Source organism: Dendropsophus ebraccatus, chromosome 5, assembly GCF_027789765.1.
Source record: "Dendropsophus ebraccatus isolate aDenEbr1 chromosome 5, aDenEbr1.pat, whole genome shotgun sequence".
Lineage (NCBI taxonomy): Eukaryota > Metazoa > Chordata > Amphibia > Anura > Hylidae > Dendropsophus > Dendropsophus ebraccatus.
Window position 1 is genome coordinate 13,633,793 of NC_091458.1, and position 72,089 is coordinate 13,705,881.

General features: G+C 43.6%; 4 protein-coding genes across 4 annotated transcripts; all 4 read right to left on the bottom strand.

Annotated features, from left to right (window-relative positions):
• Window positions 1–14,057: 14,057 nt before the first annotated feature.
• On the bottom strand, window positions 14,058–14,966 carry LOC138794116 (odorant receptor 131-2-like). Its single transcript, XM_069972884.1, has one exon. The coding sequence runs from the start codon at window positions 14,964–14,966 to the stop codon at window positions 14,058–14,060; it is 909 nt and encodes a 302-aa protein (XP_069828985.1).
• A 6,372-nt stretch (window positions 14,967–21,338) lies between these two features.
• LOC138794117 (odorant receptor 131-2-like) lies at window positions 21,339–22,211 on the bottom strand. Its single transcript, XM_069972885.1, has one exon. It carries the CDS (start codon window positions 22,209–22,211, stop codon window positions 21,339–21,341), a length of 873 nt encoding a protein of 290 aa, XP_069828986.1.
• Window positions 22,212–46,347: 24,136 nt separating this feature from the next.
• Window positions 46,348–47,286, bottom strand: LOC138794118 (odorant receptor 131-2-like). Its single transcript, XM_069972886.1, has one exon. The coding sequence runs from the start codon at window positions 47,284–47,286 to the stop codon at window positions 46,348–46,350; it is 939 nt and encodes a 312-aa protein (XP_069828987.1).
• A 14,043-nt stretch (window positions 47,287–61,329) lies between these two features.
• Window positions 61,330–62,259, bottom strand: LOC138794119 (odorant receptor 131-2-like). Its single transcript, XM_069972888.1, has one exon. The coding sequence runs from the start codon at window positions 62,257–62,259 to the stop codon at window positions 61,330–61,332; it is 930 nt and encodes a 309-aa protein (XP_069828989.1).
• Between the last annotated feature and the right edge of the window lie 9,830 nt (window positions 62,260–72,089).

Consider the following 72,089-nt stretch of genomic DNA (forward strand, 5'->3'; position numbering starts at 1 on the left):
GCTAATAGTACTATGGTCTAGTAACACCATATACTCTACGGAAATACTTAGGGTTCCTTATGTATAAGAAAGCTAAAGGTCATATAACACGGCACAATATTGGGGGATAAGCGAGTGCAGAACTGTCAGGTTAGTGCTTGCTTCCCAATCCTACCCTGTTTGCTGCCTGTGCTATTACACACACAGACAATGAGTGGGGAGGAACGGGGGAGCACGGTGAGCTGCGGGAGGGGCTGCCCAGACAATCCTTAGGGGGATGGCCCATTAACGTCATCGTCGGTCTGCTGCCACTGCTCCTATTACGAGCACCAGACCATTGATCGTTTGCTGATCGATTGATCGTTCGCTGAGTTTACATGAGCTGATTATCACTCAAATGCGATTGTTATAGCGAAAATTCGAACGATCATCGTTCCATGTAAACGCACCATAACCAGAATAACTTTTACTTAAGGAGTCTTCAGTGCAATACAACAGGTGAACAATGTACAAGAGATAGGATATTATTTTTTGTGACTTTCTCTTGATGGACAACACAAAAGGATTAGCTTGAGTGCTAGTAAGGTAGATAGAGAAGTGTACAGTAGCTTGTCTAATAAGTGCAGAACTCTGCCGGGATAACTTGTAGTGTAACTTGTTTAGAAGAAGGAGAAGCTTTTACTCTCGGTTAACACTAAGAGAAAAAAAAGATCGCCTTATGCCAGAAGAGCCCACCAAGTGTCAGGTCTGGAACAAGTCCCAGGTTGGAACAAATGGGTATAGTTAACCCCTTTAAAGTTACCAGAGTAGGTTGAGCAGGTTCCAATGGAGTACTTCAGCTTATGCTCTTTGCTCCACTGCAAACTAATCCCTGTTTCTGGATTGTCCTGACTAGATCTGAGTTGGTTATCCCTGGCATAGGTAAAGTTTACCCAGGTGATGGTTACCCCACCTTTAGGTTTAGCAGGGTATACTTGTTTTTCCCAAACTCCAACAAAAACCTCTGTCTCTCCAAACTCCAACAAAATGAGCAGAAGCCCTCCCACCAGGAACCAACTATCCTAAAGAGGGTGACAGAGAATACATAGAATAGAGGACTTAGTGGCACACCTGTACTGTAGGGGGTACTGTACTGACACTGACTGACTGATCTATATATATATATATATATATATATATACACACACATATATATCCTAAGACAATAAGAAAATAAATAATATGAGGGCAGACTAGATGGACCAGGGGAGGGCTTTTTCTTCCGACAGTCTTCTATATTTCAAGCTGCAACTACAAATCTGCTAGGAAAAATATTATCAATTCTGTTCCATGTGGATTAACCCAAAGTGAGATTTTCTTTCTCCAGCCCACAGCATGTCAGCATCCTGTATTATACCCCAGAGCTGCACTCACTATTCTACTGATGGGGTCACTGTGTACATATATTACATTACTGATCCTGAATTACATCCTGTATTACACTCCAGAGCTGCACTCACTATTCTGCTGGTGAGGTCACTGTGTACATACATTACATTACTGATCCTGTACAGATCCTGAGTTACATCCTGTATTATACCCCAGAGCTGCACTCACTATTCTGCTGGTTGTAGACAGATACCCTGTAGCATCTAAGCTGATCTACTAATATTAGGTCAGTTTTTCCCTGGAACAGATGACTGGACAATGTCAGATTTTAACAATGCAAATACCTAGAGTTCTGGGCAGACTCTAAACAACATGACCTGCTGGCAATATGATCCATATGACAGCATTGTATACAGCCTGCAAGTATCATAAACTACTATGACGGCTCATATAACATCTCCCCCCTCTAGGCTCCGAAGTCCTGGTATAATTGCGGCCCCCACATTCATATCTTTGGTGTCTGAAGCTAAACATTACTATAACTTTCCTAAAACTTCTCCATGATTAGTTCTATAGGTGGAGGGTGACAGGTTCCTGGCAGCCGCCCCACACCCCATGCTCAGTCTCTGCTACTTACTGTATGAGGATTACACAAGTCTTCCCACTTCCAGCAATAGGTTACATAGCGCACATACAGAGAGCAGTATACAGGAGTGAGGGGGGGAGCGCTATATATCTGCTCCCCGCTCCCCGATGGATTCCACAGGATGAACAATGTCATAGATCGAATTTGACATCGAAATTTCTTCCATTTCATTTGCAGCGGTAATATCTCACAAGAGAATCCAGCCGCACAACATAGATGTGTCCTTATGGGAAAAGTGAGGAGAAGAGCAATATATACATAAAAGAATATAATATTTATAGAGAAAATATACATGAATAGATAGATAGACAGATAGATAGACAGCCAGATAGATAGATAGATAGATAGATAGAAGATAGATAGATACTGTAGATAGATAGATAGATAGATAGATAGATAGATAGATAGGAAATAGATGGATATGGGATAAGTGAGGAGAAGAGCAAGATATACATAAAAGAATATAATATTTATAGATAAAATATACACTCACCGGCCACTTTATTAGGTACACCTGTCCAACTGCACGTTACCACATAATTTCTAATCAGCCAATCACATGGCGGCAACTCAGTGCATTTAGGCATGTAGACATGGTCAAGACAATCTCCTGCAGTTCAAACCGAGCATCAGTATGGGGAAGAAAGGGGATCTGAGTGCCTTTGAACGTGGCATGGTTGTTGGTGCCAGAAGGGCTGGTCTGAGTATTTCAGAAACTGCTGATCTACTAGGATTTTCCCACACAACCATCTCTAGGGTTTACAGAGAATGGTCTGAAAAAGAAAAAACCTCCAGTGAGCGGCAGTTCTGTGGGCGGAAATGCCTTGTTGATGCCAGAGGTCAGAGGAGAATGGGCATGAGAATGGTTTGAGCTGATAGAAAGGCAACAGTGACTCAAATAGCCAACCGTTACAACCAAGGTAGGCAGAAGAGCATCTCTGAACGCACAGTACCTCCAACTTTGAGGCAGATGGGCTACAGCAGCAGAAGACCACACCGGGTGCCACTCCGCTCAGCTAAGAACAGGAAACTGAGGCTACAATTTGCACAAGCTCATCGAAATTGGACAGTAGAAGATTGGAAAAACGTTGCCCGGTCGGATGAGTCTCGATTTCTGCTTGAACATGACAATGAGTTCACTGTACTCCAATGGCCTCCACAGTCACCAGATCTCAATCCAATAGAGAATCTTTGGGATGTGGTGGAACGGGAGATTCGCATCATGGATGTGCAGCCGACAAATCTGCGGAAACTGTGTGATGCCATCATGTCAATATGGACCAAAATCTCTGAGGAAGCTTCCAGCACCTTGTTGTATCTATGCCACCAAGAATTGAGGCAGTTCTGAAGGCAAAAGGGGGTCCAACCCGTTACTAGCATGGTGTACCTAATAAAGTGGCTGGTGAGTGTACATGAATAGATAGATAGATAGATAGATAGATAGATAGATAGATCGATAGATAGATAGGAGATAGATAGATAGATAGATAGGATATAGATAGATAGTAGATAGATAGCAGATAGGAGAGTATGATGATGAAGGGGCAGGAGGATGAAGGGGTAGTAGTATGATAATGGATGAGCAGAAGGATGAAGGGGGTAGTAGTATGATGAAATGGGGTGCAGCTGCATCTTATGGGCACAAATTACCAGTATATACAGTCAGTCAGTCTGGGCCACAGCCTGTATGCTGCTCTGTAGTGGGGTGTGTAATATACTAGGGACCTGACACTAGGGTGGGTAATATACTTGAGACCTTATACTTTGGTGTGTAATATACTGGAGACCTGATACTGGGGTGTGTAATATACTGGAGACCTGATACTGGGGTGTGTAATATACTGGGCACCTGATACTGGGGTGTGCAGTATACTGAGCACCTGATACTGGGCCGTATAATATACTAGGGACCTGATACTGGGGTGTGTAATGCTCCTTTTGTGTTGTTCTGACTGTAAAAATCTAACCAAAGAATTCTGAGAAAAACCCCCCACTGATGAAAAGCCACACCCCGCAAACCATACCCATGATAGACCACGCCCACAATACGCCACACCCCTTGTGAACGCTAAAGTGTCCCCGGAAAAATTTTCACATTTTGGCAACTATGTAGGAGACAGATAGATCCTCACACCAGCCATACTAGGCAATCAGCTAGCTGTCTGCTATTGTAAGGTCCGCACCACTGCTAGTCATGCCATGCAACATTTTGTACTGCATAATGGAATTGCACTGCTGCCACAGCCGCTGGAGCGTGTGGATCGGAAATTCTAGTGTGTTGCCAAATCACAGATGAGACAGTTGACGGGGAGGCCCAGATCCCGTTGCAATGATGCCAGTCGTGCCGAAGCAGGGTGCGAATGTCGGAAGTGGGAACTAAGACCTCGAGCCTTCTTCAGGAGACCGTCAACACCAGGGTAGCACTTAAGAAATTTCTGCCAACCAGGTTCATGACATGTGCCAGACAAGGAACGTGCATGAGTCTGCTAATCTTAAAGGCAGCACGGAGATTGCTCCCGTTGTCACACACCACCTTACCTGATGCCAGGTTCTTAGCACCCAGCCAGTGGTCGGCCAGAGCCCTCCACAGTGTTGACGGTCTCCAAGACAAATTGATTTTAGAACCGCCTGGTTTCTCTTAGCACGTGATGCTACTTGTTAAGGTTGGGGATCCTGGCTGTGCACCATCCCAGCAGTTTTGGAGACTGTTGACAGAGACCCAGAGGCACCAGAGGCAGTGTCAGCCACCAAAGTCACCCAGTGAGCAGTCAGGAATATGTAACGACCTTGGCCGTGCTTAGTGGTCCATGTGTCTGCAGTCAGATGGACCTTGGTGGACACAGATGCAGCCAACGCACTTGAGATACTTTCTGCAAGGTGCTGGGCCAGGGCAGGGAAGCTTTTCTTGCAAAGAAATGCCTGTTAGGCATCTGATACTGGGGACATGCCAGAGCCAGAACGTGGCAAAAGCAATCTGTGTCCACCAGCCGGAAATGAAACATTTCCAAAGCCAACAGCCTGGCAATGCCGACATTAAGTTTTTTGGCTTTGGGATGGTTGGGGTGAAAGCATTTCTTATGCTCCCACACCTGGTACACAGAGGGTTGGCTGCCAGACTGGCAGCTGTACGGTGTGCAGGTCACACTGGTGGTAGGTGAAGGTGCCAGCCGTGTTAGTGGCGGTGGGGAGCGGCCGACAGGATCTTTGAGTGGAGATGATGCTTGGTCTTGCTGCATCGGCAGAAGAGGGCCGCTTTGGCTTGGAAGTGGAGGAGGAGGGGGTAGATGTGACGATAGTTGGAAGCCCAGGACCTGCGTGGTCTTTTCTCTCCGAGTGACTATTCCGCAGTAATTCATGCTTTCCCTGCATGTGCCTGTTCATGTTCGTGGTACCTCTCCCTTTCTTAGGTCGGACCCGCACTGTAACTACCTCCTCCTCCACTGATGATGCCCTCGGCAGCTGTCACTCCAAAGACCACGTTGGATCCGCAATGTCATCATCCTCATCGTCATGACAGGTGACTTTCTCTATCTGTCTACATCCTCAAACTGCGGGCTAGAAGCCACAGGCACTTTCAGGCATTGCTGACTGCTCGGTATTTCTGACGACAGACCAGCTTCCTGATCCTCCTCTTAGGGCATCAGCAATTGGGCGTCAGAGCAGACTAAATCATCCTCTTTGGCCTCTTGACCTTTTGAACCTCCTTCTGACCCTAATTGCATTGTGTGGTCAAAGAGCTCTTCAGAATCTGGATGATGTTCAGTGGCCTGTATATTGGGTAGGGACATTCTATCCATGTTTGCTTCTAGTTGCACTGACAATGATGATGATGATGATGACATTTGTGGCCGTGACTAAGAGGAAGAGGAGGTCAAAGTGCTTGATACAGGGTCCGATAACCACTGAAGAACAGATTGACGACGCTGTTCATTAATAAGGCGCACAGGAAACCTAGCAAAAGAGGACAGGCCTGACGGTCCTGCTACTGAAGTAGTTCACGCTTATATGTTGGCCGGAGCACTGGAAGTAGTGCCTTGTACACTACCTCTATCTCTTCTTCCTACACCTGATTGCCCGCCTACCACCTCTGGTTCTCACCATGTTCATAAGATAGATATAAAATCTTAGATACAAAAAAAAAAAAAATTAACAGATCTACCCACTCTCAATAAATCCACGTACACAAATCAGATGAACGATTAATTACTGGGTATGACAGATGTGAAGTGTTAAATACGATGTGTTTTACAATGAACAATATCTTGGTGTAATATAATGTAAGTCATATATACTACTGACCTCACCATAATAGCATAACACTATTGTAATACTGACGTGTATAAGTTGGAAATAGATATATAAGCACTACTCATGATTCCATGACGTATGTAGGGTGGTGATGCCAGTACACAGCACGATAACTATACATCCATAACTGGGAACAGGTTATGCTGATGCATAGAGAAAGAGTTCTATATTTGTTATGGTCATATATGTACAGGTACACAGACGCAATTATAATAAACACACCCACACATGACATTGACAGTGAGTCATGAACCTATATAAACGGTAGTCACCAAGATGGAGGTTGGGTTGGATCAGGGCTGTGAGCCCTATGTCACAAGAAGGATCCAGAGCCTTCAAGGAAAAGGTTGTGTCGTGTGAGGAATCCATGATGGAAGCGTGAAGGAAGGAATGTCCCCAGGATGCTTGAGTGAAGCAACAGCTGCCTGAAGCTCGTGACATTTTGTAAGACAAACCCTTCACTTCAAAGGACTCTGATATGAACTATGGACACTAAGGGCTGTAAGACGTTTCTCTGATATTCTTTTCTATTCAATCCTGTCACTTTCACTACTTTTAAAGAAGAAGCAATAAATCTCCATTTTATAAAGAAACCTCTCTGATGTCATCCTACTGCGGCGAGCCATAAACTACAGGTGCTAACGCCATTTTCTACATTTTGGCGAGTGCCAGCCATACCAAGCTCCTTCAGCTTGAACAGGGGGGAGGGAGTCGAAACCCCAGAGACATACGTTTCAAGCTTTCGGAACACGGAGAACCTAAGGACAGTAGGAAGGACAACGGGAATCCAGACACGTGAATGTGCTTATGATCAGGAACAAGGTTGTAAGTATGGAGACTTTATCTTCTATTACTGAGAAGAGTGCTGTAGAATGTACAGTAAAGTCTAGTGATAAGCCAGATTTAAGTATAGCATGGATGCATTTGTATTCACAATGTAGTGCTATGAATAGAAACTTAGATGAGAACTTAAAATTGAAAAATATTGCCCAGATGATCAGTCTTTTCCATGATTATATTGTACAGTGTATGGATCCTAGTGTAACGACTGTAACTGCTCCAACAATAGACACAGCTACGCAGTGTAGTATTTCTGAAGAGAATGTGTCAATGGGCCATGCTGAAGACAGTTCTTTTCAGAAGAAACTTTTAAATATAAAAGAAGCCAGCTTAAAACTGAAGGTGGGACAATACTTATTAAACTTAAGTAAGGAATTACCTGCATATGATGAAAAACTGCATGTATGCAGGAATTCTGAGATTTTTGAGAGTTTTGCTGAGAAATTTGATTTATCAAATGAGCAAAAGAACAGATTGTTTAAAATATGGCTACCAGTAAACTTAAGTAGATGCCTAGAATTAAAAAAGTGTTATGACAATGATGAATGGTTACATTCTGATGACGTAGGACGGTTACAGTTACTCTGCAATACTACAGAGGGAGTTCCTACATTGGACATTTTGAATAAATTAAGAATTGGCTGGAACGAATGTACTTTTACATTCATGTCCATTTACCAAAGAGCATATAAAGCAATTTGTTCAAACATGTTCAATGTAAAAAGTAACTTTATACAGAAGTTCAAATTCTTAGATCCCGTAACCAGAGTATTGGCATCTGACAAGGAATCTATTTTGGAAGCTGCCAAGGTAATCGATATCGCCAGACGGCAGGAGTCCCACAGAAAAGTCAGAAAGGGATTAAAAGAACAAAACAGCCATATACCTCTAAAACATATTTCAATGATGAGATATATTTAGAGAGACGTAAAAAGATTCATGTAAAACCCAAATCTTACTTTGAGACAATGTCACAAGTAAATGATTGTGGAGTGAGTGTGACAGCTGTTCAGACACCTAAAAGTAGGGAGAGACCAAGGATACGTGATCCTCGGCCTGTCACAGAGCTGTCAAGCAAAGACAGACTGGTACCAAATGGTTCCAAAGCTGACATGCTTGCACTCATAAATAACAAGATCAGGAAAATGCATAAATTAGGAGAACCTCAATATTTGAGAAATGCATTTCATATAGTCAATGATTTTCTAAATCATGAAGTGTTCAGACCTGGAATAGGGATTGGCTAGATGTTTCATATGATATGTGAAGGATATTAATTACTGGTAACGGACCCGGCTTTGTACTAAGGACTTGAGTTATTTAATTACGGAATAAAAAGTAGTTATTATGTATTATTAGTAATATATGAGATATTATTAATATGGATAATGCAATGCAAATTAATACATAATAATAAGGAAAATAATAAAAATAATATTTTTTAGTTTTATAGCGCCAGCAGATTCCGGAGCACTTATTATCATAGTTTAGATCCTGAGAACATAGAAAGGGAATTAATGACAGTTTTAAAAGTGTAACTGGTATAGATATATACAGTGTATATGGTTTAAGCTAATAACCTTTCTCCCCCTAGGAATTCTTTTTAAATGTCAAAGGCCATTAATAAGTGTATGGGTTACTCCTCAGAGGTCAGGATATGTATGTACAGGGATTCTGTATTGTATCTATTACTTTTCCATTTGTTATTAGATTTAGTAGTTAATTTCAGGAATCACTCCCAATGGCTAAATTCTTAAATGTATGATATGTGATTCTAATGATATTTTCTCTCATAGCGGGAAAAACACCCAGGACGTAAGGTTACGTCAGGGGTCGTCTGGGGACAGACTTCCATGACGTAACCCTATGTCCAGGGTCGTCTAGGGGTTAAACAATGTATTGCACTGTTGCATGTTATTCTCATTCAGTGCATGTATAGGCATGTGTTTGGATAAGTGATTGATGGGAACAGGAGGGCCTGGAATGTCCTTAGAGTTATAAGAGACTAATACAGATATATCTGTATACATGTTTCTTCTCTCTCTATCTCTCTCTTCTGTCTCATGTCTATATGTTTTTTCGTCTGTGATAAGACTATTTTAAAGAAAAGCCTATATTTTTCTTCAACATGGAAGAATCGGTATATTGAGGTACAACCAATACACCAAGACTTGTTGGATCCACTAAACATCTATTTTTTAGAAGTTTCCTAGGAAAATACTTAAGGTTTTTATGCGCATTATTTTTTAAGAAGAGACTAAATGTGAAAATCCTCTGAGATGAATGAATGTACACATGTCAAGAATAAGTGACGTGTGAGATGTGTTATAGCAGCTGCTCAGTAAGGGAATGTATGTGTATGCTACCGTGTGTGATGTATCATGTTACTAAGGGAAAGTGTCTTAGTTGTTATAATGTCTACATGAGGTAATATCGGAAGGAATATTAAGTGCACAATATTTTATCCTGAGTATCATCATAAGAATATTGATATATATTTGATGTTTATCCAAATAATATACAAAGACACATTTTCAGAGATACATAATGGTTTAGGGGTTATATTTAATCATGTCATTATAAATATGTCATTATCAGAAGTTTAAGTTCATTTTTTAACTAATGTTGTTTCAGTTTCCTACAGGACCGTTTGATGGTGTCATTTCAGTTCTTTCAGTTGAAAAGTCCAATACACAAACACAAATGTGTGAACACTCAGTGTGTGCCTATGTCTACAAGCATATAATTATTTAACAGTAGTATGAAATATATTCACCCATATATATATATATATATATATATATATATATATATATATATATATATATACATATGTTTCATTTGGGTAGATTTGTTTATTTTTAATGTGTTCTCATTGGAACTACGATACTACTGAAGAGAAGAAGACTGTCTGCCAAGAATAGCAAGACATATCACATAAAATATTTCATTCACTCATACAACTATGGTGGTTGTAGAAGGTGAATAATATTATATTGCGGGATTATTAATAAATATAGCAAATATATGTGGTGATAGTGTTCCAGTAAATAAAGGAAGTAGTATATAATATAATAACACGTGAAAGCACACTGACTTTTAAGAAAACAAGGTCTATAACAATAATATTGTTTCATTGATTAGGAATGGAGTTTTTCAAAGGTAAAAACATTCAAACTATTTTTTTGGGTAAATTGTGGTAATGCTTCTTCACTGAATATGGTTACAATAGTCTGGACTTTTGATGGTATTATCTTGGTGACATATTCATTGAATGAAACATTATGTTATTTATTCTATCCAAATAATGTTGAAAACATCTTTGGGTATAAGGACACTAAGTCATTTTAGAATTCATGCTTAAAGATAATTTAAAGTGATCTAACTATTGCAAGACCATATTCTATTCTTACTGAATACATACATGAATATTCTAGTAAATGAGGTTTTTGAGTAAAATAGATATGGGAATAGTTAAGGTAAAACAGAGTGATATGCTATGGTACACTGTGATTATCATAGGATAGTAATAATCACCAAGTTTTTGGTGTAGGATAGGGAAGAAAAAGTAGATCTTCAATCAAGACATCAAAGCCTAGAATTTTTGTATAGATTTTAGATTTTTTCCAGCATTGATGACCAGTAGCCAGAGAAAGAGACTGATATGTAATTCTTATCCAAGTAAAGCACTTGAAGGGAACAGATAAATCATGGACTGTTTTACTATTCTTTTCTTTGATCAACTGGCATGCTGAGACTTCTAGTACCACAAGCTTCTAGATGGCTATTGAACTTTCTTCAGGTGATCTATCCTGGGACTATGCTAAAGTATCTTCATGACTGACATTCTTTTGTTTGTTACATTTTTAACTATGTCAAGCCAACTACAGATGCCATGACCGGAAGGCGAGTGGGCAGAGTGTGAGGAAAGTTGGAAGTCTGCACAATCCTCTACTGCTAGCAGCAAGTCTACAAGTGAGTTTTAAAAGACTTTGCTCATTTCATTAAATCTCCTCCAGTGGTCATGATGGCAAAGGACAAAAGATGGCATATGTAAGTGATGGTTGCTGGACTATGCTTTTATCAAGTGTAAGTTATACAAGATTCTATCCACCTCATCGAGTTGTTGGAAAAGATTGCTCCTAAAGTCTGAGAACAATGGACTTTGTGCTATAAGCTAAATCTTTATCTCCACAATCTGGATGAGAAATGACTGTGTTATGTTACAAGATGTCTGCTCCAGGTACTGATGACCCTTGTAAAGATTACAGAAGTCACAGATGAAATAAGAAAGTCGTTTGCACAAACAAGGGGGGTCAAGAAGTGTTAACTCTTTGTTGTGTTTCTTCAGTAGCCTAGCAGGTGTCACCTGACAGCTTCAATTCCAGAGAGACAAAGACTCAAAGACTGTTAACCATGCGAAGGAAAAGAGATGTATTATTGCATGAGGGATAATATCAAGACATTGATTTTGTTGTTTACTTTTTCAGCGAAGGAATTATTTTTCAAAAGACTTTGCCAATCTTATTTTGATTAATTAACAACAAAGGAATGTATAACCTAAAGACTTTGCTACACCAAGAAGAATAAAGTCATCTGAACCATTCCAAGTTTACCATGGATCCAGATGAAGACAAGAAGATACATTTTTTAGACTAGGCCTAGCTAGAATTCTATCTTTTTATAAAATCAAATCACAGTTTCTCATAACATAATTTAAATGCTACAAATCTTTTATCTTTAAATCAATAATTTCCATAGACTTGTTATTAAAGTGATAGACGTTGTCCTGTGTGTTTATAAGAAGAATGAAGAAAGAAGATTCCGTGATCTCTAATGTATAAAAGGTATTCTTCATTGGAAAGTCTTGATACTTTGAGGAGTCAATACAATGTATTTCATCCTCAAGAGGGGGAAATGTTAAATGCGATGTGTTTTACAATGAACAATATCTTGGTATAATATAATGTAAGTCATATATATACTACTGACCTCACCATAATAGCATAACACTATTCACTGTATAAAGTGATTGTAATACTGACATAATATCATATTCTATACTAAGGAGACGTGTATACGTTGGAAATAGATATATAAGCACTACTCATGATTCCATGACGTATGTAGGGTGGTAATGCTGTACACAGCACGATAACTATACATCCATAACTGGAAGCAGGTTATGCTGATGCATAGAGAAAGAGTTCTATATTTGTTATGGTCATATATGTGCAGGTACACAGACTCAATTATAATAAACACACCCACACATGACATTGACAGTGAGTCATGAACCTATATAAACGGTAGTCACCAAGATGGAGGTGGGTTGGATCAGGGCTGTGAGCCCTATGTCACAAGAAGGATCCAGAGCCTTCAAGGAAAAGGTTGTGTCGCGTGAGGAATCCAGGATGCTTGAGTGAAGCAACAGCTGCCTGAAGCTCGTGACGTTTTGTAAGACAAACCCTTCACTTCAAAGGACTCTGATATGAACTATGGACACTAGACACTAAGGGCTGTAAGACGTTTCTCTAATATTCTTTTCTATTCAATTCTGTAACTTTCACTACTTTTAAAGAAGAAGCAATAAATCTCCATTTTATAAAGAAACCTCTCTGATGTCATCCTACTGCGCTACAGGTGCCAACGCCATTTTCTACATGAAGTATTCCGTATTTTTTTATGACGGACAAAGAACGTATGTCAGCTTCTAGGTATACCACTGTAATCACTGAACAAATGCACGTACACAAATCAGATGTATGTTTAATAACTGTATAACAGATGTCTACTATTTCCTATTTTTCCTGACGGACAGAGGACCTTTTTCAGCTTATAGCAATACAGCTGTAATAACTAAACAAATGCAGGTACACAAATCAGATGTACGTTTAATAACTGTATAACAGATGTCTACTATTTCATATTTTTCACCACGAATGGTATTAATCTTATTATGGCAAGATTATACTCCCCACTTTCTGTTTGGGTTCACTTCACATAATTGTTGGATGTTTTGTTTAGCCTAAGTAATTTAGTCCATTTCCACAATACATGGGCACTACCTTTTTACTATGTAAAAATTGGGGTCTACTAACTTAACATTGTGGAATTATGGTGCATTTACACAGAAAGATTATTGTTCGAATTTTCACTATAATGATCTCCTTTGAGTGATAATCAGCTCGTGTAAACACATCGAACGAACAAATGACGAGCGAGAAATCGTTTATTGAGATCGTTGGTCTTCGATAAAAATTTGCAGATCGCTTCGTGTAAACAGTCTTTCACAGATTCACCCTATGTGGGAGATGGGCTTAAGCGATCTTAAAAACGATCGCAATAGCGATTTTTCTATTGATTTATTCGTCTAAATGCTGATTGTTCTAAAAACCAAATTGTTGCTTTAAAATCGTTAAACAATCGATTGGGCAAATTATCGCTTCGTGTAAACAGGCCATTACACTGAACTATTAGTGGAATTACAGCATACGATAAGCGAGCAATGATTTTGGTGTCATCCCCAAACGAACTTTGAATGATTTCTCGTTGGTCGTTTGATTGATGCTGCATTTACATGAAACGATTATCTTTTTAAATTTGAACACTATAACAATAATTTGCAATATAAACATCCAGTGTAATAGGGCCCTAAGGGTAACTAGATGGAGTCCACATGGGTTATCTATTTCTTTCCTTAAATTGGAGGATCTAAAGATCTCCTGGACCAATGTTGGGGACTAATAAGATGGTCATGGAATTTCCGTCTTTGCCATGGGACTCAAGGTTCTTTTCAATCTACAAGGGTAATGTAAGAATTTTTTTTACTATGTTTAGTATTGTTTCATCACCACCCTCCCAAGTACATTGCTGGATCATGAAATGTGTAAATTCCCCCACCCTGCTTCTAGGTCTACGTACAGACTCTTTGACAGGATGGCGGCTTTCTCATAGCTTTTCCAAACACCTCATCTCTCATGCCATAGATTAAAGGGCTGACAAATCTGGGAAAACACATCATCATGAAGAAATTGGTATAGGGCAGGTATTGAAAATATGGGGTCAAATGCCTCTCGGTCATCGTAGTGGTAAAAGACAACATGGATAACAGAAGCTGAAATGCGTGGAGCAGGACCGTCTTCCCGGCCTTGGAGGCAAAATTTCCAGAGTCCATTCTCCGAGCAACCAGCATGACTTTGACATAGGTGAAGGCAATGGTCATCCCCACTATGGAGAAGCTGAAAATATCAGTCATTGTTCTCATAACTACTTGAAAGTCATTCATAACCAGTGTCCTCCAGTGACACATGACCTCTAAGTAAAAGAATACCGAGTTTGCAGAACAGCAATAGGCAATAACATTAGCAATTTGTGGAACCATCCCCACCGTCCACATACAAACAATGACGTGGCAGGATCTCTGGGGTGTGCACAACTCCACATATCGTAACGGGTGGCAAATGGCCATGTAACGTTCCAAGGACATGACTGCCAAGTTGTAAGGAGTAACACTGAACATACATGTGGAAAAACTAGTAATTACAAGACATAGTGGTATGGGCAAAAGTATACGGTAGATTGCACACAAGAAGATGAAGAATGCGAGGATTAAGTAGATGACATCACTAAGAAGCATGTGAATGAACAAGATGTAACGTGAGGTCTCCCGGACCTGGGCAGCAGTGAAGAAGACTTTCAGTATGATGGCCATAAAGTACACAAAGATACCAAAGCAAAGAGGCATCAAGACAACAATAGTGGTCTTCAAGATCTGTCCAGTTGTATAGACTTGGGTAGTTGTCTTATTATTGACATTTAGCATTTCCAAACCACTCCAGTTGCTCTTTTATAACCTGAAAAAGGGAATTCTGGTTTGTACCATGTTTATACATAACAGATATGTATAATTTACAGATTAATCCAGAGCACTCTAATATACATGAAAATCAAATACTGAATTTATTTCATCAAAAACATGCAACATTTCGGTCGCCTCTCGCGAAACGTTGCACGTTTTTGATGGAATGAATTCACTTTTTGATCTTCACGTATGGAGTGCTGCCGATTCATCTTTGGGTGTGGGAACATAATGAACAAAATATACTTGTTGTAGTTGAAGGACCCCTGAGCCCTGTACGTGACATATCTGGATGCCGACTGAAATTGACAGCTAACAGCCATCAGCGAGACCCCGGAGTGTCGCTTTGGGGGCATGGGGGGGCTATACTTTATTTATTACGTTCCTGCAACCCCCTGCCTTTCTTTCATTTTGGAGTTCCACTGGACTTGTCAAATAAACAAATAAAAGAAGCAATAATTGTAACAGAAAGAAGGATTGCCACAGAAAGTAAAACAAATCCCAAAATGTTCTTCACTTATATAAATAATAAAAAACTGAAAATGTTGGTCCTCTCAAAAATAATTTGGCTGTAATGGTTAAGGGGGATGAGGAAAAGACCAATCTACTAAATATATTCTCACAGGCGTACATTTACATCCCCGCAGCCTAGGCCTTGGCATTAATTTTATAATGGCAAATAAAATATTTGCAAATTGGCACTTTCCGCCGAAAAAATAAAATACGCCGCTTGATACATGTCCCCCTTAGTGTATACTCTCCGGCCGGGATTCCATAGAGGCCAGGTAACGTATATTTTTGTATTAGCCACGGCCTCGCATACACATACATAACTACATACATACATACACATACATATGCACACTGAGAGACACACTGTGGATTCACATACATACATACATACATACACATTAATATGCACACAGATAAGCGCTACAGATACACATACAGTGCATACACATCTATATGCACTCAGACACACTGCATATTCACATACATACATACACATTCATATGCACACTGACACACACTGCATATACACATACATACGTTCACATCAATATGCATATTAAGGAAGGCTAATATGCATCTGTACTAGACAACCATGTACAGACTGAAGTGCAGGCAGGATGCAAAGAAGATCAAGAAAGCAAAGTAGAACAAAAGCCCAAGCAGGGGAACGGCCCATCTGACATTTGCCCAAAATGCCAGAAAGCCAATCCAGCCCTACTGTGAGCCTTTAGCTGTGATGCATACAGAGTGCGGCTCTGCCTGTAACTGCACCAGGACCATCAATCACTATCATCCACGCAACAAGATAGCAGCATTATATACAGCCATCACATTATTGTGCATGTATCATGAAACAGCTCATATAACATCCACCCTCTCTAGGCTTCCAGGTCCGGGGGTAATTGCAGCCTGCACTTAAATTTCTGGGTGTCTGAAGCTTAAGTGTAATATTTCTAAAAAAATTTCCTAAAACTTCTCCATGATTAATTCCATAAATGAAGGGTGACAGGTTCCCGACGGCCGCTCCCCACCCCATGCTCAGTCTCTGCTACTTACTGTATGAGGATAACACAAGTCTCTCCATTTCCCACAATAGACTGCATGGTGCACATACAGAGAGCAGTATACAGAAATGAGGGGGGAGAGCTATATATCTGTAACCCGCTCCCCAATGTATTTCACAGGATGGGTAATACCATAAATCGGATTTGACATCGAAATTTCTTCTTTAATTTTAGCAGCAGTAATATCTCACAAGAGAATCCAGCCGCACAAAACAACATAGCTGTGTCCTTATGGGATAAGTCAGATAACAGCAATATAAACGTAAGATAAATTTTTTTTATGATAGATAGATAGATAGATAGATAAATAGGAGATAGATAGATAGATAGGTGCTGCCACCAGCCATGCTAGACATGCATGCCCTGCTCTCTCCGACTGTGATGGACGCTTCTTTGCTCCACAGTCTGGCAGCAAACTTCACACCGTCTTGTGGGCCCCTTCTACAACCTCATATAGTGGTTAGGCCCCTTTGTGTTCCCATATAGTAGTTAGGCTCCTCTGTCTCCCCACTTGCCCCCATATAGCCCCCATATGCCCCCATATAGCAGTAAAGACCCTTCTGTACACCATATAGTAGTAGTAAAGCCCCCTCTGTTACCCCATATAGTACTGAGGCCTACTGTGTCTCCACATAGTAGTTATGCCCAACTGTGCCCCCATACAGCAGTTAGACCCCTCTGTGCCCCTAAAGCTTTGGCTGTCCATGCATGATGGGAGTTGTAGTTTTGCAACAGCTGGAGAGCCAAGGTTCCCTACTCCTGCCCTACATGTGACCCATATAGTGGGTACACCCCTCTATGTCCTCATATAATAGTAATGCCCCTTCAATGCTCCACTATACTAGTAAAGCCACCTCTGTGTGCCCATGTAGGCCTCTTTTTGTCCCCATTTAGTAGTTAGGAGCTTCTTTGCCCAAAGGTCTCTTGTTACAGGACGGCAAAACTGTGAGAATAAATTGTGTAAATGTTATCCACATATAGGCTATGTTTACACTACGTAAGTTCTGCAGAAATCACGGCCATTGTTACAACGGCCGTGATTTCTGCGATACTTACGTACTGCTGCAGGCTGAGTGAATCCCGGCTGCAGTGTATACCTTGATCCCTAGCAGAGCCGTAGAAAACTGACATGTCAGTTTTCTGTGGCCACTATTCAGTGAATAACAGCCGCAGAAAACTCTGTCAGTTCACACAATGGAGCAAGCGGCTCCGGCCGCACGCTCCGTTGTGTGCTGTGGGGAGTTCTGATGCGGACGCGCAGTCTCTTTTATGAGAATGGCCGTTCTGTGACCTGGCCGGGTCATGGAACGGCCGGTCTCATATTACGTGTCACCATAGCCATAAACTGCATTTGGTGCTGGAAGAAGCAATTAAAAACCACTCAGTACCATGGAAAAAGTATAAGGGCTGCCGAAAGACTTTTGAAGAGATAATGGACAGGATTTGAGCAAGCATAGTGTTAGAAAGTCCACTGGTGGTGGCCTGATACTTGCCCTTGTCGGTGCTGTCTTTACACTTTCTCCGGTTTTTCCTTCTTTCCTGAGCATTGTTGCATTCCTGCATACATAGCAAAGGTGCCTCTTACGCAATTAAGCTGATTCTCAGTGTGAACCTGCATCTGTTTCACTGTTTACACCTTCTGCCTGATCCCTGTCTGTACCATCTGCCTTCCCTGTTGCTGCCCTGTTTAGGTTGCCATCTGTTCTCATCCTTCCCCTGTCTGACCACAATACTTGTTTCATCACTGGTACTGTCTCGGTGCGCTGTCTCTCTCTCTGATGACTTGGCCTGTTCTCTTGTGGTATCCCACCACGGGTGTTGCTATTGGTTACACCCTTCGTAAAAGCCTGTACTTTTTGTGTGTAAGTGGTGATGTAGTAGTACCAGAGTTTCACCATAAGATGTCGTTGTTGTAGGTGTGTATTCAGTTATTGCACAGCTGTAGTACTTAATAAGTTATTGTTTGTTTGTATGTCACATGGATCTGTAAGCCAATGAGAGTTCTTTCCTCTTCTCACCTATCATCTCTCTGTTTACTTCTCACATACGCACTCCTCACCCACTCACAGCACACCTTACAGGGGCTGTAGGTAGGAAGTCACATGGGTAGAGGAAGTGTAGCGGTCTTTTGCCTATAGACTCTGTAAAGGAGGGACACAAGACAGAATGCTCTCTACAGTGGTCCAGTTGGGCCCTCTAGACGTAGACCAGAGCACATGCAGCTATCTACAGTTTCTTCTCAAGTAACGCTATACAACAGTATGTAGTTTTAAACCTTCACTAGAGAGAACAAGTCAGGGATCATCTCAACCCACGCCATGAATCAGGAGAGACACAGGAACAGTAACCATAAAGAAAGTTAAGGAACTCATCCGGACAGAGCAAAGTTGCTAGAAGCCTATGAACTCTATGTCGCAGCATGTGTGTAAGCAGGGAAACCTCAGCATTCTGCTCATCCCAGGTAACAAGGTCTGGGGCTTGTGTCACCCTCTAGGACGGGTCACTTGAGACTTGAGTCAAAACACAGACACAAGTATTCTCTCTCTCTCTCTTCTCAAGTATTCTTCTGTTTCTACCTCTGAAATTCCACATGCTCCTCTCTACTCTTCTGATCCTCGATTTCACCTCTCAGCACGCAACTCAGTCAGCCCGACTGTACCACTCTTTCTACTCTCAATACAGATCTGGACCCTAAAGAGTTAAATGTCTTATCAAGTGTGAATTATTCTGTCAAGGCAAAGCTGTATGATCTACTGCCTACCTCAAGTATCTTCAGAGTAAACCAGATTTTATTTATGCTAAAGAGACTCTGTGATTCTTTGTTATGCACCAACACAGTACACACCCACTCCTTGGGTCATCTCCCCTTTCTGTGGGTGGCAGTGCCAATAGTCCGGGTGGGTCACTATTCTCACCCAGGGGCCTAATTACTATATGATGGCCTAGTACTATATCTGCTAGACCAAGGAACCTAAAATGTTCCTCTGACAGATTCTGCAACATTGTAACATTGTAAAAAAAAGTAAATGGATGTTTAAGAATAGTGGCAACATAAGGTAGGAACGTGGCAATTTGTCCAATTTATGTGACATGAATACCTTTTTAATAAAGGCAATTTAAAATATTAAAATTTTCAATATGCCACCAGCTCAGGGGAGCTCGTGACAGTGGCGGGGGGGCTTGGGGAGGGGAGCAGGCAGAGATCGTCGTAATGCTTTTCCTGTTATAACACTGAACACTATTGCCGTGATCTCTGCACAGTTCCTCCCCTCTCTCCACTGCCATCTTTCATAGCCTCAGTAAGGGCTCCGGTGTCCATATCTTCCATCAGAGCTCTAAGATCGTTTCGGAGAGAGTAATAATAATAATAATAATATATTTTTTTGTAGTAAACAGAGGGAGATTTCTCCCTCTGTAACCTTATAGATGCTGCGGTTGAGCTGACTGCAGCATCTATAGGGTTGTCAGCATCATTGCACGGTTTAGTGTTGACAGTTGCGGCAGGTGTCTGGCTATCACTGACACCCGGGACCCTCCGTGGATGACACGGGCACGGCTTATGCGCCCGAATTATCCCGGAAACTTAGTAACATCATTGCAGCCTTAGGCATAGGCTGCAGTAATGTTAATTTACTGTTTAGCAGCGGGAGGTGGGAACTTTCATAACCAATCACTAGATTGCGAATGGCTATAGCATTGCATGGATCAGTTAGATTGGTGCTCTGCAAGACTCTTTTAGCAGCTAGCAACCGACTGCTGAAGTAACCGATCAGCATCCCCCGTCACAAAAGTTATGAGTTTGGTGTGGTAAGAACTCAACCTGATAATGCAGATGGGATTGTGGGTATATTACGAGTGCACTACTTGGTTAACAACTGTGTACCGGATAAATGTGTGTGAAGTGGTAGGCTCTCTATTAATCACCCTTTGTGTAAAAAAAACTAAATTAAGTATGATTAATTTAACATTTATATCCTTTACTTTTGTAAAAAAAATGAATAAAGCAAAGTTATCTACGGCCATAGACTTCAAGAACAACACAGGACCGGTGAGAGGTGGACTTCCACCAACATACTTTTTCTCCACTTAATGTATCACAAACAGCCAAAATAACGGAGAATTATTTAATGAATTTTTTTATGAATTTTCAATAAACGATCAACTATCCAACATCCCATCTAATACGCAGTAGATGCTGAATACCCTGCGGCCAGCACAGTATTTAAACAATTGGCGGCTTGCAAGGGCCCTGCAAAGCCGCCAACGGACAACAATTATATCTATATTTATATATGCAGTATTCACCACAAGACTTTCTACATATAATATTTTATTTTTCATAATTTTTTATTTATCATGTTTTTAACAATTTATAATACTAAGTTTATTGCTATCTACTCCTTGTCAATGTGCAATGTGCATATAATCTATTTATAACTTTGTTTTATTCATTTTTTTTTTACAAAAGTAAAGGATATAAATGTTAAATTAATCATACTTAATTTAGTTCTTTTACACAAAGGGTGATTACTAGAGAGCCTACCACTTCCCACAAAAGTTATGAGTTGAAGATCTCCTTTAACGGTCGAAGTTGGTGGACTTGAGGTTCTTTTTAATCTACAAGGAACATTTCAGATATCTTTATTATGTTTAGTGTTTCGTTATCACAACCCTCCTATGTATATTGTTGAACCATACAATGTCGATAAATACAGAACAGTGATGATTTTCTTAATTTTCCTTACTCTAATTTTTAGGTCTACCTAGATAAGCTTTGATAGGATGGCAGCTTTCTCATAGCTTTACCAAAGACTTCATCTCGTATGCCATAGATTAAAGGACTGACAAATCTTGGAAGAGACATCACAAAAAAGAAATTGGTATAGGGCAGGTATTGAAAATATGTTGTCAAATACGTCTCGGTAATCAGAGTGGTAAAAGACATCATGGATAACAGAAGCTGAAATGCGTGGAGCAGGACCGTCTTACCAGCCTTGAAGGCAAAATTTCCAGAGTCCATTCTCCGAGCAACCAGCATGACTTTGACATATGTGTAGGCGATGATCATCCCCACTATGAAAAAGCTGAGAATGTCAATAATTGTTCTCATGACTACTTGAGCGTCATTCAAGGTAGTGTACTTCCTTTGACAGCTGACCACTAAGTAAAACATTGTCAAGTTTGCAGAACAACTATAAGCAATAACATTAGCAAATTGTGGAACCATCCCCACCGCCCACATCAAAACAATGGCATGGCTGGATCTCTGGGGTGTGCACAACTCAGCGTATCGTAACGGGTGGCAGATGGCCATGTAACGTTCCAAGGACATGACTGCCAGGTTGTAAGGAGTAATCCTGAACATACATGTGGAAAAACAGGTAATTACAAGACATAGTGGTATGGGCAAAAGTATCTGGTACATTACACTTGAGAAGATGAAGAATGAGATGGCTAGGTAGATGACATCATTGAGAAGCATGTGAATGAACAAGATGTAACGGGAGGTCTCCCGGACCTGGGGAGCGGTGAAGAAGACTTTTAGTATGATGACCATAAAGTAAACAAAGATAACAAAGCAAAGGGGCATCAAGACGAAAATTGCAGTTATCAAGATCTGTCCAGTCGTCATGACTTGGGTAGATGTGTTACTGCTGGAATTTACCATTTACAAACCACTCGAGATGCTCTTTATAACCTGAAAAGTTTATAAAAAGTGAATTCTGGTTTGTACCACTTTTATACACAACGTAGGCACAAAAATAAACATATGTCAATATTTTTTTTTTTTTTTACCCCACATGACATTAGGTCTTGGAATGGTGTTCTGGCTCCAATCAGTCCATATATATATAAATACTATTTTCCTACTACTGTCCCTACCTACTCTGTCCCTGGCCAAAATTAAGGTACCTCACCCAATAGGCACAGTACCTAGGGCACAGAAAGCGAAAACCTTCTCTCAGGAGAGAAGCCCTACTGGTACCCAGCTTGCCATACGCCAAATACCTGATGTTTCTGAGGTCAACAGTGATATTCCTACAGACCTCCACCTCAGAGAGGACTATGTTGTATAGATACTAGACACCATGCATTCTATGTGTGATACCTAACCCCTATTCTGAATAAAAATAAGCGATCTCAGCCACCCAGGTTCCAGTGCCACTCGGGATAGCTAAGGCCAGCTAACTCATTCAAGCCTATAGAGGCATCCACCCTGGTATAAACCTCTGTATTGAAGCAACAATGGAGCAGGAAATGATCCATGCTTTCCAGAGTATTTCCACACTCTCAGGGACGCAAGAGCTCTTGTATCTAAAGTTGTCCCTTAGATATAGCTTCCCCTTGGCACTGCCAGGCCAAGTCCCAAAATTTCTGGAGGATTTTATTACTTATTCTTAAATCACCCTTGATCCCACCATGCTCTACAGCCTTGGGGCATGCCGGCAGCGAGGGGACAAGGCGAGGAGGTGTATGAGGAGATCCAGGAGAGGCCCAAGCCTGAGACACCAAAGGATTAACAAGTTTGGAGGAGGAGGGAAAGGTCAACTGCGTCAAAGACAAGGAGAGAATAGGTCAAGAAGGAAGAGCATTGAGTTTGGTGGGAGCAGATCTGTGGAGTGGTGTGGAAAGAAGTCAGATTGCAGGTGATCGGAGAGAGTTGGATGAAAAGTTCAAGGGAAACATGTTGTTGAAGAAGTTTTGAGGCAAAGGGGAGAAATGAGATGAGCCGGCAGCTGGACAAGGAGCTGGACAAGGAGCTGGACAAGGAGCAATGAGTTATGGCTGAGACTGAGGGTCCTATTAGACAAAGCAATTTTTAACGATTAACGACTAACGATAAACCATCATTCACACAATAGTATATTATTGTAGACTATATATTTATTTGCGTATTTCATGGCCTAATTTCGGGTCTGCAAAAATTGCGGACGTGTGAATAGGCATATAGAAACCTATAAGATCTAAATGTGTCCGCAATTGTGGACGTATACTCCAGACTTGTGAATCAGGCCTAACACTGTTGTAAGGTTGGGGATAATACACCATTAGGGTATGTTCACATGTACCGGATCCGCAGCAGATTTCATCTAAATAACTGAACACAGCATCAAATCTGCACCATCAAATCTGCTGCAGATCTGCTGCAGATCCTGTTCGTGTGAACGCACCCTTATGGTCCTAATGTGTGTTGGTGTTTTTAGCTGTTTTTGTTGAGAAGGGAGACTTTGGTTAAAGGCTGAATATGTGTGTAATAAAGTATATTATCATTATGAGTTCGTTTTATTTTTGACATATGCTTTTCTCTATAAGAGCTGTATCGTGGTTGTTTCATATGTCGGTACTGTGCACCCAGGGTATTTAGGTTGTGTGTATCCAGCTCAGTGTTAATGTTCGGATTGGGTCACGTGAACAGGTGGTGATATGCGATGTGGAGAGTGATTTGAAGCTTTTCTTCGGTGATGGTGGAAAGGTGTGTTATTGAGGAACGGCACTGAACAGACATGAAGACTGGTGGAGAAGACAGTATGATAAAGCTTTTAAATATGGGGTAAAGTCCTCAGCAGAGATAAAAGATATGGGTGGTTCTAGACCGCCACGTACACCCTACATTGACGCCCGATATGCCGCGACCGGCCAATAAAAGCCTAAAGTATATGGGGAACTTTAGACAGGTTAGAGATTAGAGGGGCTTTAAGGTGTTAAGGAAGCTGGCCAATGATAGGAGGGCAGCAGGATAGGCATAGGAGAAGGGGTGAGATGGATGGGAGCATCGGGAAGGAAGGTTCCGGATGTCTGATGTAAGGAGGGCAGGAGGAGTCAGATCAGTAGATGAGTGGGTAGAAGATATAGAGTATGAGGACAAGGAAGCTACAGTGATGGCCAAAGAGAACATCTAAGAGGGAGTATGAAAAATCTGAGATGAGGTCAGTCCCTTCTGTTACTTCTGGTTTTAATTCCGACTTCTATCAGCAGTGATGACCAGTGCCATTCAGTATATAGGGTTTCAACCAGCTAATCCTTAATGCCAGGTGTGAAACATGAGGTTGGTTAAAGGGGGTGGTGGTGGGAGATAGAAAGTGAGGAAATGATTGTAAACTAACAGGTCGGATCCAGCGAATAGAAAGAAGACAATACATGGAATCACAAAGGAGATCCCCCCATTAAGAAATGATGAAAGTCATGGATGGAGCCATGACATAATGGGGAGAGTGGTGGGTACGACTCTAAGCAATGTGACATGCCGGCAGCTGTGACGCATACAGAGTGCAGCTCTGGGGGTAACTCTACCAAGACCCTCAATCACTATGATCCATGGAACAAGCAAACAGCATTGTATACAGCCATCACATTATAACGCAAGTATCATAAACTACTATGACGGCTCATATAACATCTCCCCCCTCTAGGCTCTGGAGTCCTGGTACAATTGCGGCCCCCACATTAATTTTTGGTGTCTGAAGCTAAACATTACTATAACTTTCCTAAAACTTCTCCATGGTTAGTTCTGTAGGTGAAAGGTGACCCCCATGCTCAGTCTCTGCTACTTACTGTATGAGGATTACACAAGTCTTCCCACTTCCAGCAATAGGTTACATAGCGCACATACAGAGAGCAGTATACAGAAGTGAGGGGGGAGCGCTATATACCTGCTCCCCGCTCCCCGATGGATTCCACAGGATGAACAATGTCATAGATCGGATTTGACATAGAAATTTCTTCCCATTAATTTGCAGCAGTAAAATCTCACAAGAGAATCCAGCCGCACAACATAGATGTGTCCTTATGGGATAAGTGAGGAGAAGAGCAAGATATACAGTTTAGACAAAGTAGAATTAGATAGATATGCAGATAGAAACATAAAGATATGGAATATATATACCTAGAAAAAAATATATATATGTGTGTGTGTGTGTGTGTGTGTGTGTGTGTGTGTGTGTGTAGTGCCCCAGCACAGGTGTGCCACTAAGTCTTTGTTGCACCTGGGCAAAGTAACTGGTCAGAGTGTGATCTGTGTTTTCCCCACCACACACTACTGTATTTTCTGTATGCCTAATGTTATGCACAGCTGAAGAAAGCATTGGGTTAACTGTTCTTGTCACATGTGTGTTTTCCTCCAATCACAGGCGCCCGCCTGGTTTCCCTTACTTTTCTACCTATCTTCTTTCTTCTCTTTTTGCATGACACAGCCCCACCAATCACAAGGGAGTTTGGTTGACACCTATAAAAGGAGATTAGTTCCTGGGGTCCTTCTACTCAGTTCAGCCAGAGAGAGCAACACAGAGACAGTTCCTGCTGCAGAGAAGCTAGCACCCTTGTCAGGGACCAAGAGACTACTGTAACTCTATTTCGTATAAAAGAAACTAACACTAGCATGCAGTGCTAGACTTCTGGGTGGAAAGGAAGTCCTCTGAGGATTCCCTTGTCCACCCAAGGGATACTCTCTACAAGACACAGGGCAGTATACCTGAGTTTGGTACTGACCCCAGCAGGACACAGCTGTAGATAACGCCTATGTATCCTGCTGTAACGCACGGCTGTTCTGAAAAATTTGGGGAAGTCTGCTCAACCCAGAGCAGGGACCTGGGACCTCGTACAACCCTAATAGGACGGGTATCCCGACACTGTAGGGCATAAGGCGGTCAGATACGTGAGTACAAGTATCTTCTTCTCCTGTCAACCACGCTATATCAGCACAGGTACATTGCACAGGTCCCTCAAGACGCTCCTCTATTCTCACTTCTGCTGTTACAACTTCTCTACCTTTGAAGAACTTAAGTAAACTGACGTTATTCTGGTTAAGCCACTGGACTCACTTATCATTCCGCATCTCAACACTAATTTACACTTGCGTTACCCAAACCTGCAAAAGCCGTGCCTGTCTTACCGAGGATGGGTATCATTACCACTCCAGGTTACCAGGCACTAACAAGTGCCCAAGTGACCCTACAACCACAGAGCAACCACAACACCACCTGAGCTACCCCGACCAACGGCAACCCCTACTGCTTCGCTGCATACAACAGGGTTCCGCTTGGTATTCCGCTTTTTTACTCAGAGTGAACAGGCCCTTATACAGGGAGCTAGGAATAGTCTCCCATTGGTGGAGAACAATTGAGGCAATTTGTCCACTTGGTTAGAACCTTCTGGAATAGGTCTGTGATAGGCAGACAGAGTGGACGTGGCTGGAAATCAATCTCTTAACGTTCACAATATAACATAACACATTCAGCAAAAATAAATAAATAAATAAACATTTGGCATATAAAAAAGGCATATGGCGGTGGGGTGGACGGGGAGCAGAGCAGACAGGCTGGGGGAGCAGTAAGGCAATACAGTAAGCAAATTCTATGTGGCAGGGGAAATGATAGAATTCATTCCATCATTTTCCTGAAGGGGGTCAATGGTTTGATCAAATCACTGACTTTCTTCAGGGAAATGATGGAACAGCTTGGTCATTTCATTATTTCCGGAGCAACATATACATATATCTGTCCTAAGATAATAAGAATGGGAATACTAAAAGGGCAGACTAGATGGACCCAGTGGTCTTTTTCTGCTGACAATCTTCTATGTTTCTATGCTTGAGGTAGGGACTTAGAGAAGAAGATAGAAATAGAAGAAGTGTAGCTTGACTTGGTTCAGGTTTAGGGACTGTCTTGGGGACCTTGCCTAAATAGTACAGTACTGTGCTGGGATAGTGTGAAGAGTGACTTGCAGAAGTAGAAATCCTCAGAAGAAGTGAACTGACTAGGAAGACCGCCTTTTTCCAAATGGTTAGGTTTGGTAGCAAGAGTCCCGGGCTTGAACTACTGGGTGATGGGAACTCCTCAAGATTACTCCTTCACAATCACGCTGGAGCTGGTGTCCTCGTTCCTGGCTACATGGACAATTTTAAAGAAAAATATATGAAATAAAGAGAATGTTTTTAATGGTGAGTGCCCTCCTTTCAATTATTTTTCAATTTTGAGTTTGCATCTTTTTTCAGTTGGGAGTGAGCGCCACCAAAAACCTAATTCATTCCATCGCCTGTGATTTTTCCATGGTCCTTACGTTAGTTTCTTGGTAGTGCCAACCGCAAGATCTTATACCCTTTTGTATATGAAGGAGTCAGATTCTGCTGACAGCTGTGGAGAGATGAGCCCTGGCTTCCATTCATTATCTATGGAGCCACTGATGGTAGCGAAAAGCTCCATTCATCTATTTCCAGTTATTCTACAGAGAATGAATCTAGTGGAAGCATGAACAACCTGCTGTCCATCCAGTGGGGGGTTTTGGGCTCCTTTTCTTGAGATCACTGGGGGCCCCTTTTAGTTATGCCCCATCTCATGGATACTATGAATAGGTCATACTTTGTCAATAGGGATGAGCGAACCGAACCGTTACGAACCAGATTCGTTACAAATTTTGCAAAAAGTTCGAGAAAGTTCGTAGCGAATCTGGTTAAAATAACAACAACAAATAGAAGAATGTATTGCTATTCAACCATAGCTGCTGCTGTTACAGAGAAAGTTCTTGGTGTCGGGGCTGGGAGCGAGCCCCGGCCGGCGGCTCCGCTGCTACCAATCACCCGGCATAGTGGAGTAAGTTCCAAGGAGTCCACGTAGTAGTGACATCACTTATGTGGATACGGAAGCCGGTATGGATCCCCAGCCCCGACACCAAGAACTTTCTCTGTAACAGCAGCAGCTATCGTTGAATAGCAAGATCGCAGAAAATGGACATCAACAGACATCAATTCATGACAGCACAATGGGAGACAGGTAGTGAACTCATATACGGGCTATGCAACTCTAATTAGAGACTTCTGATTTCAGTACTTGTGTGTTTTCACCTATGGTGCTATTTACATGTTAACACGAATACTTAAAAAGAAAGAAGCAGATAAGGTCCTCTAAACCAGTTACATAAGGCTGATAATGAACATGTACCAATATGTATTAAACAAGATAATGCTGGAAGTTAAAAAATAGGTGTAAATTTATTATACACAAGTTAAAAACGTAAAAATGTGACTGAAAACATAAATCTGGTACCAGAGACTAGTATTTAGAAAAATATACGGGGCTTATCTGATCAATAAAACCAATACAAGAATAAAATGAAATTATATGAATGGAAACATAAAAATGGAAGTTAAAACATGTGAAAGAAATATATATTAAAAGAAAAAAACAAGGTGGACTAGATGCTGTCCGATGCAGATTCTGCGGGTGAGTAGTGATTGGATGTGACCAGTCAATGAGCTCTCATAAGTAGGGAAATAATTAATCTGAACAGGAGCAGTTCATACAATCATCCAATTAGCTACAATTGATCATCAGAAGTTGGTATGTGGATAATTAATCTGATCGGGAGCAGTTCATAAGAATGCAATTATCCAATTAGCTGTAATTGATCATCAATGGTTGGTAAACAGTTGATAATATGGCGGTAATTGAACTTTGTAAGCCGTGTATAGTATTTGAGCAGTCTTTCACTTATTACTCGATTCGAGTTGTGCCACATGCAATTATGCAATTAACAAAGTAGGTGATATAAGTGGACAATGGTGCTGGCTAGCTGGCGGCAAGGTTGTAAGGAGTTATACCAAATGAACATGTCGCCACACTGAAAACGATGGAACATAAAGGCACTGGCATGGGGATGAGGAAGATGCGGCATATAAAGAGTACAAATGCGAGAACTAAGTAGAACATGTCATTGAGAAGCATGTGAATAAATAAGATGTATCTTGCCGTTTCCCGGACCCGTGGGGTGGTGAAGAAGACCTTCAGGATGATGACCATGAAGTACACAAAGATGCAGAACATAAGGAACATCAAGAATCTGATGGTGATAATAAAAATCTGAGTTGCCTCGTTGATTTTGTCCAATGTGCTGGGGTCGATCTCAGAGGAGTTCATAATTTCTTAGACTCTAGATTGTGTTAACTTTGAAAATAAAAAGAAGTTGTGGGTGGAAAATATACATGGTTTAACAAAATAACACATCTATCTTCTATCTCGGTTACAAAGCAAGAGCCATCAGGCAGAAGGTCATGACGAAAGATGAGCAAATTGCCCATCTAAATGAAGCCAAGCATTTGATTGCCTTTCAACTGTTTCCTGCTGCTCCACCCTGAGTGCCGGGAAAAGCTGGATCCAGTCCTAAGACACTGGGAAATGTTTCCCAGTACTGGATCCAGCTATTCCTGAGCATGAAGAAATACACGCACCTACTTGCCTTTTTCATGCTATCAATGAGGTTGATAATGGTTGTCTGAGGAATGTTCCGCCATGCTGAATGCACTTGGGCATCTTTAAAATTCACTGTTGGCAACTCCATTTACAGTTGCTGACCAATGGCTTTCTGGATGTGCTTGATGGGAAACAAGTGTGAAGACATTGAAGGCCATGGTAGCACATTCGGCCCACACGGGCCGCTTACAGTAGCTGAAAATGGCTCCTGGGAAACTTTGGAGATATGGTGGGACCACTGACTCCATGACCAGATCAAGGTGATGTTTAGCTGCTAGTATACTAAACTTTGAATAAAGATTCAAAGGTCTGGCTATTGTACATTATGCCATCCACACCATATTCCTAGAAGAAAGTCCAGTGTGACATCAATGTGAAGGCCTCTTCATGGCATTGCCCACATAGTCCCCAGATCAGTCTCCGGCTATAATTGCTTGAAAGACAAAAGCAGGGCTATAGCTTGTCTACCTTGTAGTCCAGTGTGGTGCAAGCACCTTCTGAAGGATTGTGTAGACGCTACTCGCCACCCTAGGCTTGGTATGTGACATTGATTCTTACTCATAGAACACAATGGATTACTACACGCCATTCTTTAAATCTGACGATCTGTCCATGCAGAGCATCCCCTCAGTGCACCCTAGTTCCTCATGGACCTCCCAACCACTAGGAAACACAAAATTGAACAGTGCTGATATCTTGGCATATGCACATAGAAATCCACTTTCGATCTGGCTTTTGTATGATTGACTTTCCTTCTACACGGCCCAGATTTAAACCAAATACTTGAATATGTGACTATTCGCAGATCTTAGTGACAACTACTACTTCCCTAGCATAACCTTACCAACTTGTACTTCTTGCTTTTGCAATTTCAATGTTGAGGAGTCCAATATGAAATTTCTGAGCAAAATATTGGACATGTGTGGTGTGAGTATATTACGTGAAATCACAGAGAACACTTAAAGCTGATCATTGTAGAAAAGGAGAAAGCAGGACCCTGACCGTGAATTCTTAGGTGCATGGCACCACTGGAGGCTTGGTCTATGTCACCCAGACATGGAATAACTTTAAAGGAAAGATTGCAACAGGTTTCAGGCAACAGCAGAGCTAGCCATATGAAACAATGCTGAGACCATATCATGTTTTACCATTCAAAATTAACCTAATGGTGCTATTACACGGGTCGATGGCGGCTTAATCAATACTGTAAGCAATAGGCTCATTTAACCTCTTAAGGATGGAGCCAATTTTCGTTTTTGTGTTTTCTTTTTTTCCTCCTTGTGTTTAAAAAGCCATAGCACTTGCATGGTTTTTGTTTATACGCCATTCACCCTGGGGTAAAACTGACTTGTTACGCATGTTCCTCAATTCGTTACGATAACAACGATATATAACATGTATAACTTTTCTTTTATCTGATGGCCTGTAAAAAATTCAAACCATTGTTAACAAATATACGTTCCTTCAAATCGCTCCATTCCCAGGCTTATAGCACTTTTATCCTTTGGTCTATGTAGCTGTGTGAGGTGTCATTTTTTGCGCCATGATGTTTACTTTCTATCGGTACCTTGATTGCGCATATACGACTTTTTGATCGCTTTTTATTACATTTTTCCTGGATTTGATGCAACCAAAAATGCGGCACTTTGGGATTTTTGTGCGCTGAGGCCGTTTACCGTGTGAGATCAGGAATGTGATTAATTAATAGTTCAGGTGATTACGCACGCGGTGATAGCAAACATGTTTATTTATTTACTTTTATTTAAAACATGGGAAAGGGGGGGCGATTCAAACTTTTATTAAGGGAGGGGGCTTTTTACTAATAATAACACTTTTTTTTTACACTTATACTAGAAGCCCCCCTGGGGTTAGGGTTATTCCCCCTGGGGTTAGGGTTATTCCCCCTGGGGTTAGGGTTATTCCCCCTGGGGTGAGGGTTATTCCCCCTGGGGTTAGGGTTATTCCCCCCTGGGGTTAGGGTTATCCCCCCTGGGGTTAGGGTTATCCCCCCTGGGGTGAAGGTTATTCCCCCTGGGGTTAGGGTTATCCCCCCTGGGGTTAGGGTTATCCCCCCTGGGGTGAAGGTTATTCCCCCTGGGGTTAGGGTTATTCCCCCCTGGGGTTAGGGTTATTGCCCCCTGGGGTTAGGGTTATTCCCCCCTGGGGTTAGGGTTATTCCCCCTGGGGTTAGGGTTATTCCCCCCTGGGGTTAGGGTTATTCCCCCTGGGGGACTTCTATTATAAGTATACTGATCTCTCATTGAGATCTTTGCTGTATACTTATACAGCAAAGATCAATGAGATTGGCACTGCTGCTGCTGCAGCCGAAAGCATCCGAGTGCCGAACCGGGACACCAGGGACGACTGCATACAGTGATCGGATGCAGCTGTCAACTTTGACAGCTGCCTCCGATCACTTAATAAGCGGGCACGGTGATAGGACCGTGCCCGCTAATAGCCGCGGCCCCGGGTTAAACGCGGCACCCAGGACGGCGCGGCGACCCCGCTCTGAACACCTCTTAAGGATGCATGACGTACCGGTACGTCATGCGTCCTTAAGAGGTTAATGGGCCTATTACACGGCCCGATAATCATTTAGCAAGGGCTACACAGATGCCGTTAACAATGTCCTTTGCCTAAACAGTTTTTACTTTACCTATCCACGTTCCCGGTCTTCTCCTGCCCTCTTCATGCTTCTTCTCTGGTCCTGCATGCTGCAACTTCAGAACGGCCTATCAGCTCAGACAGGCACTATATATCACTCGAGGTGCCAAAATGAGACAGACCATCACTACAGTATCCTGAAATACAGTAATCGGGAGTAATACTTACATCTGTTGTTCATCGGTGTGAATGTTGCCGCTACAAGTCTAAGTCTTGTCAGTCTATACCGGCTGTGACCACTTAACATAAGCTATTTATCTGTTTATATTCTCCAGTGTTCTTCATCATCCTCGTATCATTTACTCATCCTTACTAATCGAGTACGACAAGCCTGAGGAGACGTCTTCGGTGGTGATTTCCCAGATGATTCAACTGTCTTATAAGGTCAGAAGACTTGATAAACTCTAAACCAGATGCCTCCTGTAAATAATAATCTTTATTGATATAGCTCCAACATATTCTGCAGCACTTTACAATTCAGATAAGGGCATTTACAGACTAATAAGAGGACGTAGGGCCCTGCGGCTCACAAGAGCTTACAATCTATGTGAAATAAAATGTATACCTGCTATATGGATGCCAAGACGGGCCTTATACTATATGGCGAAAAAGAGAGAGCTAACTGATATATGGAGACAGAGAGGTAGCTAACTCTTATATGGGAGCACTGAGAGGGCCTAACATCTAAATGGTAGGACAGAAGGGGCCTTACTTCTATAAGGTGGCGCTGTAGTGTCCCAGTACAGGTGTGCCACTAAGCTTCTATTCCACCTGTCAAAAGGGTAACTTTGTCAGGTGTCACACTCTGGGATGATTAGTGCCTTTCCGTACTTGGTCCACAGCTAAAGGTTAAAGGGTTAATTTGGTCTGTTTTACTGTTAAGGTGATGTCCTAACACTAGCTTGGGTGCATCACACACTCACACCATTATCTTCTAGCACTTTCCCCACCAATATGAGGTTAGTCCCGCTCACCCCTATATTAACTAGATAGTTCCTGGTGGCTTCTAGTCAGTGAGTTGGAGTTTGAGAGAGACAGAAGTTTTTGTTGGAGTTTGTGAGAGTAAGTAACTATGCAGCGCTAAACCTAAAGGTGGGATAACTGGGATCAACCTTGTCTACACCAGGGATTACTAACTCAGGACTAGTCGGGACTATCCAAGAACAGGATTTGTCTGCAGTGGAGCAAAGAGCATAGGCTGAAGTACTCCATTGATCCTTGCTCGACCTACTCTGGAAACCTTGAGGGGTTAGCCTTACCAAGTGGTTCAAACTCAGGACTCGCACTACCCGAACCTGATATTTGGTGGCAGAAGGCAGTCTTCTTCTTTTTCTCTTCCTATTCTTAACTGTGAGTACGAGCTTCTTATTCTACACTAAGGGCCCTATTCCACCGGACGATTATCGTTTGCATAATCGTTTACGATTAACGATCTCAAACGACCGCTATTGCGAAAGACCTGAAAACGTTCACTCATTTCCATGGAACGATAATCGTTACTTATGATCATAATTGCGATAGTTTTTTCTTCGCTATTACGTTCGTATCTATTGCGAACGACCGAATGATGTCTTATTCAATGCGAATGATTGGCGAACGTTTTGCGAACAAGCAACGATAAAAAAAGGTCCAGGTCTTATAAAGCGATCAACGATTTCTCATTCGGTCGTTAATCGTTAACTGCATTTCAACCGAACGATTATCGTTTGGATTCAAACGGTTTAACGATAATCTAAACCATAATCGTTCGGTGGAATAGGGCCCTAAGTCACCCTACAAGTCATCCCGGCACAGTACTGTACTACTGTAGATAGGTAAGGCCCCAAGACAGCCGCTCAACCTATTCTTCTCAAGCTACGCTTATTATCCTTCTCTACTTAAACCTCCTATCTACACTTCAAGCAGCCAAATAAAGTGTACATACCAAATAATTGTTGACCCCGTCCTCTCCTCCCGGGCGCCAGAGTGGTCAGAGTAGGGGACGGCATGCTCCTCAACCCGGAAGTGAGGGAGATCCAAGGATGACGTACAAAGATGACGGGGGCGCGGCCGGTGGGAGATTCAAGCGGCGATCGTCACCCGAGGGATAGTAAGTATATCAGCTGTGTCTGTGCGCTTTTTTTTTTTTTTTTTTTTTTTTTTGGGGGGGGGGGGGAGCCACCGGAGTACTCCTTTTACACAGTAAAGCTATATTCTGGTTAAGTTCTGGACTCTGTGCTAATTCCTCTCCACTGCACCTGCACCCACACAAGGGGCATACACGTCCCAGAACGGCCCTGCAGTGCAGCACATCACTCAGAGGCCCATCGGATATAAGCTGAAATGAGCTATATGCAACTGAAGGGAAACATGAAGGGACAATATTTATGGTTCCTGCAATGTGTGGTGAGGACTCCTGTAATTACAAATGCAGCATTAATACCAGCTGCTGCAGAACATCTTTGTAAATAATCTTTTTTGTGGGATTATTGAGCAGAATGAGGATTCCTCCTCAGACAGCAGGTTCTCTGGTACCTGAGGGGACGGCAACTTCTGCCCCGTCATATAGTAAGTCAGTCTGACTATATGACAGGACCCAGATTCCTAAATGTAGGGGCGCCCTCACCCGACTGCCTGACAGCTGAGGTTGATTTGGTTCAGGACCTTTGTGTGTGATGAATGCCCCACACACCCTGCTCCAGAACCAGACAGAAGGCCCGGCCGCTGCAGGTCCTGCACTCTGCTGGCTTCTCCCTCCCCCACAATACCTGTTCAGCAAGTGGACACTGACAAAGACAGGAGCCATGACAGGTCGGCCTCCCTTCTGTGGCTGTAGACACCTGCTGACACCTCTCCCAGCCACCACACACAAGCTGCCGTAAGGTACAGCTATCCCTGAGGTGAGCACTGAATGGCAATGGGCCCATAACCTCAAAGTGTTACCCCAGAACAGCTCTGGCACCCCATCTACATTATTGCATTTTGCAACTATTTGCGCAAAATCACAATAAACATTACCACCATTTTGCATAAATTTATCAGAGTGCAATAATGTAGATGAGAGGCCATAGAGGGATCATAAAGTGTCTTTATCTACCTGCAAGGACCTGAAGTGGCCTTACTCATGATGTCATCAGGTCCTTGCAGGCAGCAGACTGTGTAAAGGGAAAGAGGTAACAGGGAAAGGTGGGAAACAGTGGGCTCTGTAATAGTGGGAACTATATGGGAGCAGTATATACGGGAGCAGTATATGTGGGAGGGAAGCCATAGGGGCAGTATATATAGGAAAGAGGGGACCATTAGAAGCAGTATATTGGGGAGCTATAAAGAGCTGTATATGGGGGTCTCAGAGGCTAACAGTATTATTAGGTCTCTGGCAGTATTAGGTGGTCTGAGACTTTTACTATTAGGGGGTCTTTAAGCGGAGGATCGCGCACCCTCTCATCTAGTCACAGCGGGACACTGAGCATGGCGGGATTCGCTGCCGTATTTGCTCAGTGTGAACATACCCTAAGACTGAGGTGCCAATGTGTCGACACCATCGAAGCTGGCTCTATTAGAGGGTCTTTCTATGCCAGCACCACTGAGGCTGGCCCTATTAGAGGGTCTTTCTATGCCAGCACCACTGAGGCTGGCTCTATTAGAGGGTCTTTTTATGCCAGCACCACTGAGGCTGGCCCTATTAGAGGGTCTTTCTATGCCAGCACCACTGAGGCTGGCTCTATTAGAGGGTCTTTCTGTGCCACCACCACTGAGGCTGGCTCTATTAGAGGGTCTTTCTGTGCCACCACCACTGAGGCTGGCTCTATTAGAGGGTCTTTCTATGCCAGCACCACTGAGGCTGGCTCTATTAGAGGGTCTTTCTATGCCAGCACCACTGAGGCTGGCTCTATTAGAGGGTCTTTCTGTGCCACCACCACTGGCTCTATAATATGTGTAGTGTATGTACTTCTATTATATACAATGGTACCTTGGTTTAAGAGTAACTTGGATTAAGAGCATTTTGCTTTAAGAGCTCACAGTTTTTCAAAATTGTAACTTGGTTTAAGAGCATTGCTTTGGTTTAAGGGTGGTATTCCACAGGCCGATGGGGGCCCGATAATAACTGTAAACGAGCGCCGATTTGCTAGATCAGCGATCGATTACTGGGCCTATTACACGGCCCGATTATCGTTTAACAAGGGCTGCATGGACATCGTTACCGATGTCCTTGCAGCCATTGTTTAAACTTTATACATTACCTATCCAGGCTGCAGGGCTCCTCTTGCGGTCTTCTTCTCCCCGGGTCCCGCATGGTGATACTATTATAATAGACTACCCTGAAGATCTTGGGGTTCCAGGTGGTTTCCATAGTTATACTAAGTCACCAGTCAATCCCAGGTATAAGAGTATGTTCAGACTGAGGAATCTGCGCAGTGAAGTTCCGTCGGATTCCTTCGCTCGCCATTGCTCATGGCCGCACGCATCTCTGCCCATGCTATAGACTCCATTCTATGGTTGGGTGGATTCCATCGTCCATCCAAAGAACAAACACTTTGAATACTTTGAACGGGAATCTGCCCGACCATAGAATGGAGTCTATTGCACAGGCGAGGATGCATGTGGCCGTGAGAATCCGCAAGCGACAGAATCCGCTGGAACTTCTCAGTGCGGATTCCTCAGTCTGAACATACCCTCAGGTACCCTGACAGTAGTGGTGGGTGTTTATTCTAGCTCTATCTCTCACTACTATTGCTAAAAGGCTCCATTATGGTCAGGTTCCTATGTTCCACCCATAACAGTTGGTAAACATTCAATTAGATCTATATTCTACTCGCAAATACCCAACTTCCTCACACAAGTATAAGAAAAAGTCAGCTTACCATGTGAATATGTCCCAAGCAGAGTGGTGATCCTCAGGTAATGGGGCAGGTAAGACTGCCAAGCCTGGGCAGTCCACCCGGATTGTACGAATTCTGCCTCAAAAAAATATTTGGTAAAACTTTTCAAACTTTATTCCAAAAACCATATTAAAAATGCAGATACATATTAAAAGAAGCAAGTTGATGCGTTTCGGAGACTAGCCCCATAGTCATGGCACGATATACCAAACAATGTGTGCTCACCATCACTAGTTCTACAGCGCCATTTGTTTAGTTCTTGCTCAGCTTCATTCATGCATTTCATTTCTGTAACTTAATCATGTGATCATCAGACTGACCCCCAGAAAAGTGCAGTGTTTAATGTTTTTCATCACTAGCCTACCAAGTACATTGTTACATTGAAAGATAACAGAAAATGTGACTGGCACAATGGATACTATGAAACACCATGTAATGGAAGCAATCTCCTCAACTCAAGAGCCAACGATTAATGACAAATTTCGGATTTGAGAAAGAATAGAGTAGGACCCTCACCAAGACGTTTACTTCATCTTTATTCTTCTCTAATGGAAAAATGGTAAAACAGTTCATTGCGAGCTGTATTGGGCAGCTTTTCACACCAACACTTTCATACTGATTGTGACAGCTGTTTCGTGCAAAGCAGGTCTGTAGAAGTGCTTTGCACGAAACAGCTGTCACAATCAGTATGGAGGTGTTGGTGTGGAATGCCGTCCAATACAGCTTGCTATAAACTGTTTGACCATTGTTTGACACGAGAAGAATAAAGATGAAGTAAACGTCTTGGTGAGTGTCCTCCTCTAGTCTTTCTCATATCTGAAATTTTACATTGTGTCTTTGATGTAAAGCTTAGATGCTGGTTATTAAGTAGAACTTTCTCATAGGTTTACCAAACACTTCATCTCTCATGCCATAAATCAAAGGGCTGACAAACCTAGGAAGAGACATCACCAAGAAGAAGTTGATGTTGGGCAGGTATGGAATATATGGTGAAAAATACCTCTCAGTAATTACAGTAGTAAAAGACAATGTGGATAATAGAAGCTGAAACGCGTGGAGAAGGAGCGTTTTGCTGGCCTTGGAAGCAAATGCTTGAGAGTCCATCCTCCGAGCAACCAGCATCACTTTAACATACGTGAAGACGATGATAATCCCCACTATGGAGAAGCCAAAAGCATCCGTGAAATTCCTAATAGCTATTTGGAAGTCGCTCACAGTCATTAATTTCCAGGAACAGGTAATCTTAAAAAGAAAGGTTCTCGAGTCTACAGAACAACAATAAATAATAACATTAGCGAGCTGTGGAATCAATCCCGCCGTCCACATGCAAGCGATGGCGAGGGTGACTCTCTGGATGGTCCATAACGGCACATGTCTTAATGGGTGGCAGATGGCCGTGTAACGCTCTAAGGACATGACAGCCAAATTGTAAGGTGTTATAATGAACGTACACGTGCTGAAACTTATACATACAAGACACTGTGGTATGGAAAAAAGTATGTGGAAGTTTGCAAATGTAAAAAGGAAGAATGATAAGAGTAAGTGGAACATATCATTGAGAAGCATGTGAACGAACAAGATGTGAGCACAAGAGTATGTGACAAGAACAACCCAACCATTGGTTTGACAATGGGTGTAAAGCATCTCTAGGAATAGCCTCAAGTAAGAGTCATCTCCACTAAGCTTACCCAACCCCAAGATGTCCTCAAAACTAACTTATTCTGGGAATTACAGAGCCGTATCTGCACAAATTAAAAAAAAAAGTCCAGAAAGGCAACATCTGGCTCCAATATTTCAAAGATCTTTACAAAGATATCCGAAAGGAAGAAGGAAGCTTAGAACATGGTTAAGTTATGATAAAGTAGCAAGAGTAAGGAGGAAAAAAACTCAAAGATTTCCCCCTTGGATTCATCAATAAAACTGAGAGAGTGCTAAAAGAGACGAAAAAGTAAAAGTTTCACATTACAACCAGATTCTGCCTATAGAGCAAAAATATCCTTCCCTTCTTCCACTCTCAATCCATATATTTCATTAACCACATCAAATACTTGTGTCTAGAACCCTACCAATAGTGATCTAAATTCCTCTCCTCCACCCCAAATCTACTACACTTGTATACTACTTCTTTCTGCCACTTTGCAATATCTGCTGTAGTGTAGTATAAGGCCCCGTTCATTCTTCAGCGCGTACAGAGCAGCAGCGCGCGCCTCCCATAGACTCCCATTATGAGCGGGAGGCTAACGGCATTCCGCGGCGGACAATTCCGTCGCGGAATTCCGCTACTTTTGCTCAGTGGGAACGGGGCCTTAACCTGTGTGTGACAAAACGGAATCTTCTTATGTTTTTTTATCTGTAAGGTTATCCTTAGACAGCTTCTATACCAACTCCCAAAATCCCCTTTGCTGCACACCAATGACTTTTTCCCACTTTTTCTGTAATTTTATACCACTCTTACGATACGGAAATAACCATAACGTTATATATTTCTTTCACTTACCCCCTACGATGTCCAGTCAATTTGTGTAATAACTTTAGGGTGAACCACCAGCAACTTCATACTACCCTTATCCTCTACTCCTCTAAGTGCAATGCGTATCTGACTATATCTTAATGGACATATACTTTTCTCAACTTCATTCTGCATCACCTCCAGTTTTTTTTTTAATTTGCCGTCTACACAAAACTCTCTTATCACCCAATAGTAAGGAATCTGGAATCTTCTTCACTTCCTCAAATTGACTTTTACGTAACAACGATGTAAAGTCACATGACCCATCATTGTTGTCGTTTTCCCTTAGATATCGCCAAAGATTTACAAACATTCGGAACATTGTATTTCTGGGATGAGTGTCCTCCATTTTCATCTCCAACACTAAATAATATTTTGTGCTATCCCATTCTGTTGTTTTACCCACATTCCTAAAAACTCTACTTCTTTCCATCTTATCAACCATGTTGTTAATATCGCTATACAACACCAAAAGAAATCTGGGACTGCTGACCCACCCTCCTCTTCCATCATCCTCAGATCCTCAGATAGGGCAACTTCAACCTACCCTCTTCCTGTTCCAAACCAATTAGTTTAGCATTCTATCTATTTTCTGTAATATATTTTTCCCAAACCATATGGAGGGAGCCAAATCATTATAAGAAACTCAATCTTATCTGCTCTTGTTAAATATAACCTACTCCGTACTTGTACCTGCTGCTTCATCTTATTTAATCTGGGGTCCATGTTCAACTTCCTGTACCTGCCCAGGTTCCCCGAAAACCAAATCCCCTGGTTTTGTCTACCTTAATACCCTATATATCTGAGACCTCATCTATCGGTGGACTTAACGGTAACAGTACTGATTTTCCCCAATTAATGCTCAAACCGGATTAGTCCCCGAACCTATCCACCTGCTCCATTAAGTGTCTTACTCCTACCTTAGCGTCTCCCAAGAACAGCAACAGATTCTCTGCGTAAAGTGCTATTTTGTCCTCTCCCCCCCTACACTCCAAAACCCTCAATCTCAGGATTGCTTATGATCTTCTTGGCCAAAGGCCCCACTGCCAAGGAGAAGAGTAGTGAAAGGATAAACAGCCCTCCATGGTATAGATCATAAAAACTCGCCTGGGTGAGCAGAGAAGATGGAAACTCTCACCTGGGTAAGTTGCCCAAACCGAAGCCCAACACTCACAAGGGTGGATACCACCAATGTTGAACCGCAGCCACTCCCATACAGTCCTCTAGTGATTGGAACAATAGACAACTTTCCTCCAAACCAGTACGGGTGGAACGGGTGCAGGTCTAGATGAATGACAGCATATAGTAAAATAATGTAAAATAATAAAATACTATTTATTTTCTACTGGCCTCTCTCCCTGTCAATCATCCCGCCGAGCATGCTAACAGGCAGAGAGAGGTGACTGGGAGCCGCCCAGATGACTTCTGCCTGCTGATCAGAAGCTATATACAGTGCTCCAGGAAACTATATCAGCCCAAGTGGGCTGATTGGTTCCCTTTGAGCTTCATTTACTTCAATGGAACTGAGTTACAAAACCTGCACCCAAACTGGAGACAAAAGCGGTGCTGTCTCTGGAAGAAAGTGGCCATGTTTTTGTAGCGCTGGATAAAACCTTTAACTAGTGATGAGCGGATACTGTAGATATTCGATCGAATAGTAAGGTATTCGATAGTATTGAATATTATCGAATAGTACGCCAAATATTCCAGAAATATTCGATAAGCGTTTAAATCCCCCTTCCCTTTTCCTGAGGTGTCATTGTGGACTTGGTGAACCTCCAAGTGGCCGAATAGATGTTTTTCAATAATCGAATACTTGTTCCCATAGACTTTAATGGGATCGAATATTCGATCGAACGTTCGAATATCTGTGAGATATTCGTACGAATATCGAATATTCGAATATTTCACTATTCGCTCATCACTACCTTTAACCCTTAAGCAACTTGGATCACATTGCTGTTTTAAAAAAAAGTGCTTACATATGCTATGGAGCAAAAAAGCTTTTTTTGATATGTCGGTGTTTGCTCATTCTAGAATGCAACGATGCGTCCCACATATTGTAAATTACAAACATTTTTACCTTTTTTAATTGTATTTTTTGCCGACTAGGTGCAAGGCAAAGGGTAGGGGGGAGAAAAGACGGCTCTGCCTAGTACCTCTCTGTAATACAAAGTACTCTGAGATCTCAATGTTAGAGGTCAGTGTAAGTGTGGTCGGGCATCGGATTATTTGTCGTCATTTAAAAGGCAGGACTGAGACCTGAGTCTTTGATGTGTCTATAAAAATTACAACAATCGCGAATTAGTGTTATGGGTCATTGTTTCTCCATAGACACCCACCAACTAATTCACACAACCTCAAACAGCTAAGATCAAATATCAAACTTATTGCAACTTTCACCAGACCTGGCGATCAGGCAGGGGTTAACTGCAGCTAAAAAAAAAATAACTCACCTAGGGCCCGTTCCTGGCCTCCGCGAGAATGAGAGAGGCTTGGGGAACTTCCAGCGCCTTTCATTCTCCCGAAGTTCTCCCGGCAGCCGAGCGTCTCCGAGCCTCTCTGATAAGACGCTCGGCAGTCCGGGAGAGGTTCTGCAATCTCTGTCTCCGGCGCGGGCAGTGTACATCACATTGCCTGTGCCGGGAACGGTACAGGAGGCGCGCGGAGGTCGGGATCAGGCCCTAGGTGAGTTAAATGTTTGTTTGTTTTTGTAGTGGTCGCCCCATATGGTGGGGATGTGGTCATTTTTGAGCCCCCCCACCGTATGGGGCGACCATACCCGGCGTATAAGACGACCCCTGACTTCTAAGAAGATTTTTCCGGGTTAAAAAGTCGTCTTATACACCGGAAAATACAGTACTTTTCGTTCACACCCAATTCTGAGCAGTGGTGATGGCCATCTTGATGATACACAGAATGAAATTATACCCATAGACTTTGAGCTTAAAGGGGTACTTCAGCGAAAATCTTTTTTCTTTCAAATAAACTGGTGTCAGAAAATTATATAGATCTGTAATTTACTTCTATTTACAAATCTTCAGCCTTCCCATACTTATCAGCTGCTGTATGTCCTGCAGGAAGTGGAGTTTTCTTTACAGTCTTACACAGTGCTCTCTGCTGCCACCTCTGTCCATGTCAGGAACTGTATCATCAGCAAATCCCCATAGAAAACCTCTCCTGTTCTCCAGACTGGGAAGAATACCATTTCCTGCAGGGCATACAGCAGCTGACGTCCAGTTTGGTTCATATTTAGAGACTGATTTAAATGAGGCTGGGCCTCAGTTGCTGTAAATCTATTTGTTTTGTGTGTTTTTGGGGTCTCTTTCTATGATAGATAATCATTTTGCTTTCCTGTTGAGCATCTGCTCAGAACTGCAATTCCCAGAATGCATTGCTTTTCCTAGGCTATTCATCACAGCCCTCCCACCCTGCTCAGGCCTCTCCACAGCACTCCTGCCAATTCCATATCCAGAGCTCCTGCAGAGCATTGCTCCCATAGCAAGTGTAAAAAATAGCTGCTGTATGCACTGCTTACTCCTCTGCTTGTGGCATTGTTCAGACAAGACAAGCACCATACAGTAAACAAACCTCATTTCCCTAAAAAGATATATATGTATATGTGTCTATGACAGGGAGATGGTTATGTAGGCTGAAGGGGCTAGTCTGAGATGGTGATGACATCCCCCCCCCCCTGCAGATGCCATAGTCAATAGCAACTGCAGCACTTACAGGGTTAATGGGGAGAGGAGACTCTTACTGTAGCCCATTGAAAACTCTGTAATGGACTCACAGGACAGTCATTGTAATGTTGAAGTACTGCAGTGTAGTGTAAAAGCAGAGTTCGCAGAGAGTAAATCCTTACTGGGTTGTGTCTTTTAAAATGTTCCCGATGCCTTGGTTAGAGCAAAAAATTATCTTTTAAATTTGTATCAATGAGTCAATTTGATGTGTCTGTGCCCCAGGTCTGTGATGCCTCTCCTTTCTTCCTCCCCTCCCTCCTCATCATAAGTAACGCCCCGAGGCAGTATTTTTATTCATCGCTCGTCTAAACAGTGCACCTATGTCTCTAGGGCACATGCACTATTTATACAAGTGATAAATAGGAGAAATCCTGCCTGGGGGCGTTCCTAATGACAAGGAGGGAGGGGAGGAAGAAAGGAGAGGCATCACAGACCTGGGGCACAGCCACACCAGTTTGACTCAATGATATAGATTGAAAAGACAATTTTTTGCTCTAACCAAGGCACCGGGAACATTTAAAAAAACACGATTGGTAAGGCTTTACTCTCAACAAAGTCATTAATGTGGCGCTTTCCCTACGTAAATCTGGAAGGTTTTCTACCAGGACAAAATTGAAGCCCGACCATCCTCCCACACAAGAAGTGGCTGTTTTAAAATGACCGTTTGCTTAAAGGAGAAGTCCGGCCAAAATTTATTTTTTATATGTTATTACTTATGGAAAGCTATACAATTTTCTAATGTACATTAATTATGGGAAATGCTCATATACTGCTATTTCCCTTAATTTAGTGTATCAGGAAGTATTAGAGTTCTCTCAAAAGCAGTGACGTTCCAGTGTAATTCCTATGGAGTGTCCAGCAGGGGGCGCTCTATATATAGAAGTCAATGAGTACCATTGACTTCTATATATAGTGCGCCCCTGCTGGACACTCCATTGGAATTACAATGGATGTGTGTATGTAATGTAATGTACTGTACTTTGCGATTGAATACATTTATGGAATACTTTGGGGAGCAAGTGTCCTTTCTCCCCAAAGTATCCCATAAATGTATTCAATAAATACATTTGCAGGGCACTGAGCAGGGAGGGAGAGAAGTGCCATCTACCTCCCCCCTCCCTGCTGGGAACATATACAAAGTACTACTCCCCCATTATTTGCAGATAATGGGGGAGTAGTACCTGTGCTATTTATCGTCACCCGCGCCGCCGCTCATAGAAGTGCCGCTCCGCCGCCGCTCACACAGTGGCCGCTCTTCATGGCCCCTCCTCTTTTCTTTCACCAGAGCTGGAAGCTGAGCTGTGATTGGTTGCTGTGGCCAGTTTGCACCAGTCTAAATTTTACACCCTTTGATAAATCTCCCCCATTGACTTCTATATATAAAGCTCCCCCTGCTGGACACTCCATAGGAATTACACCATTCGTCGTGCTTTTGAGAGAATTCTAACACTTCCTGATACACTAAATTAAGGGAAATAGCAGTATATGAGCATTTCCCATAATTAATGTACATTAGAAAATTGTATAACTTTCCATATAAAAAATAAATTTTGGCCGGACTTCTCCTTTAATAAATCTGTCAGTTGTGGTGAGTTTTCAAGGACACGCCCATGACACGCCGACTTGGCACATTTTTCCACAAAAAATATGGGTTTATTGGGTTTGGACAAATTGTGTTGCATCCCTTTAGTAAATGTGTCGGTCTACTAAAAGTGGACAAAAATTGGACAAAACCCCAATAATTTTCTGCCGCCAACACCCTTAGTAAATCAGCCCCAATATCTCTCAAACAGGACATTATCAGAAATTTGAAATATGTTTCATTTCACATAATGCTTCACCTTAGACCTTATTAGCTTTGTGAGACAGCCCCTTTAATTTTCTCTCCGAAGCTTAAAACAATTCATCAGTTTTTCCCCAAAAGTTTTCTATTATATTTTGTTTTATATTATAAAATATATATGTAATATATTTTATAAAAATAATTATATTATGTTTTGCTATTATATCCTGGTACAGGACCATAGAAAATTTGGGATTACAGTATTCAAATAGTATTTAAATTCTGTTTCACACTATGGCCCAAATGTTAGCGACCACCACTCTGCTGTAAAAGCAGTTATAGATATAGGGGGAGATTTATCAAACTGGTGTAAAGTAGAATTGTCTTAGTTACCCCTAGCAACCAATCAGATTCCACCTTTTATTAATCTCAGATTCCTTGAAAAATGGAAAGTGGAATCTGATTGGTTGCTAGGGGTAACTAAGACAATTCTACTTTATACCAGCTTAAAAAATTTCCACCATAGAGTAAAGCAGAGTAAAGCATGGCGGCTTAAGGGGGATGGGGCGTTACATACAGTTGCTGTATCCCGGTTTTCCAGGCAGTCCTCCCGCTGTATCCACCCTCTGCACGGAGGTTTAAGACAGCGGGAATCATTGCCGAGAGTCCAAGTTCGTACGAACCCGAACCTCGGCAGGTTCGGACCATCCCTAATCAATATCTCTATGTGGGCGAGGTCTCCAGAACGGGACACAGTATTCCAGATGTGATGTCACCATCTATACAGCCGGATCACAGTCTCCTCCTCCTACCGTTTATACATCTAGCTATGCTTTTTATGTAGTGCATTCAATATTTCAGTATTTTAAAAAAATTTAGAAGTCAGCCTTCTCTATACGTTTAGTTTTTGCAACCCATCGCTCTGTTTCACCCTCCTGTCACTAAATGGTAGTAACCTATTCCAATTTTCTACGTGGCCCTATGGATTCTGGTTATGCCTCTGTTCCTCACTGCTGGGAAGAACCTTCTCATAGGTTTTCCAAACACTTCATCCCTAATGCCGTAGATTAATGGACTGATAAATCTGGGAAAACACATGAACAGAAAGAAGTTAGTTAAGGGCAGGTATACAAAACGGGATGTAAACTCCTTTTCAGTGAGTGTAGAAGTAAAAGACAACATGGATAGAAGAAGCTGAAATGCGTGGAGAAGTACGGTCTTCCCGGCCTTAGAAGCAAATTTATCAGAGTCCATCCTGCGAGCAACCAGCAGAACTTTGACATATGTGAAGGCGATGACCAGTCCCACCATGGAGAAGCTGAAAACACTACTGATTGTTTGGAGGACCATTTGAGATGCACCTACAGTCAATGATCTCTTGTCACAGATGACATTGACATTGAAAAAACTTTTATTTACTGAAGAACAAAGGGCAATAAAATCTAAAAGTTGTGGAATCATCCCCAATGTCCACATGTTAGCTATGGCGAGGGTGGCTCTTCGGACAGTCCATAGCTCTGCATGTCTTAATGGGTGGCAGATGGCAACGTAACGTTCCAAAGACATGACGGCCAAGTTGTAAGGAGTTATACGGAATGAACATGTGGAAAAGCTGATAATAATATGACAAAAGGGCACAGGCATGGAGATGAAGTAGATGGCACATAAAAATAGTATAAATGATATCAGTAGGTAGACCACATCATTAAGAAGCATGTGAATGAACAAGATGTGACGTGGGGTCTCCCGGACATGGGACGTCATGAAGAAGACCTTCAGAATGATAACCATGAAGTATATGAAGATACCAAACAAGAGGAACATCAAAACAGACATAGTCATCCTTATAATTTCAGTCATCTTGTTGACTTGGGCCATCATGGTGGTATTGAGCTTAGTGGAATTCATCTTTTCGTGGACCCAAAAATTTGCTAGATCGGAAAACAAAAAGAAAATGTAACAGTAGAGGTTACTTGTTAGAACAATACAACATATATTAAGGGGATATTCACACATCCGCAAATTTGCAGACCTTACAGACGGGGAAGGAATGTAATGGATTTGTTCCCCACACGGCTACAGATTTAAAGAATTTCCCCACCGACAACCTCATATTGACACATAATGCTGGACAAGGAACGAATCCATTACATTTCTTCCCCGACTGTAAGGTCCACAAATTTGTGGATGCGTTTACTGTATGTAGCCAAAGAGTTAACCCTTGTTCAGAAACCAGGGCCAACAGTTGGAAAATCGTGACACCTCAATCTTGAGAAGCAACTTGGTTGTCCGTTGTAGTAAAGGCCAGATGCCCATACAAGAAGGTTAAAGGGGTATTCCAGTCCTACAGTAAAAATGTACATTATGTTGAGGCAGGAAAGCAAATAAATTAAAAAAAAACCTGCATTTGGAAGCAGGACCAACGTATGTTGGACTGTATACATTCTTCAAGGTATACTTGATAAAGTCAGGGATTATTTAGGATTATAGTCAGGTATAAGATTATTCAGTTATACTATACAGAAATTAATAGTCACCATTTTAATATGCAAGTCAAAACACAGTCAATAACGAAAATAGAGATGGCTGTGTAGGAGGCTTAAAGGAGAAGTCCGGTCTTAGCTCTTTTTTTCCAAAGAGCTGGGGTGTAAGTGGCTGAACATAACATCATGCACCTACCTCCCCAACTCCAGGTTCCCTGACCGCTTCTTGGTTGAGCGGGGACCCAGGTCGTGGCGTGTCAGGCCTGCTCTGCCAGTCAGCGGCTGAGTTGGGACCCAGTTATGGCCGCTGACTGGTTGAGCAGGTTGGACACATCACGACCCTCCACTGACACAACGTAGGTAGTTGGGGATAGAAGGTTTGTGTCCTTCTCTGTGTCTGTCCTGGATGACCCGGTTCCCAAATCAAAATAGAATCGTAACCCATATGCGCATTGTAAAAACTGATTGCAAAAAGGATATTTAGGATTGTGGGGTTTAAAGTAGATTTTGGCCCATAGTCAGAGGTATGGACCTTGGGCAGCCAGAAGGAAATAGTGTAATAGCGTATTGTATTTTGGTGGATGTACTCTCAGATGTTATTCCGCGCAGTACCAAAACGAAATCCAAGGGGTAGTCAAAAAGTCAAAGCCAGAAAGTCAGGAAACCAGTAAATACAGATCGGGAACAATGCTAGGTCAAGAAACACTCAGGGTAGGAGGCCCTATCACAGGCAGGGGACACAGGTATGGGGAGGATACTTATTGGGCCTGGAGTCCCAGCCTCAGGACACATCTGACAGCTGACTGGCGGTTGCAAGTCTCAAAACACGGGAATAGCCAGATATCCCTCCAGGGAAGGAAAACCTGTTGCCAAGGGGGGCCTCCAAGTGGGAAGATACATAGCCCCTTAAGTCCCACTCGGTTGTGAGTATTGGAACATAAATAGGGGAACACTAGGGTGGCCCCTTTTGCGTCAAAGTCTAACTCAGTTGCGAGTGTTGCAACATGACAAGGGAAATGCCAAAGCCAATGTATCAATGGAGACTCTTGAATGAGTACTTTATTGATCTCCCTAAGCTCAGTGATTGCTGTGGTTTATCATCATCATCACCACGTTTTATCCGTGGAGATAGTTCCTGCAGCTCCATCCTTAAAGGTCACATAGACTTTTTAATGCTTAATTTTATGTTCTTTGATGGGCCCCATCCAATTTAGGGAATATCCTGGACTTGTGACCAGCTGGCAGCAGGATCCCCCAGACATTTGTACCTCATTCAGATGATAAGCACAAAGCCCAAAGGGCTATAAGGTGAGAGTCCAGCTATTATGTGCCACTATTCGCCTAGATGAACGGTGCCCATCAGGACCTGATTAAGGTTGGTGGAGGCCCCCGGGCGACAATTTTGTTGGGGTCCCCTCATTAACGATTATCGAGCCGCGTAATAGGCTAAGTAAACGAGCGCTGATCAAGCAGATCAGCGCTTATTTACATTATTGATTGGGCAGTCATTGGCTCACCTAATAGGACCCTAACTCAGCCTGTGCATCTGGGGGGGGGGGGGGGAATTTTGCTAGGAATAAGCAGTGTGGGTATTATGGCTGAGAGCAGTATTGCCCAAACTTTTTTCTTCTTTTTTTTTTTTTTCTTACCTCGGAGCATCCCTAACGAATAAAGTTCTACAAAATACAAAAAAAAACATCATAGAGTGACTCACAGGTGACGTCTTCTTTGATCTGAGGCATCACTTTCCTTTTCCCCTCCATCTGTCTTGGACCACCATGATGATTTCTTTCAGCTACAATTCTTCTCTTCAGAACCTGCCACCCAAATATCTAAGGCTCCGCACTTTACCTTCCTTCCCCTTTTCCCCACCCATAATAGGTTCCAAACAGTAGTAATTCCGCTTTTTGGTGTCATGTCTAGTAAAGTCAGTAGGTACTGAATGTGGGTTGTCCCCTGTATGTAGGGTCCCCTGCTGTGTCCCCAAATAATAATAAAGTCAGTGCTGTGCCCCATATAGTAATAATGTCTCCTGCTGTGCCCTCTCTTATAGTAATAATACCCCCTTCTGGGCCCCCATATAGTAATAATGCCCCCTGCTGTGCCCTCCATATACTAATATTGTCCTTGCTGTGCCCCATATAGTAATAATATCTCCTGCTGTGCCCTCTCATATAGTAATAATACCCCCTGCTGTGCTCCCATAGTAATAATGCCTTCTGCTGTGCCCTCCATATAGTAATAATGTCTCCTGCTGTACCTCCATATAATAAAAATAACTGTTGTAGTTATGTCCCTAGTATTGTAGTTAACCCCTCCACTGCCAGAATGCCCCCTAGTATTGTAGTTAACCCCTCCACTGCCAGAATGCCCCCTAGTATTGTAGCTAAACCCTCAACTACCAGGATGCCCCTAGTTCTGTAGTTAACCCCTCTACTGCCAGGATACCCTTGTAGGGGTTAATTCTGGCAGGAAACGGGTCAACTACAATACTAAGGGGCATTCTGGCAGTGGAGGGGCTAATTACAATACTAGAGGCATCCTGGGGGGGGGGTTATCCTACTCCACTGTCAGGATGCCCCTAGTTTTGTAGTTACACCCCCCCCACCCCTCTTCAGAATGCCCCAAATATTGTAGTTACACCCCCCTCCAGGAGTTATATACTAATGTATATAAGTACCCCTTCCAGGGTGCCCCTAGTAATGTATGTACCCCCCCCCCTCCAGGATTCCCCTAGTAATGTGTATATAACCCCTCCACTGCTAGGATGCCCCTAGTAATGTATATTACCCATCATCCAGGAAGCCCCTAGTAATGCATATAGCCCCCCTCCAGAATGTCCCTAGTAATAAATATAGCCCCCCTTCCAGGATGCCCCTAGTAAAGTATATACCCTCCCCCCTTCCCCTCCAGGATGTCCATAGTAATGTAGTAATGTATATAAAGCCCCCTTAAGGATGCCCCTAGTATTGTAGTTATCCCCCCTCCCCAGGATGCCACTAGGGGACCCCCAAATAAATGCCCCTGGTCTGTGCTAATAAAAAAAAAAAAAAACACGTCCCTCTTACCTGTCCTCCATTCCAACGCTGCGAGGCCTCTTCATCTTCTTGCAGTCCCTGGCGGAGTGGCAGATTTTCTCCTGCAGGCTGCACGCGATGAAATGACGTCATCGCACGGCCCGCAAGAGAAGATGTGCGCCGCTCTGCCACACAGGAGGCCTCGGAGATCAGAGCTCCCTCACCTGCTTCTCCTGGATGTGGCTGAACCCGTCCCCCTCCAGAAGAAACCTGCAATGCTTCTGGATGGACGAGTTCAGCCACATCCAGGAGAAGCAGGTGAGGGAGCTCTGATCTCCGAGGTTCTCCTGTGTGGCAGAGTGGCGCACATCTTCTCCTTTGGGCTGCGCAATTACGGCGCTTCATAGCGCGCAGCCTGCAGCAGAAGACCTGCCAGCTCCGACAGGGACACGGATGCCGGGCGCTGGAGCATCACTAATCCCCCCCTCCCGACCCCGACCAGCCCCATGGTCCCTACGCACCCCCCACCGGTACGGCTCCGCTGGGGGTTGCTGAAAATTGCTATGGATCCACCAGCCTGAACCCGGAACCCTGCTTCCGGGTTCAGGCTGGCGGGGGCCCCCAACACATGCCCCGGGTGCCCTCCCTTTAATCCGGCCCTGGTGCCCATTATATACTGTCCCACTGTGTCCCTTATATACTGTCCCACTGTGTCCCTTATGAACTGTGCCTGCAATATACTGTGCCACTGTCCCCTAATACATGTGCCCTTAAATCATTGTCCCCCAAAATCATTGTTTTCCAAGTGTTGGCTCTTCAACTGTTGCCAAACTACAACCCTATCAAGCCATGTTAGCAGGAGGTGATGGGAGTTGAAGTCTAGTAGCATTTGGGAAAATCACATGTTGGAGAACACTTCACTAAATAAATTGCTCCACTACCCTGGCATCTGGCCCGGCCAGAGAAGAGAGATGCCGGCAGTGATAATGGCTCTTCCCGTATCATAGAGGAGGCACTGGATTCATGCTGGATTGGTCTCTATGATCTCCAGATGGGCTCTTTATTCTACCAGACCCCATAGTGGCCAGCAGGTTCTGTGCCCACCAGAAGATTCTTCGATCCTCCAGTGGGTCAGTCTTGCACTGTGTGTTTGTATACCATATATATGACTGGGTGCGTGTATATACTTATTGGACTTATAGTGTATGTGTACATTGTATGTGTGTAGTGTATATATGGTTTTTGTGTATATGACCGCCCCCCCCCCCCCCAACCCCATTGCAGTATGAGGACTGTGTGAAAACACTCAACATATCTCAGCTTCCCAGACTCTTATGAGTGAAGAAGAGGTGGGATAATGGGGTGAACTGCAGTCACCGCATTTCTTGAATAAGTGTGATAGTACAGTAAGTCTAATATCTGGAATAATACTCACATCTGTAGTTCCGGTGGCGTGAATGGTGCCGCTCCGGCTTCTGGTCTTGTCAGTCAGGCTCTGATCACTTGACGTTTAGCTGGCGCACTATTTATATGTTTATAGTCCCCGGTGTTCTTCATCCTCCTCCTATTATTAACTCATCTTTACTAATCTAGTACGACAAGTCTCAGGGAACATCAATTCATCTATGGTGATTTCCCTGATGATCTATTCTTTGATGCCGTAATTCTCCTAAAGGTTACGTGAACAATAAATAAATTATTAAATGATTGATCATTACATAGAGGTTTGGCATTTCTATTGGGGAGCAGGGATGTCACGATACCAGAATTTTGATTTCGATACAGATACCAAATTTTTTATTTCGATACTTGATACAAATTCGATACTAAATAAAGTTTGAAGAAATGCGTAAAAATACAAAAATAATGCCCCCTGCCCAGACTTTTTGATCACTTTTTTGTTACATTTTATAGTTTGGACAATTACGCAGCAATCATGCCAAATATGTTTATTTTATTTTTTTTTAAGTTTCTTTTTTGAAAAAAGGGAGATTATTAAAACTTTTTTTTTTAATTTTTAAAAACACTTTATTTTACACTTTTTAATCTCCCTTCATAATTCTGGGAGTTATTGTGCCACTGTACTGGCAAGCCCCGGGGGGAAGTGGGGAGGCAGTTGAGGGGCCTTACTGCACAAGAAAAGGGGGGCTGGTGGGTGCTATACACACATATATCTATCCTGATACACAAATACACATACACCCATGTCTGGTCCCCTCCCCGTCACTCACCAGTTGGTCATGTCTATATACACCCCCATATATACTGTCTGTATATATATAGATATACACAGTGTCGGACTGGGCCACTGGAGGACCGGAGGATCCTCTGGTGGGCCCCTCCCCCACTCTCACTGACCATCCGGCAGCTGGGGCCCCCAGACACTGCCTGTCCTCAGTGGGCCCCAGCGTCGGATGCTGCCGCAGCTGTCGGGCCCTCAGCAGCCCTGCTCTGTGGACTCCAGCGCCCCCCTTTCCTCCCAGCACACTGCATGTCGGAACTGTATGCGCTCACACTTTTCTAACGAGCGCATACAGTTCCTCCTGGGCCAGGATGTAATTGACACAGCATCAGGAGCCATTGGCTCCCGGCTGTGTCAATTATTCTTGTTGCCTCCAGCAACAAGAGGCTGCACTCCGCATTGTCCCGGGCTCCGGAAGCTCCGCCCCCACCGTGAGAAGCCCCACCCCTGCTGGCGTAATTGATGACCCTCATGCAGAGCAGGGAGAGGAGTCGTTGGGGGACCAGATGGACCATACAGGTGAGGTAAGTATGGCTTTTTTTTTTGTTTTAAATGCAGATGAAGGGGCAGGGGAATGATAAGGGGGGTAGTAGTATGGTGATGAGGTGCAAGAGGATGAGAGGGGTACATAGTTACATAGTTACATAGTTAATATGGTTGAAAAAAGACACATGTCTATCAAGTTCAACCAAGGAGGGGATGGATACAGGGAAGGGGGAGGGGTGATAGGTTCTATACATATGCATCTATATTATTTTGCTCTAAGAACTTGTCTAGCCCTGTTTTGAAGCCCTCTACTGTTTTTGCTGTGACCAGATCCTGTGGTGACTGTTCCACAGATTCACAGTTCTCATGGTAAAGAAGGCTTGTCGCCTCCGGAGATTGAACCTTTTTTTCCAGGCGGAGGCAGCGCCCTCTTGTCTCTCCAGGCGGAGGCAGCGCCCTCTTGTCTCTCCAGGCGGAGGCAGTGCCCTCTTGTCTCTCCAGGCGGAGGCAGCGCCCCCTTGTCTCTCCAGGCGGAGGCAGCGCCCCCTTGTCTCTCCAGGCGGAGGCAGCGCCCCCTTGTCTCTCCAGGCGGAGGCAGCGCCCCCTTGTCTCTCCAGGCGGAGGCAGCGCCCCCTTGTCTCTCCAGGCGGAGGCAGTGCCCTCTTGTCTCTCCGGGTGGAAGCAGTGCCCTCTTGTCTCTCCAGGCGGAGGCAGTGCCCTCTTGTCTCTCCAGGCGGAGGCAGTGCCCTCTTGTCCTTTGAGGGGGTTTTACCTGGAACATCTTTTCCCCATATTTCTTGTAGGGGCCATTTATATATTTAAATAAGTTAATCATATCTCCCCTTAAACGTCTCTTCTCCAGACTAAACAAATGTAATTCTTTTAATCTCTCCTCATAACTAAGATGCTCCATTCCCCTTATTAGTTTAGTTGCCCGTCTTTGTACCCTCTCCAGCTCTAGAACATCCTTTTTATGAATCAGGTTCCAAAACTGGACGACATACTCCAGATGAGGCCGCACCAAAGCTTTATAAAGCGGTAATATTATATCCCTGTCCCGAGAGTCCATGCCTGTTATATACATGACAATATCCTGCTGGCCTTAGAAGCAGCTGACTGACATTGTGTGCTGTTCTGTAGTCTATTATCTACAAGTACACCCAGATCCTTCTCCATCAGCGACTCTCCCAGAGTAACTCCCCCCAGGACATATGATGCATGCGGGTTATTAGTACACAGGTGCATAACTTTACATTTATCCACATTGAACCTCATTTGCCAAGTGGACGCCCAAACACTCAGTGTGTCTAAGTCATCCTGTAACATCTGCACATCCTCCATAGACTGTACTGTACTACAAAGCCTGTAACATCTGCACATCCTCCATAGACTGTACTGTACTACAAAGCCTGTAACATCTGCACATCCTCCATAGACTGTACTGTACTACAAAGCTTGGTGTCATCTGCAAAGATAGAAACATTGCTGTTAATTCCATTCTCAATATCATTAATAAACAAGTTAAACAGAAGAGGGCCCAGTACTGACCCTTGGGGTACACCACTTATTACCGGGGACCATTCGGAGTAGGTACTACTATTATAATGGAAGGGCAAAAGAATGAAGGGGTTATGATAGGGTAGGAGGATGATGGAGGGGTAGTAATATGATGGAGGGGCAGGAGGATGAAGGGGGTAGTAGTATAATGATAAAGGGGGTAGTATTATGCTGATTGAGGGACAGAAGGGTGAATGGGTAGTACTAGGATGATGAAGGGGTAGTATGATCTTGGAGGTGCAGGAGGATAAAGGAGGTAGTAGTATGAAGATGGAGGGGCAGGAGGATGAAGAGGGTAGTAGTATGATGATGGAGGAGCAGGAGGATGAAGGGGTAGTACTATGATGATGGAGAGCAGGAGAATGAACGGGGGTAGTATGATGATGGAGGGGCAGGAGGATAAAGGAGGTAGTAGTATGATGATGGAGGGGCAGGAGGATGAAGGAGGTAGTAGTATGATGATGGAGGGGCAGGAGGATGAAGGGTGCCCAGAAGGGTGCCTAACCTCTATATGGATGCTCAGAAGGGTGCCTAACTTCTATATGGATGCTCAGAAGGGTGCCTAACTTCTATATGGATGCAAAGCGGGGCACCTAACTACTATATGGATGCATTGAGCGGGTCTATCATATGGGGCACAGGGGGACTAACTTATATAAGGGGACACAGAGGACTCCTAAATTGTATGAGCGAGAGGCCTAGAATGTTTGTCTGGCAGATTCTGCGGGGTCAAATTGTGTCCAGGAAAAGTCTTCACGATGGTCGGGCCAGATGAAGAAGAAAGTGAAAAGGCTGCGATCGGAGAAGACGTCACCTGTAAGTCACTGGATGTGACTGCACTGTAATCACTTTTATGATATGCAGAGCCTGTGTACAACTGGTATTTACCTCTATGTGGGTCAGTATATGGGGATGATACTGGTATTTGTACTGTGGATGTTATTTAGTAATGGTATGGGGATGGTAATGGTAGTGGTGAAGGTGTTGTGATAATATCTTATATTATTATATATTATATATCTTATATTATTTCTTATATACTGGTATTTTTAGTCTTGCTAAACTGGATTTCAGTAATGGTATGGTGGTATTAGTTACTATGTGGTTGGAATGGTTGTGATTACGGTGTTGTAATGTTTCTGTTTCTTATATACTGGTTTTATTGTTCTTTGTGGACTGGATTTGGTCATTAACAGTGTGATGTTATGTTGATAGGTACAGTATGGCGATTATATATAATCGCCATATTGTACCTATCAACATACCATCACACACACAAGTCATTTACAAGGGAGTTATCGCAGATCCAGATGAATCCAGAATAGGGCCGGGTCAGTATGTCGCTTTTTACCGATTCTTCTTTGGTGGGCCCCAAGGATCATTTCCTCTGGTGGGTCCCAGGTACAGTATCGCAGTCCGACACTGGATATACACACACACACATACTGATACACCTCTACACATGTCCGTACACACATAATATATGTATACATATGCACACACACACAGATATACCTCTACACATGTCCATACACACACATAATACATATATACACTGATACACATGTCCATACACACACATAATACATATATACACTGATACACATGTCCATACACACACATAATACATACTGTATATACACTGATACACCTATACACATGACCATACAGACATATATAATACATATCCCCCCAAGTCTGGTCCCCTCACTCACCAGTTGGTTATGTCCAGGAAGAAGGTGCATCCCTCCGGGTTGAGCTGGAGAGTCCCCTCACACTGTGCACAGCTGAGTTCCCAAGGGGTCAGGGACATCCGCCTGCTCCCCCCCACCACTCAAGTGGACACTCAGTGCTCCCCTCACGGTGTCCGATGGTCCCGGGGCTCGCCCACAATAACGCTGATCCCCGTATGTCCTTTGCATCCCCGCTGTCCTCCAAAGCCGCTGTGTTTGCTCTTTGACCACAGCTCGGTGACTGGAGGGGGGGGGGGGAACTGGCGGGTGTGAGGGACCCCAGTGCACTGGTGGGAAAAATGGTTAAATGACTGCCGGGCCACAGTCATTGGCAGTGGGGGGGGGGGGGGGCTCCATATGCAGCAGAGTCCTGCTGCATGAGGAGCGGCCCGGGACAGCAGCATGTGCTATGTAGAATAGCTGGCATAAGAGATCGCTGTGTGCCAGCTATTTGAATTTGGCGCCGCCGAGAGCAGAGAGTGGACCGGGCAGAGGAGGTGACAGGTGGGAGAAGAGGGTGGCACACAGAGAACATGGCTGGCGCTCAGCTAGCCGCCGGCTGTGTTCTCTGCACTACACCTTATGTTAAGCTGCGTTATTATGCAGCTTAACATAAAGTATCAAACACCAGGAAATCCTGGTACCGAACCATATTTTTGCCTGTAATATTGATAGTGGTATCGATATTTCGGTGCATCACTATTAGGGAGTATGGAGGAAATAACTCCGGCAGGTATCTAAGGTCATATAGTATAGTGTCATATAGTGTTACTATCCCCTTAATCACCACAATAAGTTTTTTGTTGGCGGGAATAGCCCAGTAAAGTTCTCTTGTGCCGAATATCATAACAGTCTGAGAATGAACATATGATGCCTATTGTACTGAGTTATTACCATGTCTGGAGGCATCTTTTCTCTGAAGGATGCCAGTTTGCGGCAGTAGACAGTGCAATCTTTGCAATTTGTGGTGACCAGTGATGCAGACATATTACTGCATACTTGCACACTAGTTTCTGTGATGCATGATACTTAGGGGTGCAAATGAAAGGAGCCCCCTCTCCTGCACTGCACAGTAAGCCAGGGATGCTATAAGCACCCCTGGCTTACTGTCAGTAAAATTGTCGGCTTGAGTGCTCTGGTCCAGCCCTACAAATCTGAGCAGCGGGTCAAAAGTATATTGGTGATGCTTTATGCATTGCTGGTTTACTTTCTGTATATTTGCATACCTCCCAACCGTCCCGGATTTCGCGGGACAGTCCCGTTTTCGGGGTTCTGTCCCGCGGTCCCGGAACGGCCCCCCGTGTCCCGCATTTTAAGTGGCCCCAGCGAAAAAAACAATAAATCAGTTACTCACCTGTCCTCCGGTCCCAGCAGCTCCTCTCCCGGCAGAATGCGCACTCCCGTCATCCTCCGGGGCGGGCAGCGGGGGTACAGAGTCACTAACTGTACCGGAAGTGACCTGCTTATGAATCACTTCCGGCACAGTCAGTGTCTGTATACCCCGCTGCCCGCCCCGGAGGATGACGGGAGTGCGCGCTCTGCCGGGAGATGAGCTGCTGGGACCGGAGGACAGGTGAGTTACTGGTTTATTGTTTTTGCCGCTGGTGCCACACTAATGGGGGGATTGGCTACTCTGTGGGGCGCTATATGGGGTATTGGCTACTATGTGGGGGGATTGGCTACTATGTGGGGCACTATATGGAGGCATTAGCTACTATATGGGGGGCATTGGCTACTATGTGGGGCATATTTGGGGGATTGGCTACTATGTGGGGCATATATGGCGGCATTGTTTACTATGTGGGGCATATATGGGGGATTGGCTACTATGTGGGGCATATATGGGGGATTGGCTACTATGTGGGGCACTATATGGGGGATTGGCTACTATGTGGGGCATATATGGGGGCATTGGCTACTATGTGGGCACTATATGGGGGATTGGCTACTATGGGGCACTATATGGGGGATTGGCTACTATGTGGGGCATATATGGGGGCATTGGCTACTATGTGGGCACTATATGGGGGATTGGCTACTATGTGGGGCATATATGGGGGCATGGCTACTATGTGGGGCACTATATGGGGCATTGGATACTATGTGGGGCACTATATGGGGCATTGGATACTATGTGGGGCACTATGTGGGGGATTGGATTCTATGTGGGGCACTATGTGAGGATTGGATACTATGTTGGTCACTATATGGGGGCATTGGATACTATGTGGGGCACTATGTGGGGGATTGGATACTATGTGGGGCACTATGTGGGGGATTGGATACTATGTGGGGCATTATATGGGGGCATTGGATACTATGTGTGGCACTATATAGGGGGATTGGATACTATGTGTGGCACTATATGGGGGCATTGGATACTATGTGTGGCACTATTGGGGGGATTGAATACTATGTGGGGCACTATAATGGGGGATTGGATACCATATAGGGCATTTTTGGCGGGATTGGATACTGTATAGGGCACTATTCAGTCAGCAGCATGTGGTGACTGTAGGGGAGTGGCTATGAGGGTTGATATAGGGGCGTGGCTATGGAGGGTTGCTATGGGGGTGTGGCTATGGAGGGTCCCTATGGGGGCGTGGCTATTGGGACCGCGGCGCACATGTCCCTCTTTGCTCTTTGCAAAAGTTGGGAGGTATGTATTTGCTGGTAAATAAAGTGTGTATCCCAGTGGTGCAGATAGAGGAGTGGGGAGATTTAGTGTCATCAGTCAACACTCTGGGGGAAATTTACTACTGTTGCGCCCCTGGTGTATGCCCCGGGGTGAAGGCACAGATTCGTCCCTTCTCCCTGGCATATGCCTGGGCCCACAACTCCTTTCAGCTGTGATTTTGGGATCTCCGTACTTGGGATTGTGGGAGACCCCAGCAGATGGACCCCCTACTACAATCTCTTCTTGGATAAGGCATAACTTTTCCAGATGGGAATACTCCTTTAACAGCATGTCACTTTGTTTTTAAGAAGCTGAAATGTTTTTTTTTTTTTTTTTACTCTGTACCCACATCAGGCTATTATGCGGTAAGAGAAGTCTGATAGTCTGGGTCAATAACAATACGGTAACATCAGGCCACAAATCAGCAGACAAGAAAATAACCAGAAAACACGCCAGCGGTCAAATCCAAGATAGCAACACAGTACAGGAACAGAAAAAAAGAGAACACCATGTAAACAAGCCAGGAGTAAGCCGGAACAATCGCAGGCGGCTATGGAGGAAAGCTGTCTGTTTCATTGTCCCTCCACATTTATCTGCAGGAGAGCCGGACCGCACGATTGGTTCGGTGCACCTGTTGTGCTGATTGGCTAACCGACCCCAGCATCACCAGGGCCAACCAAGCTGACACACCCCCAGATGCTGATTGGCTGCTCGGCCACAGCATCACCAGACCAGGCAGATTCAGAATTCCGGCCCCGTCTCCATGGCCGCAGGGAGGAACAGGCATCTGGGAAAAACGGATGCAAAATACACATATATAGTGTGTGTGTGTGTGTGTGTGTGTGTGTGTGTGTGTGTGTGTGTGTGTGTGTGTGTGTGTAAAAAGAAGAAAACGGTCTTCCAAATTTAGTGTTTTCATTCTGTGGGTCAATATATAATTACAACATTACTCAATTTAAATAACTTTTGTTTTATTTGACAACTTTTAAAAGAGTGAAACTTTCTTTTGTAAAATAAACATGCTTATAATCGCCTTATTCTTCCGCCATAACCCTTTGTTTTACATTCTACAGAAGACTGTAGGGGCTTGTGCTGTAATCTCTAGTTTTTATCTGTAACATTTTGGGACTGTTTGATTACTTTTTAATAACTCTTTCCGATGCACAATGCAACCAAAAATCAATCAGCAATTCTGGTGTTTTTCATTGTTTATTCGTTGCATTACCTATACAGTATCAATAAGATTATATATTTAATAGTCTTGAAAATTCTGCACATGGATATGTTTTTTTTTCTTTTTTTTCTATTTTTAAAATCGGAAAAGGTTTTTTAAATTTTCTATTTATTTTTAATTATTTTTTTTTAAACACTTTTATATGCACCTATTAGCATAGCACTGATCATTCTGATCAACGATCTGCTAGCACAGCCTGCCGGAGGCAGACTGTATTATCAGACTGCCATGTGATCAGCACAGAAGGTCTCCAGCTGTCATGAAATTTGATCGCAACCCTGCAAACATGTGCTGATAGGGAACCCGACAGGCATGACAACTGTTACCAAACTTCTTAAATGCCATGATCACTAAATTATAGCTGTTAGCATTAATGATGGTGTTGGTCATTGACGGTGAGTGTAGTTAAAGCTTGTGTCTATAAGGTCCAAGTGGCTGTGCCATAACTGAAGGTCAAAAAATGTTAAGGGGTTGAAGACTATTTATAATATTGCCCTACATGAAATCTGAGGTCATCCTACTCTACGGCTGAGGAGCAGCTATAAGTGGGTTTCTGTATATTTTCTTAATATATTTACGAAATACCTCGTCCCTCAACCCATAGATCAAAGGGCTGAGGAACCTCGGTAAACACATGAAGAGAAGGAAAAAGACAATTCGCAGGAAAAGAACTTGGTCATCGAACTTCACGTCAACAAAAGAAGAGGTCAAAGAAGTCATGCATAAAAGAAGCTGGAAGCCATGGAGCAGGACGGTCTTGCTGGCTTTAGAAGCGGAGGAGCCACACTTTTTTGACACCAGGATGACTTTTATATACGAGAACACAAGGATGACCCCAACCATGGTGAGACTTAGCAAGATATGGATTGAATTTATGGTTCCTTGAACTGGTGTAATAGTTATTGTTAGGCTGCTGCACTTTATCCTCATGGAGAAGATTTCCTTCTGAATGGCAGAACTCATGGCAATAATATTGGCTACAACGGGAATAAAACCGAGGAACCACATGATGCTCATGACAATACTTGTGTTGTGCACACTGCAAATTTCCATATGTCTAAGGGGAAAACAAATGGCTACATAGCGTTCCAAGGACATGACGGCCAGGTTGTAAGGGGTGACCACAAAGGAAGTGGATATCCCAGCCACTATAATGTAGCAGATGGAAAAGGGAAGATATAGGAGATACACAGAGCAGACCATCAACAGGAGACACATGAGTAGACATACCGTATCGGTGATGAGCATATGAGCAAAGAGGATGTATCGGGAGTTGTCTCGAATATGCTCAGTGGTGAAATAGACGCTCAGTAGAATTTTCATGAAGTATAAGAAGGAGAAGAATCCAATGAACACCAAGATGATCAGAGAGGTCCTCACGATCTCAATGGTTATCTGACTGTAAATGGACAACTGGGTCCTGTTGCTTTCGGAAATGGTGGAATTCAGCATTGGTGATGAAATGTCCTTCAAGCTGAGAAGAAAGCTAAATAATACATAAATAAGCAAATTATCTCGCTCTCTAGCACTACCTATAGGTAACTACACTGTAAGGTGACAATAGGTAATAAAACCTTGAAACATGACTGGGAAACCAAACCAGAGACACCCTCTCAAGACCACTGTTTCAGAGTTCTTAGTACAGTTCAAGGTTAGATCCCTAAATCTTTGGGGCGAGGGGATACTGGCTGTTATCTGTAAGGAACATAGCCTCTAGAAGACACTGCACATTGTTACTGTATAGCATATAGTACTATAGGGGTACCATTGGGGCATTATTACTATATGGAGTAATGGAGTATAACATATAGTACCATGGGCGTACCATTGGGTTATTATTACTATATGGAGTCAAGGAGTATAACTTATAGTACCATGGGCGTACCATTGGGGCATTATTATTATATGGAGTCATGGAGTATAGCATATAGTACCGTGGGGCTACCATTGGGGCATTATTAGTGATGACGTTATCACTGTATGGTACACTAATAGGGGCACCATGGGAAACCATGAAGGCATCTTGGTGAAATATAGAAGAAAAGGAAAGGAGAATGACTATGATCAGAGAAGACGCACTCTGTAGTCTCTGGATGTAACTGTAATCATATATGCTGCAAAGTTCCTATATAATACTAATATCTAGTACAGTATGGTCACTGTATAGCGGGGGGGGGGGGGGGGGGTATATTGATTATACTCAGGAATAGAATGGTCAGCTAACAATTCTGGCAAATGCCAGATGGGCCGGTTTCCTCCTCGCCAGTAAGGCCCAGACTTATTTTTTTTTTATTTTGCCACAATGTGCACAAAATCCTAGAATTTTTTTCATCCTGGAAATCCCTTTAATTTATATACCCACTAGGCCTCCTCAACCATCTAGTAGTCTTGTGTTATAACATAGTGGTAGTATACAGCTGTCCCTGACCACATGATATAATATATGAAATCATATTTTTTTTATTATCCGCCGCCCCCATAGAAATAAAATATAAGTTGATCAATAATTGATATAAACCCCGCTAAAAACTTTTCCAACAAAAAACAAGCCCTCATATTGGCTACTAAAAAATAAAAGATAGCTCTTAGAATGTAATGATGAATATATTAAAGAAATTTGGCAAGAAGGGGTTAAAGTGAACTTGATGCATATAGGTTCTATGGTGACCTGGGTTTGATTCAGTGGAAACATTAGGAGGTTCCCCAAACGAAGCATAGACATATAGACCCCCGCACCACTTTTCTCCACCGTTGGACCATAGATTGGGACTATGGCTGTGAAGAAGCACGCTGTGTCGTGTGAAACAGCTGTTGCCTGTTCAGTGTCCGCATCAGATGACTTGCCTGTTTTTTTTAATAACCTACACTTCTGCTGAGTTTACGGCCGTTGTGGAATTAAAAATTGCATTGAAATCAACGCAGAACGGCTGGAAATAATTCACACGACACCGCCGTTTCATAACACATTGTGTGAACAACAGCCATCGTTTGCATCTGCTTTCATTTAAAACAATGGCCGTTCTTTTCATAAAATGTACATTGTGTGAACATAGCCTTAGGCTATGTTCACACGCCATACTTTTTTCTTTTTGAGTGCCAAACAATGGCGGTTGTCCATACATTGTGTGAACATATTCTTAGGCTTGAATCACACATTCAGTTTCTGGTGCAGTTTAAAAAAATAAAACATAAAACTAAACATAAACTGCCATAAAACTAAAAAACTAAAGCCCCAAAATTATGGTAATTTTTGAGAATCTTAACCATCCCATCTCTCCTCCTCCTCATACTTACAGTGATGGTGAAGTGGAAGGATCTGGCAATAGTTGATGCTTCTGTCGGTCCGTCGGTCACAGCTCGGTGGTATCTGTCTGATATCTTATGCCGCTTCCAGTATTTATTGTCTTTTGCAGCTTTTAGATGACTATTCCTGTAGTCAGTGGAGCGGAATCTTCAGGGGCCCCAGAGGGAAATGGGTTGCAGCAAGAATCAACAGGGACTAACAGGTCTCTGATGACTTAGTTTAATGAGTTAGAAATAATTTTGAATTCAAGAAAAAAAAAAATAGTTTTTATTGGTGAAATGAAGGTTCTATAATTTTTTTGTGCTGGTATCTGTGTTTTTAATGTCCATGTTGTACAGACTAATGGCACGCTGTTAAGATATTTCGTTGCTTTATGATCAGGTAAAGACTGACCCCAATTTTAAAAAATCAAGGGGCCACAGAGATAGCTGGGGTGTCCCCTTCACAAGAGCAGTAAAGCTAAGAAAATAATACAAGACTATAGTCTTATCTGCTCTAGTAAGAGGTAGATCAGGGCAGAACACAGGAAGTAGGGGCGGGGCTTTCCATGTGCTCTGTGCAGGAGAGAGGAAAAGGACATTAAAAATGCCTGAGCTGAATACCTGCAAGCTTTGGCTGAAGATGATCCACACTGTTCCTGAAAGGTAAATCCAAGCTCCCCTCTCATATCTCACCACCTATAAAGCTCAAGACAGCTGTCCCTTGTGTCAATACCAGTGTACCTACTGCTGTATGTGGCCAGTGCTGCAGTGAAATCTTCATAGAGAATCAATGGACCTGTGGGTCACGTTCTGTGCCTGTGACTCATTTCATAACAAAGGTTGGGGATCCGACCTAGAAATCCCCAAAGGGCACTGTGGTCAGACCCCCATTGATCTCATACTTGTCCGCTATCCTCTTAATAGGAAAACCCCTTTAAAATTGCTCTATTCTTACCCATGTAACTTTTTGGTTTTCATGGTCTATGGGGTTGTATGGGGGCTCATGTTTTGCGCTGTGATCTGTACTTTTTATCAGTACCAGTTAATGAGATTTTTATCATTTTTATTTATTTTTCTGATATGTAATGCAAGCAGAAATTTGACGTTTAAAATGTTTTTCAGCGATGCTTTTTGATTATTATTTTATTAGACCAGACAATTCTGCACATTTTATTATTATTTCTTTAAATTACTTATACTGATCGGTGCTATGATCAATTAGATGTGGCTAAAATACAGACAAAAACAAAAAGATGCAACAGCAACCTGCCAGTGCTAGCACTTACCGTATACACTCTTTCCGTCATATACACAATATAGATATTTGAAATTGGAAAACTGCTCTAAATTGTTTTTTTAAATGAGGTCCTTAGCAAACCATTTGATCAAATAGAGTATATTTCATTGGGGTTTAAAGTTTTGCTTGGATGAGGTTAAACAGCTGAATTTGCTAGAAGAAACACATTAAGTAGTATAAATGAGGCCATATTGGATGGTGCGCTTATGGTCCTCCATGACATCCCTATTTCCCAATGTATTGGAAATAGACATTCTCCTCTCATCTCTATTAGTATATATAGCTTCCCAACTGTGGTAAGCCCCCAGGGTGTCGGGGGATCGGCCGGTTACTTGCTAGGTGGTGAGGTGTGACGCCAGTTCTATGGTGGTTGGCTGAAATACAGCCAGGCCCAGTGATGTTATGTTGTGACGCCAGTGGCGGTTGGGCACACAGATGGGATGGCACACCTGCTTTTATTTTAAAGGACCGGTTGTACCTTGTTCCCCTGTGGATAGTGTCCTGCCGGGCTGCTATGGGGTCCCGTGGGCCGGAGCGGTGTAGAGACCCTCCCTGACTATCGGAACTGCCACCCACAGAAAGGGGAAATGTCCCCAGGCTGTAGGGTACACTGTGTCAGTGTGAGATGAAAGATCACAGAGTCTCTTTATCATAAATAGTCTCGTTTTTACTTGAAAGGTACTTGTGTGCAGCAAGTTATACAGCTTTCCTTTTACAGGGTATAATACACTTGGTAGTTCCCTTGATAAAGCACTTGATAATACACTCGGTTGTACACTTGACAATACAGCAACCAGATCTGTGATAGGAATACAGTGATGAGTACAGTCGTGCTGACTGAGTAGCGTTTTGAGAGATTCAAAGAATCAGAGTAGCAGAGAGGAGGATGTTGTGAGAGTCCCAACCCAAGTAGTACTGTGCTCTGCCTGGATGTTGGAGGATAAGGTACAAAAATACGTCGAAAATTAAGAGGATACCTTATGTCCATGTATTGACCTTTGTGTCTTCACACCACCTAATGCCCACCAGTGTCGGTTGACCCGTCCTATGGGGGTGACACAAGGCCCCAGACCTTTTTACTTGGGATGAGCGGAATGCTGAGGGTTCCCAGCTAACAACCACGGTACGAGATACAGTTCCTAGGCTCTTAGCAACTTTGCTCTATCTGGATCAGTTCCTAGCTTACTGCTGTCTGTGGATACTGTCCTGCACTGTGACTCTCCTAGTCCACGGCGTGGGTTAAAGTTAGCTGTGAGTGGGTGAAGAGTGCAATAGAAGAAGTAAAGAGAGAGATGATAGAAGAGAAGAAGAAAAGATTCCCATAGGTTCACAGATCCATGTGACACACAAATAAACAATAACCCTCTACATACTTAAGCCATGCAGCATCTAAGTATATATATCTACAATAGCGACATCTAGTGGCGAAACTTTATCACTACCTTCATCACCACTTGTGTACAATAAGTTCAGGCTTTTACAAAGGGTGTAACCAGTAGCAACACCCGTGGTGGGACACCACACCAACCCTATGGAGTAATCCACATCATTAGTTCATATGGTCCCACTGGGCAGTTTCCTGACCTGGGTCTGTCATCTACTGTCACATCCGCGGCCGCGGCACATACCTCTCGCCGCGCCGCTGCTGCCCCATCTCCTGCTCTGTGCCGGGGCTCCTCCTTCAGCTCCCTGTCAGCCCGAAGGGCGCGTCCCTGTCTCCTAGGGAGCGCGCGCGCCGGCTCTGCTATAACTTAAAGGGTCACTGTGCCTTTAATTGACTGCTGCTCTGCTCTGAGATTCTCCTATAAATTGCAGCCCTGCCCCACCACAGGTGTTGGAGCCTCTGCATGCTTCCTAGTGTGTTTAGTCCCAGCTACCTGTTTGTGCCTATCCTGTGTTCCTGCACATTGTTTCTGCTACCTGCGGTTCCCTGTATCCAGCTGCCTACCTCCCTGTCTGCCTGCTTGCCTACTGTTCCAGCTACACTGTTCCAGCAAGCCAAGCCAGGGGTAGTGACCTGGGGGTCGCCTGCCGCAGCAAGTCATACCAGCGGCCCCTTAGACTCCACTCCCTGGTGCGGCTTACGCCATCGCTAGTGACGGTACAGTGGATCCAAGACTCCAGTCGTTACATCTACATCTCCCCTGAAGCATCAAGTCGTATATAACTGGAACATGAAGGTGATAATACATGAATGATTTTATTTGTTTTGGCTTTTTCCTTATTAGGTTCTTCAACGTTTCCTTTCGAGTATGGAAAATAAGGCCTCTACTATGGCCATTAAGGTAGAGATAGTCCTTCTTAGTGTAAAATGGCTTGGTAATAGGTATAATAGATCATGAATTGTCTTCACAGAAGGTAAATGGGATAAGAATTAGCAGCTGAGGCCTATGTGAAGGAACCAAGGTCTAACGTGTGGCTCCTGGGGAGCGAACCGGAGCTTAGAACAATAGAAAGTAACACACGTTTAGTATGACTCTGTATTTTATACAGGTATATTCTGTAACATTCAAAGAAGTCCAGCCTCTGTTTTTTCTTCCCTTTTTTTTTTTTAAAAGCAGGGGCACGAGGGAAAATAACAAAAGGGTACTAACTCACCTCTCCCCGTGCCTCGGGGATCTCCGGCGCTGCAGATGTCACAATCCGGCAGATGGATTGGCTGCTCACCAGTCAGTGACTGGGCACCCTGGGCACACTTGAAGTCTTTGAAGTCTATAGAATTTCCCAGGCCTATATCCCTTGGACCTACGTCGATAGGCCTGTCACTAGCCAACACCCTGCTCTGCACTGAAGCGGGGCAACAATCCTGAAACAGCTGTCTGCAGATGGCAAGCCTTTCCTTTTGGAGAGATTGTTTGGCTTGGCATAAAATCCCCAGTCAATGTTCTAAGAATCCTAGATGGAGTGAAACTTCACTTGAAGTGACAATTTTTTTTATCTAAGGGCCCTATTACAGGGAGCAATAATCGGCTTCATGTAAAAGAGAGAACGATCTGCCGATTAAACGATTATTGGTTTTTGTTTCTTTAGGTCCTGACCTAAAATCATCAGGCCTAATAATTGGCCCATCTAATTGCTCAGTAAACGAGCACCGAACACAGCTACAAAATACATCGATGTAAAGTTGTAATATAAAACCAATTATTTTACTATCAAATTTTTTTTTATGTCAAAGTGGTATGTCGGTGCTCATTAGAAGCCATTGTCTAGTGTTTGTAGTTGTAATGGTTAATAGTGTAAGAGATGTCTGCGATCTTACATTGCTTTCACACCGTCTTAGGAAAATCCACATCTTACTTTGCAGGTGTCTAATTAGACCCACAGGAGACAGAACTTCTAAGCGTACCTATAAGCCTGAGGGCTGCGCGGCTGACGGCTCCCCGCGGGGGTCATTAAGGTGACAGCCGCTAATGACAATATTTACTCCATTAGTCTGCCGCTGATGAGATGTAATGATCTGCACTGAGTAGCTCGATGATCCATAAACAACACATTACATCAGTATGGGAGGTGTGAGCGGCCGGGCCTACTGGGAGACCACACTAACAGGCTCCTTATGGTGAAATCTCCGAACCCCGCAGCCCGGCTATCAATTACCACAATTATAGGACTGTGTGATGTCACAGCCAAGAAATGGGAGTCCAGAGACAAAGCCGAAGGACAAAAAAACATCAAAAAGCCTAAATAAAATAGTGTAATAAAATAAACAGAGCCTGAAGCAAATGCAGAGCTGGTAAAGGATCTAATGGGATGGGAATTACGTTTTTTTATTGCTTTGTTGATCCTATTTTTTAGCTGCTGATTGGTTGCATTTATATATTATTGTGTAATTTATAGATCAGAGGGGGTAATGTTTCTCCTTGCGGAGAGCGCCATGAATGTGTGAGCTTCTGGGAAGAATGATAGATGATTCCACCTTTTAGAGATAGTGTCAGGAACTCACCTTGCCTGCCTCCAGCGGCGTCTGCTTCCAGCTCGGCTCCGCCGGCCGGCTCGGGAGCGCGCCGTCGCTCCGCCCGCCGGAGCAGAGTGACGTCACGGAGACCCGACGGCGTCCCTAGCAACCGGGGACGCCGTGGTCTCACGTGACTGTCAGCCGGCCGACACGCAGCTGAGGCGCTCTGCACTCAGGCTGAGTGACAGGTCGCCCTGCCACTCAGTCTGCAGTGCACCAGCTGCAATGTGGCTGGACTCAGGAGGCCAGACCAATCAGCCTTTGGTCCGGGCTCCTGGTCCAGTATAAAGTTTAGTCATAGCCAGTATGAGATCGCTGGCTATTAGGTTAACCCCTGGTCCCAGCTCCCCAGTGTCTGTTCCCGTTAACCCCTTCCTACTCCCGCTATTGCTTCACCGTGTTACCTGACCATCCTCCTGACCCTTGACTATCCTATTGCCTTCTGATTTTGTGCTGCGCTGCCCGTTGGTTTTGACTTGGCCTGGTTGTTATTCCTTATTGTGTTTGTCTGTCCGTCTCGGTTTTGTGTTTCACGTATACAGTACAGGAAACGTCTACGTGGTTGTCCACGGCCGCCTAGGGCCGATCGAGGCAAGTAGGTAGGGACAGTGGGTGGGTGCAGACTCAGGGCCCACTGTCTTGTCCTGTTTGTGTCTACCAGTCCTGACAGGTAGCTTTTCTTTAAAGATCCCATTACATGTGCTGTGACCCGGGGTTCCTAGGTGGTAACAGCAGTGGGCTTCTGGTGTTTTTGATGGGCACTTGTCACAGGGGCCAGGAACGGTGATTCCCACCCCCGGGTACTCAAGCACTGGGCTTTGTAAGGGTAGTACAGTGTGCAGGTGCGGCTGAGTAATGAGCACTTAAACAGGTTAGGGGACTGTCTTGGGGAAGTAGTGCAGTGCACTGCCGGGATGCGTCGTAGCCACATTTGTGAAGACGACTCTCGTACTCACGGTTAGAAGAAGAAGAATGCAACAAGTCCAGTGATTGTAAGGTTTCGTAGTACGAGTCCCAGGCTTGAACAACTGGGCGAATGTAACCTTTCAGTATTACCCGAATAGACGGGGCAATGTTCAGTGGAGTACTTCAGCTTATGCTTTTTGCTCCACTGCAGACTAGCCCGGGCTTTGTATTGTCCTGACTGTATAAGGATCTCTGGTTAAAGGTGAAATCCAGGTGACAGTTACCCAACTTTGGCTTTAGCAGTGCCTAGTAGCTTTCTCACAGACAAAACTCTCTGTCTCTGTGTGTCTCTCTCTACCTCCAGCTCCAACTAACTCAAAACCCAGGGCCCTGGCCAGGTGGAGTAACCCGCTGGGGAGGTAGATGTTAGCGGTACCCAGGGCCGTTTTAATACATTGGTGGGCCCGGTGCACAGCCCTAAAGAGTGCCCCCCCCCCCCCTTCCCTTTCGGCACATGGTATAATGTACTGAATTTGCCCCCACACTGTATCAAGAGCCCCAATACATACAGTAGTTACCTTATAACACTATTTCCACCATACAGTGATTACATATTACATAAAAACTGCACTAAACAAAACAGAAAGATATCACCAATGATACCATTACATAATACCGCCACATCATGACCCCTAACACTACAACCCTATAACAGAGTGCAGTTACATCCAGTGACTCACCGGGGGCGTCTTCTCCGATCAGAGTCTGTCACCTTTTCTTTTTCTCTCCATCCAGCCTGGGCCACCTTGAAGTCTTCTCCTGGCTGTGAATCTTCTCTCCAGAATCTGCCAGACAAATATTTTAGGCTCCAACACATACAGTAGTTAGGTCCCTTGTACCCCTATACAGTAGTTACACCCCTCTGTACCCCTACATAGTTACACCCCTCTGTGCCTCCATAGTTTTAAGGTGTCCCTGTAGTATATAACCCCCCCTATGCTCTCCCACAATAGTATATAGCCCCCCTGTGCTCTTCCACAATAGTATATAGCCCCCCTGTGCTCTCCCCCAATAGTATATAGCCCCCTGTGCTCTCCAATAGTATATAGCCCCCTGTGCTCTCCCACAATAGTATATAGCCCCCCATGTGCTCTCCCACAATAGTATATAGCCCCCCTGTGCTCTCCCCCCAATAGTATATAGCCCCCCTGTGCTCTCCCCCCAATAGTATATAGCCCCCCTGTGCTCTCCCCAATAATATATAGCCCCCCTGTGCTCCCCAATAGTATATAGACCCCTGTGCTCCCCAATAGTATATAGACCCCTGTGCTCCCCAATATTATATAGCTCCCCTATGCTCCCCATAGTATATAGTTCCCCTGTGCTTCCCCATAGTATATAGCTCCCTGTGTTCCCCCCATAGTATATAGCTTCCCTGTGCTCCCCCATAGTATATGTGCTCCCCCTCCCATATAACTTTGAAAAAAACAAACACTTTTACTCACCTAGGTCCACGCGTTCCTCTTCTCTTCCCTCTTGAGGCCGCACTTCCTGCGGTCACAAGAGGCTGCACTCCCCTTACCCACGCGCCGACGCTCCAGTGACGTCGGTCGCTAGAGGGGGAGTGCGGCCTCTTGTGACCGCAGGAAGTGCGGCCACAAGAGTGACTGACAGGGAGGGAGCCAATGGGAGTATCGCTGCTGCTGAAGCGCAGCAGCGGGCGGGCGGACTGGGGGCCCTGCAGGGGGCGCCATGGAGGGGTAAGTAGATTACCCATCCATGGCACTCACCCTGACAGGCTGGTGGCCGGAGCCCTGTGCGACCGCACTGGTCGCACAT

Coding starts and splice junctions, on each gene's coding strand:
- LOC138794119 (XM_069972888.1), bottom strand. CDS start 62,259: ATGCTGAATTCCACCATTTCCGAAAGCAACAGGACCCAGTTGTCCATT.
- LOC138794118 (XM_069972886.1), bottom strand. CDS start 47,286: ATGAATTCCACTAAGCTCAATACCACCATGATGGCCCAAGTCAACAAG.
- LOC138794117 (XM_069972885.1), bottom strand. CDS start 22,211: ATGACGACTGGACAGATCTTGATAACTGCAATTTTCGTCTTGATGCCC.
- LOC138794116 (XM_069972884.1), bottom strand. CDS start 14,966: ATGCTAAATGTCAATAATAAGACAACTACCCAAGTCTATACAACTGGA.